Source organism: Arachis hypogaea, chromosome 18 (genome assembly GCF_003086295.3).
Source record: "Arachis hypogaea cultivar Tifrunner chromosome 18, arahy.Tifrunner.gnm2.J5K5, whole genome shotgun sequence".
In the NCBI taxonomy this organism is placed as follows: Eukaryota; Viridiplantae; Streptophyta; class Magnoliopsida; order Fabales; family Fabaceae; genus Arachis; species Arachis hypogaea.
Genome location: NC_092053.1, coordinates 45,345,120 through 45,417,208, shown reverse-complemented (window position 1 = coordinate 45,417,208; position 72,089 = coordinate 45,345,120). Strand labels below are relative to the sequence as shown.

General features: G+C 39.6%; 4 non-coding genes across 4 annotated transcripts; 2 read left to right on the top strand and 2 right to left on the bottom strand.

Moving 5' to 3' along the window:
• The first annotated feature begins 3,725 nt into the window (after positions 1 to 3,725).
• On the top strand, positions 3,726 to 3,832 carry LOC112774066 (small nucleolar RNA R71). The gene has a single exon (XR_003188577.1). It is a non-coding gene; the product is annotated as a small nucleolar RNA R71 (small nucleolar RNA).
• Positions 3,833 to 34,647: 30,815 nt separating this feature from the next.
• Positions 34,648 to 34,755, bottom strand: LOC112774729 (small nucleolar RNA R71). The gene has a single exon (XR_003189194.1). It is a non-coding gene; the product is annotated as a small nucleolar RNA R71 (small nucleolar RNA).
• A 21,206-nt stretch (positions 34,756 to 55,961) lies between these two features.
• On the bottom strand, positions 55,962 to 56,069 carry LOC112774038 (small nucleolar RNA R71). The gene has a single exon (XR_003188551.1). It is a non-coding gene; the product is annotated as a small nucleolar RNA R71 (small nucleolar RNA).
• Positions 56,070 to 63,648: 7,579 nt separating this feature from the next.
• On the top strand, positions 63,649 to 63,755 carry LOC112774536 (small nucleolar RNA R71). Its single transcript, XR_003189020.1, has one exon. It is a non-coding gene; the product is annotated as a small nucleolar RNA R71 (small nucleolar RNA).
• The last annotated feature ends 8,334 nt before the right edge of the window (positions 63,756 to 72,089 follow it).

The window sequence follows — 72,089 nt, the reverse complement described above, 5'->3', positions numbered from 1 at the left end:
TTTGGCATCTTTGAAAAGGGTGGGCCAAAAGAATCCGCTCTGTAACACTTTGGCTGCAGTTCTGTCCCCTCCAAAATGGCCTCCATAACATGAGCCGTGGCAATTCTACAAGACGTCTCGTCCCTCTTCTTCTGAAACACATCTCCTCAGGATTCCATCTGAACACTTCTTGAAGAGATATGGCTCATCCTAGACAAAGTACTTTGCATCATTTAAGAGCTTTCTTTTTTGATGTTTATTGATCTCTGGAGGTAAAGCCCCGGTTGCTTTGAAATTGGCAATGTTTGCAAACCATGGTGCTTTGTGAACTGCCATCAACTGCTCATCAGGGAAGAGCTCATTTACACTTGTATCATGTGTTACACCTTCATCCTGAGGGATTCTGAATAGGTGATCCGCTACCTTGTTCTCCACTCCTTTCTTGTCTCTGATTTCAATATTAAATTCCTGCAACAATAAGATCCATCTTATTAGTCTCGATTTTGATTCTTGCTTGGCAAACAAATATTTAAGTACTGTGTGATCTATGAAAACAATCACTTTAGCACCAATGAGGTATGATCTAAACTTGTCAAATGCAAAAACTATTGCTAGCAACTCTTTTTCAGTAGTGGTATAATTTCTTTGAGTATCATTGAGGACTTTGCTAGCATAGTATATCACATGGACTAAGTTATCTTTCCTCTGCCCTAACACTGCCCCAACTACAAAGTCAGATGCATCACACATCAATTCAAAGGGTAAGTTCCAATCAGGTGGGGAAATGATAGGGGCAGAGGACAATCTTTTTTTCAAATTCTCGAATGCTTGCATGCATGTTTCATCGAAGATAAATGGTGTATTAGATACAAGGAGATTGCTCAAGGGCTTGGCTATCTTTGAAAAGTCTTTAATAAATCTTCTGTAAAAGCCAGCATACCCTAAAAAGCTTCTAATTGCCTTGACATCACTAGGTGGAGGAAGTTTTTCAATAAGTTCCACTTTAGCTCTGTCCACCTCAATGCCTTGGTTAGAAACCTTTTGGCCAAGGACTATTCCTCCTGTCACCATGAAGTGACATTTCTCCCAGTTTAAGACCAAATTGGTCTCTTGGCACCTTTTCAATACCAAGGCTAGGTGATTCAGGCAGCTAGGAAAGGAATCTCCGAATACCGAGAAATCATCCATAAAAACTTCAATGAATTTCTCTATCATATCTGAGAAGATAGAAACCATGCAGTGTTGGAAAGTTGCCGGTGCATTACATAGCCCAAATAGCATGCGCCTGTAGGCAAACACTCCATATGGGCAAGTGAATGAGGTTTTCACTTGGTCTCTGGGATCAACCACTATTTGGTTATATCCTGAATAACCGTCGAGAAAACAATAATATGCGTGTCCTGCGAGTCTTTCCAACATCTGATCCATGCATGGGAGGGGGAAATGATCCTTTTGTGTAGCCTCATTGAGTTTCCGGTAGTCTATGCACATCCGCCATCCTATGACGGTCCTTGTAGGAATTAGTTCATTTTTCTCATTGTGGACTACAGTGATCCCTCCTTTTTTGGGCACCACATGCACGGGGCTGACCCAGGGGCTGTCTAAAATCGGGTAGATTACCCCTTCCTGCCATAACGTCATAACTTCTTTCTGCACCACTTCCTTCATGTTTGGGTTCAGCCTCCTTTGGGATTGAATGGATGGTTTGGCATCATCTTCCAACAGTATCTTATGCATGCATATGGCCGAACTGATTCCTTTCAAATCAGCGAGGGTCCATCCAATGGCATCCTTATGCTTTTGCAACACTTGGAGTAACTCTTCCTCTTGATCTTGGCTGAGGGATGAGTTTATGATCACCGGGTAGCTTTCATTCTCTCCTAAGTATGCGTATTTGAGAGTGGGTGGTAATGCCTTGAGTTCAAGTTTGGGTGCTTCTAACTTTTCATTCTCTTCCTTTGGTGCACCTTGTATATGAATCTTTGCTGTTGCAACCTCTTCACTAGCTGTTAATCCCTCCTCTATTAATCCTTCAGGTTCTTCTTCTTCAAAACTCTCCTGCATTGCATCTTCCAGTGAGTCCAACCTCATACATTCTCCCCATTGTTCTGGTGGATAACTCATGGCCTTGAACACATTGAATGTCATTTTTTCATTGTGTAATCTCAAGGTGAGATCACCTTTTTTGACATCAATGACAGCTCTAGCAGTAGCTAAGAACGGTCTTCCCAGAATGATGGAGGCCTTGGCTTCCTCCTGCATGTCCAACACCACAAAGTCTGCTGGGAAAATAAAATCCCCCACCTTCACCAGCAAATCTTCCACTATACCATGAGGGAACTTGAACGATTGGTCTGCCAGTTGTAGGGCCATTTTTGTTGGCTTAGCCTCCTCGATCTTCATTTTTCTCATCACAGCTACTGACATCAGATTTATGCTGGCTCCTAAGTCACATAGAGCTTTCTCCACTGTGATCTCCCCTATAATACAAGGGATCTGGAAGCTCCCAGGATCCTTTAATTTCTAGGGTAGTTTATGCTGAATGATAGCACTACATTCTTCGGTTAGTATCACAGTCTCGTTGCTCTTCCAACTTCTCTTCTTAGTCATCAATTCCTTCAAGAACTTGGCATAGAGCGGCATTTGCTCTATTGCTTCAGCAAAGGGTATGTTAATCTGTAATTTCTTGAAGATTTCTAAAAATCTGGAGAACTGGTTATCATCCCTTTTCTGCTTCAGTTATTGAGGATATGGTACTTTCGGAACATATGGCTTCAGCTCTCCTTCCTTTTGACGTGAGTTGGAGGTGGGGATTTGAACTTCATCTTGGTCCTCCTTCTTACCAATTGGATCTTTCTCTTGGGGTTGCTTGGGAGTCTCCTTCAATTCTTTTCCACTTCTGAGGGTTATAGCCTGACATTCCTCCCTTTGGTTTGAGTCTGCATCGCTGTGAGGGTTGTGGCTGGAAATTCTCTTGAATAGGTAGCCAATTTGTGTCTCAAATTTCTTGATGGCAGCATCTTGATTCTGCATATTGGACTGCACTTCTTCTTGGAATGCCTTACTGTCTTGAATCTCTTTGCATATGCCCTCAAGCATAGTCTCAATTTTGGAGAGTCTATCTTCAGATGAGGGTGAGTCGAGAGTGGATGGGTGAGTTGGATTATGCTGGTTTTGGTATGGATGTGGAGAGGTGTTGTTAGGGTGGTGTTGATATGATCTTTGTGTGGAATGTTGGTGAGCTGCATGGTTGTTGGGGTTGTGACGTCTCTGATCTTGGTTTTTATCTTGTTGATTTTCCCACCCAAAGTTTAGGTGATTCCTCCATCCAGGATTGTAGGTTTTGGAGTATTGATCATGGGTTTACCTAGGTGAGTTTCCAATGTAGTTGGCTTGCTCTTGCTCCTCCTCTGCCTCAGCATTCACTCCCTCTTGGATTGCTGATGAGGTGGTGATTGCTGCCACTTGGTTCCTCTCCATCTTCTTGGTGAAGTCAGCCAGCTGCTTGGTAATAAGCTTATTTTGGGCCAGCAGTGCATCCATATTGTTCAGCTCCATCACTCCTCTAGTGTTGCCTCTTTCAGAAGCATAGAAGTAGTCATTCTCAGCTACAATTTCAATGACATCTATGGCTTCTTCAATGGTCTTCTTCTTGTTCAGAGATCCCCCGGGATGAATGGTCTACTGCCTTCTTTGATTCATAAGAAAGGCCTTCATAGAAAATATGTAGCTGCACCCATTCATTGAACATATCTGGTGGACACCTTCTTGTCAGGTCCTTAAACCTCTCCCATGCTTCATATAGAGTTTCACCATCCTGCTGCCTGAATGTTTGCACCTCAGCTCTCAGCCTGTTAATCTGTTGAGGAGGATAGAATCTTGCCAAGAATTTGTTTACCACATCTTCCCAGGTTGCTAAACTCTCCTTTGGGAAGGATTCCAGCCATTTAGATGCCTTGTCCTTGAGTGAAAAAGGGAACAGAAGTAGTCTATAGGTGTCAGGATGAACACCATTAGACTTCACATTATCACATATCCTCAGGAAGGTGGTTAGATATTGATTGGGGTCTTCTTGGACACTCCCTCCGAATGAACAGTTGTTCTGAACAAGGGTGATGAGCTGTGGCTTTAGTTCAAAGTTGTTGGCATGTATGGTTGGCCTTTGGATGATACTCCTACAGTTTCCTGGGTTTTGGTTGATGTAAGAACCCAGAACTCTTCTCTCTTGCCCAGCATGATTTGCTAGACCCTCTCTGCCATGGTTATGAGTCTCTTCTTCATGATGGTTCTCCATGTTTTCATCCATGTCTGGTTCAAAATACTCTTCCTCCTCCTCAGCACCAACTACTCTCTTTCCTCTTGCTTCCCTCCTTAATCTAAGGAAGGTCCTCTCAGGTTTAGAATCAAATGAAGTTGAAGCCCCGCTTCTTCTCCCTGTCATACAACCAACAAGGCACAAGCAAGGAACTAGAGGCAGAGACTATTCTTGTTAAAATTGCTGTTAGTGTGAGTGATGCAATATATCAAACAGTTAGTGGGTTAGTGAAATGAATGGTAAATAACTAAGAAAAAGGAGTAGGGGGGAAGGGAGGATAATAACTAAAACTGAAAGTAATTAACTCAAACAGAGATTTAAATCAAACAAAAGAAAAATGCTCAATCTAGTTATACTCTAATTTAATCATTGTTGATACAAAATCAATCCCCGGCAACGGCGCCATAAACTTGATGCACACGAAAACTTGTCTCTCAACAATTTTCCTTCGGCAAGTGTACCGAATTGTCGTCAAGTAAAAACTCACAATAGAGTGAGGTCGAATCCCACAGGGATTGATTGGTCAAGCAACTTTAATTAGAGGAATGTTCTAGTTGAGCGAAGTAGAATTTGGTTTGAGAGTTGCAGGAAATTAAATGGCGGGAAAGTAAATAGCAGGAAATGTAAATGCCGGAAGTAAAGTGCTGAAAGTAAATGACGGAAAGTAAATTGACGAATTGTAAATGGGAATGGGGAAGATGCTCATAAAAGTAAATTGTAGAAGTTAAAGAGAATGGGTAAGATCAGAAATGGGGATTCATTGGGTGTAGGAGATGTTGCATTCTCCGGATCAAGTTCACTTCCATCTCTTCCTCAATCAATGCATTCATTGATCTCCTTGGCAATCTTAAGTGATCGAATTCCAATTCCTAGGTAATTCAATCTCTCAAATCATGATCAATAGCCAATTCCTTGGTCAATTGCTCATGAGAAGAGATGAAGTATGGTCACTGATTATACCATATGCATTCCCAAATCAAGTGTTGGTAGGATTATAGTCACCATACCCATCCAAACCCAATTTGGTCCAACATGAGAAAGCATTTCTAGCATGATCTCTTCATTCCTCTTCCAAGGTTCAGAAGAGATCCAAGTATGAATAGCTTCTTTTCCAAGATAACTACCCAATTGGATGAAGATTAAAAGCTTTCTAGTAAAATCAAGAGAAAAGATAGAAGAAGAGTAATGAAAATTAGTATTGATCCATCAAATTACAACAGAGCTCCCTAACCCAATGAAAGGGGTTTAGTTGTTCATAGCTCTGGAAATAGAAAACAAAGATGGAGAATACATCATGAAAACTAGAACTAGAAGTGCAGAGAAAGTAAATTATACAGAGAGTAGTTCTCAATTTCCAATTCCCCCAAAAGCTTTTTTTTCTAATTCAAAACTACCCCTATATATACTACTCTTCTGATCTTCTAGTTGGTTCTTCAAGTCTTGGATATGGGCCTTTGGATCTTGAGTTTGAAGCAGTTATCTTCTACAGTGGGCTTAGCTTTACTTGCAGGGAGAAAGTGTGAAGTAGGAATGGTCTTTAGCTCAGGACGTTAGTGGCGTCAACGTTAAGTGAGAATTGTGGGTTCGAGAATGTTAGTGAAAATCACCTTTTTCACTAACGTTCCTCACCCAGGGATGATCCACGTTAACTTCAACGTTAGTGGCACTAACGTGACCACTAACGTTGCCTCTTGGTCCTTCGCACACGTTATTGGGACTCACCTTTCCCAATAACGTTGAGAGTCTTCCCTTCCCCCTACGTTAGAGTCCACGTTAACTAGGTTAACGTGGCTCTTAACGTAAGCTTGCCAATCTTTCGAGAACGTTAGTGACACTTACCTTTGTCACTAACGTTCCAATGTGTCCCTACTTCCCACGTTAGAGTCCACGTTAACTAGGTTAACGTGGCTTCTAACGTAGCAATGATATCCATTTCCAACGTTAGTGACAAAAGTGAGTGTCACTAACGTTGGCTCAGTATTCCATTATCCACATTAGCTTCCACGTTAACTAAGTTAACGTGGGAGTTAACGTTGCTCACATTGGCTCATTCCAACGTTAGTGACAAAGGTGAGTATCACTAACGTTGGCGATTCTTGCTCCCTCCACGTTAGCTTCCACGTTAACTAAGTTAACGTGGGAGTTAACGTGGCTCATTGTGGCTTAGCTCAATGTTAGTGACAAAGGTAAGTGTCACTAACGTTGGCTTCTCTTTTGCTTCTCAACGTTAGAGTCCACGTTAACTGAGTTAACGTGGCTCTTAACGTGGCCAATTGTGAGCTTGGTCCAACGTTGGTGACAAAGGTAAGTGTCACTAACGTTGGCTTTACTTCTTTCTTCCACGTTAGAGTTCACGTTAACTTAGTTAACGTGGCTCTTAACGTGGGCTATTATGGCTTCGAGGGCGTTATTGGTGATTACTTTTATCATTAACTTTGCATGTTAGCTCCCATTCCACGTTAGAGGTCACGTTAGTTAGACTAACGTGGCTGCTGACGTGGTTCTTCATTGCTTCCTTTGTCCTGAAATCAAGCAATAAAGTGCATCAAAGTTCTAATCTAAGTCATGAGATATGCATCATCTAATTTGTCATATAATTCATGCAAAGTTCTCATGAAATCATGTAAAGTGCACAATGTATGCCTGAATCAAGATGTAAGTGAAATTCTACCCAAAACTTGCTTATTCCCTAAGAAAATGCATGAAACTACCCTAAAAACAATAAAAAAAGGTCAGTGAAAGTGGCCAAAATGCCCTTGCATCATAAACGCCAAGAATGGTACCCATTCTGGCGTTTAACGCCCAAAAAGGTATAATTACTGGCGTTAAACGCCCAGTAGATGCTTCTTTTGGGCGTTTAACGCCCAATTGTACCTCTTACTGGCGTTTTCTTGCCAGTGAGCTTCTTTTCCCTGTTTTGTACTCTGAATCCTTCTGTAACCCTGTGAACTTATGCAATTGATACTTTACCTTGAAGATTATTTATATTAAACTCGTATAATTATTATTTAAATAAAAAAATAAAAATAGATTTTGCTAATGGCTGGGTTGCCTCCCAGCAAGCGCTTCTTTACTGTCCTTAGCTGGACCTTGCTGAGCTTTTAATCTAGCCTCAGCCTTGAGCACTCTTGCTCAACATTGCCTTCAAGATAATGCTTGATTCTCTATCCATTAACAATGAACTTCTTATTAGAATCAATGTCTTGAAGCTCCACATAGCCATATGGTGACACACTTGTAATCACATATAGTCCCCTCCACCGGGATTTCAGTTTCTCGGGGAATAGCCTGAGCCTCGAGTTAAACAGCAGAACCTTCTGTCCTGGTTCAAAGACTCTAGATGACAGCTTTCTGTCATGCCACCTTTTTGCGTTCTCTTTGTAAAGCTGGGCATTTTCGAAAGCAGTGAGTCTGAATTCCTCTAGCTCATTTAGCTGGAACAATCTTTTTTCTCCAGCTAATCTGGCATCAAAGTTTAGGAATTTGGTTGCCCAGTAGGCCTTATGCTCCAGTTCCACGGGCAGATGACAGGCCTTACCATACACAAGCTGGTATGGAGAGGTCACTATAGGAGTCTTGAATGCTGTTCTGTAAGCCTACAGAGCATCATCTAAGCTTCTCGCCCAGTCCTATCTACGGGTACTTACAGTCTATTCCAGGATTCTTTTTAGTTCTCTATTAGAGACTTCAGCTTGCCCGTTTGTCTGTGGATGATATGGAGTTGCCACCTTGTGGCTAATTCCATATCGGACCATAGCAGAGTAAAGCTGTTTGTTGCAGAAGTGAGTGCCCCATCACTAATTAGTGCTCTAGGGACACCAAACCTGCTGAAGATATATTTCTGGAGGAACTTCAGCACTGTCTTAGTATCATTAGTGGGTGTGGCAATGACCTCTACCCATTTGGATACATTGTCGACTGCCACCAGAATATAAGTATTTGAGTATGATGGTGGGAAAGGCCCCATGAAGTCAATACCCCATACATCAAACAACTGAATCTCCAAGATTTCTTGTTGAGGCATGGCGTAACCATGAGGCAGATTACCAGCTCTCTGGCAACTGTCACAGTTACGTACAAACTCTCGGGAATCTCTATAGAGGGTAGGCCAGTAGAAGCCACATTGGAGGACCTTGGTGGCTGTTCGCTCACCTCCGAAGTGGCCTCCATATTGTGACCCATGGCAATGCCATAAGATCTTCTGTGCTTCTTCTCTAGGCACACACCTACGGATTATTCCGTCTGCACATCTCTTAAAGAGATAGGGTTCATCCCACAAGTAGTACTTTGCATCAGTAATTAATTTTTTCTTTTGTTGCCTGCTGTACTCCTTGGGTATGAACCTTGCAGCTTTATAGTTTGCAATATCTGAAAACCATGGTATTTTCTGAACGGCGAACAAATGCTCATTTGGAAAGGTTTCAGAGATCTCAATAGAGGGAAACGACGCCCCTTCTACTGGTTCTATCTGGGACAGATGATCAGCCACTTGGTTTTCTATCCCTTTTCTGTCTCTTATTTCTATATCAAACTCTTGCAGAAGTAACACCCATCTTATGAGCCTGGGTTTTGAATCCTGCTTTGTAAGTAGATATTTAAGAGCAGCATGGTCAGTGTAGACAATCACTTTTGATCCTACTAAGTATGATCTAAACTTGTCAATGGCATAAACCACTGCAAGCAATTCTTTTTCTGTGGTTGTGTAATTTTTCTGAGCATCATTTAAAACACGGTTAGCATAATAAATGACATGCAGAAGCTTGTCATGCCTCTGCCCCAATACTGCACCAATGGCATGGTCATTGGTATCACACATTAGTTGGAATGATAATGTCCAGTCTGGTACAGAAATAACTAGTGCTGTGACCAGCTTAGCTTTCAGAGTTTCAAAGCCTGCAGACACTCTGTGTCAAATACAAATGGCGTGTCAGCAGCTAGCAGGTTGCTTAGAGGTTTTGTAATTTTTGAAAAATCCTTTATAAACCTCCTATAGAATCCTGCATGCCCCAGAAAGCTTCTGATTGCCTTAACATTGGCAGGTGGTGGTAATTTTTCAATTACCTCTACCTTAGCTTGATCCACCTCTATTCCCTTGTTCGAAATCTTGTGCCCAAGGACAATCCTTTCAGTCACCATAAAGTGACATTTTTCCCAGTTTAAAACCAGGTTAGTCTCTTGGCATCTTTTTAGAACCAGTGTCAGGTGATCAAGACAGGAGCTGAATGAGTCTCCATATACTGAGAAGTCATCCATGAAGACTTTCAGAAATTTTTCCACCATATCAGAGAAAATAGAGAGCATGCATCTCTGAAAGGTTGCAGGTGCATTACACAGCCCAAATGGCATCCTTCTGTAGGCAAATACTCCAGATGGACATGTGAATGTTATTTTCTCTTGATCCTGGGGATCTACTGCAATTTGGTTGTAGCCTAAATAGCCATCCAAAAAGCAGTAATAATCATGACCTGCTAGTCTTTCTAGCAACTGGTCTATGAATGGTAAAGGAAAATGATCCTTTATGGTGGCTGTATTGAGCCTTCTGTAGTCAATACACATGCGCCACCCTGTAACAGTTCTTGTAGGAACCAGTTCATTTTTTTCATTATGAACCACTATCATGCCTCCCTTTTTGGGGACAACTTGGACAGGGCTCACCCAGGGGCTATCAAAAATGGGATAAATAATCCCAGCCTCTAGTAACTTGGTGAAAAAATGGGATAAATAACTTCATCGCTGGATTTAGCCGCCTCTGTGGTTGAACCACTGGCTTAGCATTGTCCTTCAATAGGATTTTGTGCATGCATCTTGCGGGGCTGATGCCCTTAAGATCACTTATGGACCACCCAAGAGCTATCTTGTGTGTCCTTAGCACTTGAAGTAGTGCTTCCTTTTCCAGTGGACTTAAAGCAGAGCTTATGATCACTGGAAAAGTGTCACCTTCTCCTAGAAATGCATATTTCAGGGATGGTGGTAATGGTTTGAGCTCGGGTTTAGGAGGTTTTTCCTCTTCCTGAGGAAGTTTCAGAGGCTCTTTCAATTCCTCTGAATCCTCCAGATCAGGCTGAACATCTTTAAAGATGTCTTCCAGCCCTGATTTGAGACTCTCAGCCATATTGATCTCCTCTACCAAAAAGTCAATAAGATCGACTTTCATGCAGTCTTTTGGTGTGTCTGGATGCTGCATGGCTGACGAACAAGATTTTTGCCAGTAAAGAATTTTATAAAAATAGTCGTGTTGTAGATATAGTCTCTAAACCAACAAAAATCTCTTCGTATAAAACATTTTGGTTGTCACAAGTAACAAACCCCTTTTAAAATTGATAACCGAGTATTTAAACCTCGGGTCGTCTTCTCAAGGAACTGCAGGGAAGTATGTTCTTATTATTGGTTATGAAGATTATAGAATTGGGGTTTCAAGAATGAGGAACAAGTAATTTAATGACGAGTAAATTAAATGGCAATTAAAAATAGATAAATAACTGTAAAGCAAACTTTTGGTAAGGTATGAGAAATTAGAGGTCCTATCTTGGCTATCCTTATCAATGATGATAATAATTGAATCGTAATTCCACTTTGTTAGCCTTTACTAATATAAAGGAAGGTCAAGGGATTAATTGGTTTGATCTTCGGATCCTATTTATTTCCTAAGAAAAGATTGGGATTATTGAAGTTCAATTCAATTAACAAAGATAACAATTATCAATCATGTTGAGTTTGATAACTCCTGAGTTACTAATTTCTTAACCAAAACTAAAAGGAGAAAAGTAAATCTACTGGAATAAAAAATGTCTTCAGATGGGAATAACAATAATGTAAATAAGAGAAAGCAATATTAAACTGAAATACCTCAAATAACATTAATTCAAAAGAGTAATCTGTAACATGGAAGAATTCATAAATCAAATTGCAAAGTAAATAATCATCTAAAGTAATGGGATGAACAAAAGTGAAAGGGAAGCTTAAAGTAAAGGAACATTAAACCTGGGATCGAGAGTTACTCCCAAAGAGAGAAATCCTAAATCCTAATCCTAAAAGAGAGAGATAATCTCTCTCTAAACTAAACCTAAATCATGAAAAGTAACTAATTGGTGAGTTCCCTTTAATGTATGCATTCCTCCACTTTATAACCTCCAATCTGTGTTTTCTGCACTTGGATCTGGGCCAAAAGGGCTTCAGAAATCGCTGGGGGCGTATCCTGTAATTTCTGGTACGTGGCCTCTGTCACGCGTCTGCGTGGGTCACGCGGTCGCGTCATCTGGAGTTTTTCTTGTCATGCGGTCGCGTCGGTCACACGTCCGCGTCGTATGCGATTTGCTCAAGTCGCGCGATCGCGTCAGTCATGCAGCCGCGTCGCTGCTTCTTTGCTCTTGGCGCGCGATCGCGTCGTCCATGCGATCGCGTGGATGCCAGTTTCTTCAAGGACTCCATTTTGTGCTTTCCTTCCATTTTTGTATGTTTCCTTTCCATCCTTTGAGTCATTCCTGCATTAGAAGATCTGAAACTACTCAAGACACTAATCACGGCATCGAATGGAAATAAAGGTAATTAAAATAATTAATTTTAAAGCATAGGAAATATGTTTTTCATATACATTACATAATAAGGAAGGAGAAGTAAAACCATGCAATTAATATGAATAAGTGGATGAAGGATTGAATAAATCACTCAAATTAAGCACAAAATGTATCATAAAATATGGGTTTATCAATGGCTTTGACAGCATTTAACTTAAACTCATCCTCATTGACTCTCAGGGTTACTTCCCCCTTTTGGACATCAATGAGAGTTCGTCCAGCTGCTAGGAAAGGTCTTCCTAGAATGAGAGTAGCACTCTTCTGCTCCTCCATTTTCAGCACTATAAAGTCAGTGGGAAAGGCGAATGGCCCAACCCTAACAATCATGTCTTCAATCATGCTTGATGGGTATTTAATGGAGCCATCTGCAAGTTGGAGACATATCCGGGTTGGTTTGACTTCTTCAGTTAAACCAAGCTTTCTGATAGTGGATGCAGGTATTAGGTTGATGCTTGCCCCAAGATCACATAAAGCTGTCTTGGTGCAATTATCCTCTAATATGCATGGTATCATAAAGCTCCCGGGATCTTTAAGCTTTTCTGGGAAGCTTTACAGAATGACTACACTGCATTCTTCAGTGAGGAGAACTCTTTCAGTTTCTCTCCAATCCTTCTTATGACTCAAGAACTCTTTCATGAACTTGGCATAAGAGGGTATTTGCTCAAGTTCCTCTACAAACGGAATATTTATTTCAAGAGTCCTGAGATAGTCTGCAAAGCGGGCAAATTGCTTATCCTACTCCTCTTGGCATAGTTTTTGAGGATAAGGCATCTTGGCTTTGTATTCCTCAACCTTAGTTGCTGCAAGTTTATTTCCTACAGAGGTGGTTGGGAGGGGTTGCTATCAGCACTTATGTGTGTCTGATCCCTCACTGGCATTTGAACGCCAGAACTGAGCTTCCATTGGGCGTTTGACACCAGCTCCTTGCCTGTTTCTGGCGTTTGAACGCCAGAACTGCGCGTGGGTTGGGCGTTTAACGCCAACTTTGCATCCTTTTCTGGCGTTTGAATGCCAGAGTTATTTCTCTCTGGGCTCTTACTGTCCTCAGAGGGATTTTGGATAATATTTTGCTCATCCTCTGTCAGTTGTTCTTTTCTTGACTTTCTACTGCTCTGAAGTGAGGTATTTAATGTTTTCCCACTTCTTAATTGAACTGCCTGGCACTCTTCTGTTATCTGCTTTGATAACTGCTGTTTTGTCTGATTCAATTGTGCTTCCATATTTTTATTAGCATTTCTAGTGTCTTGTAGCATCTCCTTGAATTCTGCTAGCTGTTTTGTTAGAAAACACAATTGTTGATTGAGTTCAGCAACTTGTTCTGAAGGGCCAAGTTCAGTGGACACTGCTTTGGCTTCTTCTTTTACGGAGGACCCACTACTTATGTATAGATGCTGATTTCTAGCAACTATATCAATAAGCTCTTGAGCCTCTTCAATAGTTTTTCTCATGTGTATAGATCCACCAGCTGAGTGGTCTAGAGATATCTGAGCTCTTTCTGTAAGCCCATAGTAGAAGATGTCTAATTGCACCAACTCTGAAAACATTTCAGAGGGACATTTCCTTAGCATCCCTCTGTACCTCTCCCAGGCATTATAAAGGGATTCATTATCCTCTTGTTTAAAGCCTTGGATGTCCAGCCTTAGCTGTGTCATCCTTTTTGGAGGGAAATATTGATTCAGGAATTTGTCTGATAACTGTTTCCATGTTCTTATGCTTGCTGTGGGTTGGTTGTTTAACCACCTTTTAGCTTGATCTTTTACAGCAAATGGAAATAGTAACAGCCTGTATACATCCTGATCTACCTCCTTGTCACGTACTGTGTCAGCAATTTACAATAATTTTGCCAGAAACTCAGTAGGTTCTTCCTGTGGAAGACCGGAATACTGGCAGTTTTGCTGCACCATGACAATGAGTTGAGGATTTAGCTCAAAACTGTCTGCTTTGATGGGAGGTATACATATACTACTCCCATATGCAGTAGTAGTGGGATTAGCATATGACCCCAGAGTCCTTTTGGACTGTTCATTTCCACTTAGGTCCATGATGGATAAAATGGAATTGATATGAATCGCAAAGAAAATATATTTTTGTTTTTATTTTGTTTAAGTAGAACAAACCAAATTATTAAGATAAATAAAAAAAAAAGATAAAATGAAATAAAATAATTAGAAATTAAAATGTAAATTTCGAAAACCAAAAAAAATTAAATTTGAAAATGAAAATAATTGCTTAATTAAGAAGATTTGAAAAAACTTTGGATATGATTTTGAAAAAGATTTTGAATTTTGAAAAGATTTGATTTTTAAAATAAAAATCTGAATTTTTAAAAAGTAATTTTCGAAAATTCAATTTAAATAAAGAGCAAAGATATTTTTGAATTTAATGGGGGAAAGAGAAAAACAATAAAATGACACAAGACTTAAAATTTTTAGATCTAATGCTCCTTGTTTTTCGAAAGTTTTGGAGGAAAAATATCAAGGAACACCAAACTTAAAGATTTTAAGATCAAACCACAAAGAAGCCTCAAGAACACCTTGAAGACTCACAAGAACATAAAAAGAACACCAAACTTAAAACTTTTAGAAAACTAAAAATAAGTTTTCGAAAATAAATAAGAAAAATAACAAGAGAACGCCAAACTTAAAAGTTTGACATGAGATTTAATCAAAGAAAAATTATTTTTGAAAAAGTTTTAAAAGGAGGATTCCAATTACCAAGAACATAAGCACAATGCTCTAGCCAATTGAGCTATAAATTTAAAGTGTTTTTAAAAAAGTATTTAATGTATAAATATATTTTTTTTGTATACTGATAATTTGAAAATGCACAAGAAAAATAAGAAAACACACAGAACAGGAAAAACTAAAGATCAAACAAGAAAAATAGCAAGAAACACCTTGAAGATCAAGAAAGAACAATGAACACAAAGTCGAAAATTTAAAAGAAAGTAAAAACATGCAATTGACACCAAACTTAAAATATGAAACTAAACTCAAACAGAAAAACTCAATTATTAGTTTATAAAAATTTTAGAAAAATTTAAAAAGAGAAAATAAGGGTTTAAAAAAAATTTCAACCAAAAACAATAATAGAAGACCCAATTTTAGTGACTCTAAACTAAAAAGATAAATTTTTCCTAATCTAAGCAACAAAATAAACCGTCAGTTGTCCAAATTCGAACAATCCCCGGCAACGGCACCAAAAACTTGGTGCACAAAATTGTGATTCACACTTTTCACAACTCCGCACAACTAACCAGCAAGTGCACTGGGTCGTCCAAGTAATACCTTACGTGAGTAAGGGTCGATCCCACGGAGATTGTTGGCATGAAGCAATCTATGGTTATCTTGTAAATCTTAGTCAGGAGATTAATAATAAAAATTACTTTTGTTTATGAAAACTAAATAACATGAAATAAAGGTTACTTGTTATGCAGTAATAGAGAACAAATTGAGGTTTTGGAGATGCTCTGTCTTCTGAATCTCTGCTTTCCTACTGTCTTCTTCTTCATACACACAGGTCTCCTTCCATGGCAAGCTGTATGTTGGTGGATCACCGTTGTCAATGGCTACCATCCGTCCTCTCAGTGAAAATGGTCCAAATGCGCTGTCACCGCACGACTAGTCATCTGTCGGTTCCCACTCATGTTGGAATAGGATCCATTGATCCTTTTGCGTCTGTCACTACGCCCAGCACTCGTGAGTTTGAAGCTCGTCATAGTCATCCCTTCCCAGATCCTACTCGGAATACCACAGACAAGGTTTAGACTTTCCGGATCTCAGGAATGGCCGCCAATAATTCTAGCCTATACCACGAAGACTCTGATCATGAACCAAGAGGCTAAGAGATACACTCTCAATCTAAGGTAGAACGGAAGTGGTTGTCAGGCACGCGTTCATAGGTTGAGAATGGTGATGAGTGTCATGGATCATCACATTCATCACGGTTAAGTACGAGCGGGTATCTTAGAATAGAAACAAGCGTGATTGAATAGAAAACAGAAGTAATTGCATTAATTCATCGAGACAAAGCAGAGCTCATCACCCCCAATCATGGAGTTTAGAGACTCATGCCGTAGAGATACAATATAAATCGTGAAAATGTCATGAGATCCATAATAAATCTCTAAAAGTTGTTTAAATACTAAACTAGTAACCTAGGTTTACAGTAAATGAGTAAACTACGATAGATAGTGCAGAAATCTACTTTCGGGGCCCACATGGTGTGTGCTGGGGCTGAGACTTGAGCGTTACACATGCCTAGGCTATTTCTGGAGTTAAACGCCAGGTTGTAGCCTGTTTTGGGCGTTTAACTATAACTTGTAACCTATTTCTGGCGTTTAACGCCATAATGCAACATGGAACTGGCGTTGAACGCCAGTTTATGTCATTTATCTTTGAGAAAAGTATGGACTATTATATATTGCTGGAAAGCCTTGGATGTCTACTTTCCAACTCATTTGAGAGCGCACCATTTGGACTCCTTTAGCTCCAGAAAATCCATTTCGAGTGCATGGAGGTCAGAATCCAACAGCATCTGTAGTCCTTTTTCAGCCTCTGAATCAGATTTTTGTTCAGGTCCCTAAATTTCAGCCAGAAATTACCTGAAATCACAGAAAAACACACAAACTCATAGTAAAGTCCAAAAATGTTATTTTTATTTAAAAACTAATAAAAATATACTAAAAACTAATTAAATCATATTAACAACTATGTAAAAACAATGCCAAAAAGCGTATAAATTATCCGCTCATCAGTGGCACGCCAAACAGAGGAACCACTCACTCGCAAAAGGGGCGTGGCATGCCATACCCTGGGCGTGCCACGCTAGTTCAACTTTCCAGAGAAGCCTAGCCAAGTATGAAGTAAGGGCGTGGCATGCTAGACCTTGGGCGTGGCACGCCAGTACAAGTTTTCAGAGGCAAAGAGAAGTGAGAAAGGCAAGGGGCATGCCACTTGAGTTCGAAGGCGTGGCACGCCAACACAAGAAATCCACTATGACGTGCCACTTGAGTTCGAAGGCGTGGCATGCCAAGGTTGAGAGAGGGACGAGCGTGCCACTTGAAGGATTAGGCGTGGCACGCCAAGCTGGAAATGAAGGGCACGTGACACGCCAGAAAAGCGCCAGCCACACGCCAGCTGAGAAGTCATGCTTATTGATTGTTTTCTTTTCTCTCCAAAATGTAATTTTCCTTTTTCATTTTTGTAATTCTTTTATTTTACTAGGAGTAGTATAAATACCCCCAAGGATACTGAAGAAAGGGGGTTAAGCAGTCATTTTTAGATCCATTTTTACACTTCATTTTTGAGTACTTTTTGAGCTATGAGTAGCTAACTTCCCTCTCATTGAGAGAGGGAGCTCTGTTGTACTTTATGGATTGATGATAGTGAAATCCTTCTTCTCTTCATCTTCTCTTTGATTTGCTAGAAGGAATTTCGTTCTTAAGACTTAGTACTCAATTATCTTGGGAAAGAGATTGAATGCAATTGGGTTTCATGGGAACCTTGGGAAAGGAAACATGAAACCATGCTTGAAATTCCTTTGATGACTACACTTCATGTACCCTTTTTCTTATCTAAAAGAACCATAAAAAGTGCACAATCTCATTTATCAATGCAATTTTATGAACCAAATGATATATATTATTGTACATTGCTTTGAAATAGGTTGTGCTGAATTTCAGGTGATAAGAGCAACAAAAGGGGAAGGAAAACTTGATGCACGGAAAACTTGTCTCATAACAAATTTCTTTCGGCAAGTGTACCGAATTTGTCGCCAAGTAAAAACTCACAATAGAGTGAGGTCGAATCCCACAAGGATTGATTGATCAAGCAACTTTAATTAGAGGAACGTTCTAGTTGAGCGAATCAGAAATTGAGTTGAGAATTGCAGAAAATTAAATGGGGGGAAAGTAAATGGCAGAAAGTAAATTGCAGAATCTTAAATGGGAATGGGGGAATTGCTCATAAATGTAAATGACAAAAATTAAAGAGAATGGGTAAGATCAGAAATGGGGAGTTCATTGGGCTTAGGAGATGTTGCATTCTCCGGATCAATTTCATTTACATCTCTTCCTCAATCAATGCACTCATTGATCTCCTTGGCAATCTTAAGTGATTGAATTTCAATTTCTTGTTATTCAATCTCTCAAATCTTGATCAATAGCCAATTCCTTGGTCAATTGCTCATGAGAAAAGATGAAGTATGGTCACTGATTATACCACATGCATTTTCCAAATCAAGTATTGAGAGGATCATAGTCACATATCCATCCAAACCCAATTTGGTCCAGCATGAGAAAGCATTTCTAGCTTGATCTCTTCATTCCTCTTCCAAGGTTCAGAAGAGATCCAAGTATGAATAGTTTCTTTTCCAAGATCACTACCCAATTGGATGAAGATCGAAAGCTTTCAAGTAAAATCAAGAGAAAAGATAGAAGAAGAATAATGAAAACTAGTATTGATCCATCAAATTACAATAGAGCTCCCTAACCCAATGAAAGGGGTTTAGTTGTTCATAGCTCTGGAAGATGAAAATAAAGATGGAGAATACATGATGAAAACTAGAAGTGCAAAGAAAGTAAATACAGGAAGTAATTCTATGCTATTTTCCAACTCTCCGGGAAACTCCCAACGTTAGTGACAATGTTGAGTGTCACTAACGTTGGCTCATCTTTTACTCATCCACATTAGCTTCCACGTTAACTAAGTTAACGTGGGAGTTAACGTGGCTCATAGTGGCTTGTGTGGCTCCTTCCAACGTTAGTGACAATGTTGAGTGTCACTAACGTTGGCCATCACCTTCTTCTTTCACGTTAGCCTCCACGTTAACTAAGTTAACGTGGAAGTCATCGTGGCTCCTTGGGGTTGTGTGGTTGCTTCCAACGTTAGTGACAATGTTGGGTGTTACTAACGTTGTCAACCACCATTGCCTCTTCACGTTAGCTCCCACGTTAACCAAGTTAACGTGGGAGTTAACGTGGCATTGTGCACTTAGGCCAATGTTAGTGACAATGTTGAATGTCACTAACGTTTGCTTCCTTTCCCCCTTTTAACGTTAGAGGCCACGTTAACTAACTTAACGTGGACTCTAACGTGGCCACTTATGAGCATTGGCCAACGTTAGTGATAATGTTAAGTGTCACTAACGTTGGCTCAAATTTCCTTCTTCACATTAGAGTTCACGTTAACCTAGTTAACGTGACTCTTAATGTGGGTAATGATGGCTTCGAGAGCGTTATTAGTAGTCACTTTTCTCATTAACTTTGCAAGTTACCTCCCATTCGTTGCTTCCTTTGGTCCTGAAATCAGGCAATAGAGTGCATCAAAGTTCTAGTCCGAGTCATGGGAAATGCAGCATACAATTTGTCACTAAACTCATGCAAAATCCTCATGAAATCATGTAAAATGCACAATGTATGCTTGAATCAAGGTGTAAGTGAATATCTACCCAAAACTAGCTTATTTCCTAAGAAAATGCATGAAACTATCCTAAAAACAGTAAAGAAAAGGTCAGTGAAACTGGCCAAAATGCCCTGGCATCAAAAACAACAAATAAGGATGGGCGTGTGAAGCTGGGCGTGCCACTTGAAGCTCTGGGCGTGGCACGCCAAGCTTTTGAACCAACTTTCAACAATGGGTGTGCCACTTGAAGCTATGGGCGTGGCACGCCAAGCCAACATTCCAGCAAAGAAGGTTGAAGAATTTTACATGGGCGTGCCACTTGGTGCTCTGGGCGTGGCACGCCAAGTTTGTGAAGCCAAGATGTTAAAGAGGGCGTGCCACTTGGTGTCTTGGGCGTGGCACGCCAGGCTTAAGTTCTAGAGGAGTGATTTTGAGCCCTACTATGGGCGTGGCACGCCGGGGCATATGCCAGCCTGACCTCCTCTCATTCAAATGAAGATATCTTAAGCTACCCAACTCCAAATGAGATGATTCTAGTTGCAATAGAAAGTAGATACCCAAGGCTTTCCAACCATATATAACACTTTATGATAGAAACTGGAATTGAGGATGATATTGACCCCTAAACACATGGAGAAAAACACGTCATTGCAGAGTTACCAACCTGACCTCTTCATCTTCAAAGGAACATAACTTGAGTTCTGGAGACCCAAATGATGTGATCTTGGTGGCGTTGGAAAGCGGACATCAAGAGCTATCTAACAATATATAATGCTCTTGGTTGGACGTTAAAACGGGAGGTGAAAAAGGCCATTACATTAGCATTGCAAAACCTGGGCGTGCCACTTGATATCGAAGGCGTGGCACGGCAGCTCTGTTTTCATAATGGGCGTGCCACTTGGAATTCTGAGCGTGGCATGCCAGTTCAAATGGCCAGAGAGGAGATTTTGGTGCATCATTAAGGCGTGGCATGCCAGTTTTGGGCGTGGCACGCCAGCTTCACAACATATGGGGCGTGACACGCCAGAAGTGGGCGTGGCACGCTGGGCTACCTGACAGACTGACCTATCCACCTTCAAATGGGCATAACCTGAGCTACAGAGGTCCAAATGAGTTGATTCCAAAAGCGTTGGAAAGCTAACATTCAGGGCTTTCAACGTTGCAAAGTGGGTCATACTCCAAAGGGAAAAATCAAGTGGGAGTGGCACCTGAAACCACACGCCAACTTCTCCCTGCAGCCCCCAACCTTCAATGAAGCCCACTCCAACTCTCATTCAAGCTACAATTATCAACCAATCAAGGCCACAAGAAGCATCTAGAATAGTTTGTTTTCATTTCATTGTAATTTGATTTTAATTTCATTTAAGTTTGTAATTTAGGAGAGCCTATATAAAGGCCTTAGTTTCATAGAATTACTCATGGCTGGATTGGGGGAAGTTTTCGGACCCTCTCTATTCACCATCAATTTCTTCTCTTTTCTTTCTTACTTTGTAAATAATTCAGTTGTGAATTACTAACTCTTTCCATTGGGAAAGAGAGCTCTATTGTTTTTCAATGGATTGATTGTTTTTATTCTTCTTCTTCTCTTCATCTCTCTTTGATTTAGTAAAAAGAATTTCGTTCTTCATGATAGCATTCAATTATCTTAGAAAAGAGATTGAATGTAATTGGGTTTCATGGGAACCTTGGAAGAGGAAACATAAAACCATGCTTGAAATTCTTTCTCACACTTGAATAGGATTTGAGTTTTGGTGTTTAGATATGGTGACATATAATCCTCCCTCTACTTGGACCTAGGAAAGTGTGTGGTATAATCAGGGAACAAGCTTCATCTCTTCTCATGAGCAATTAGACCAAGGAATTGGCTATTGATCAAGATTTGAGAGATTGAGTCACCAAGGGATTGGGGCTCAATCAATCATGATTGCCAAGAGGTCAATGAGTTGCATGATTGAAGATGAGATGAAATCAATTAATCCGGAGAATGCAATATCTCTTTGTCCCAATGCTTATTTTATCTTTCTTTCTTTTATTTACTTTATGGTTATTTACATTTTCTGCACTTTACATTTCTAGCACTTTACTTTCTTGTACTTTACTTTCCTTGCCATTTACTTTCTTGCACTTTATTGCTTTCCTTTACTTTTATGCAATTTACGTTTCCTGTTTGAATATCACACTCCAATCTGAATAGTCTAACTAGGATAATCAATTATCTATTGTTTGCTTTAATCCATTAATCTCAGTGGGATTCGACCCCACTCCTAGTGGGTTATTACTTGATGATATTTGGTGCGCTTGCCAAAGAACGGATTCATCACTCATTTTATAATAGGGTGTGAATTCGACTCATCAAGTTTTATGGCGCCGTTGCCGGGGATTAATTGTGATTAACAAACTACCGGTTGGTTGATTACCTAGATTAGACACTTTCTTTGTTTCTTTTTGTTTTTGTCATTTATTTTCTTTTAATTTTCTCTTGCTGGTAAGGTGTTTGTGCTATTGCCTCACTAAGAATCCCTCATCTATGACAATGGAGATTCCAATTTCTTTTGGTGATTATTGTTTGAGACAGAGCATTTTGCAAGTAAGAATGGAGTTTACCTCACATTTTGATCAATCATGTCATATGGGATATTACCCACCACCACAAAATGATTATAGTCATTTTCCTAATGGTGGCTGGGAATATCACCAAAGAATGATAGAGTATGAGCAATCAAATAAAATGGAATACCTTCCAGAGCCACAAAATAGTTCATATTGTTATGATAACTTTCGAAATTTTGGCTGGGATTTTAATGCTGCATACCCCATTCATCAAGGACTATCATCCCATAATTGTCCAACCTATGCACTGATGACATGTCACCATGTCATATTTTTCTATGCTTTTTCCTTTGTTTTCAATAGGTTTTATGCACTTTCTTGAGCCATAAGTAAGCCAATTGGGTAAAATTTCATATTTCCTTTGATTCAATCAACCATAGATGAATTAATGCAATTTCATGAGATTTTATGCTATAATTGTCATATATTATGAAAGAATAACAAACTCATGATTTTGAGCATAGCTTTGATGTGTTTGGTTGATTGATGATAGGTGAAAAGAGTTTTGAAGAAGGTTGAAGGAAGAAGGAATGGCTAAGAGCAAGAGAGAACAAAAAGTTTGAGCCAAAGTTTGCCTCAAACTTTAGCTCAAACTTTTGGAAGAGTTGAAAACATCCTAGAGGAAAAAAGTTTGAGCCAAAGTTTTCCTCAAACTTTAGCTCAAACTTTTGGAAGAATTGAAAACACCCTGGAGGAAAAAGCTTGAGCCAACGTTTGCCTCAAACTTTTTGGCAAACATTGGCATCACAAAAACAACACCCTGGAGCAAAAGCTTGCGCCAACGTTTGCCTCATGCTTTTTGGCAAACGTTGGCGCCACACACCACAACAGCCTGAAGGGGTATACTTCCAACAAGAATAACTTGAGCTACAGAGCTCCAAATGAGGTGATTCAAAAAGCAATGGAAAGTAGGAATCGAGAGCTTTCCAAGAATATATGGCACTGCATGGTGGACACTAAAATTGAGGGAGAAAACTGCCCCGCAATGTGCATAAACGAACATGGTGGCAACCTGCAGTGAGGCCAACTGACCTCTGCACCTTCGACGGAGTATAACTCGAGCTGTAGAGCTCCAAATGATACGCTTCTAACGACATTGGAATGTATACATTGAGGGCTTTTCAACAATATATAATAGTATGGGGTGGACAATACGTTTGAGCCTCCAGAACTGGCATTTTCGACCACGTTTGAGGCAAACTTTACCTCAAACGCTGCACACCAAAGCCAGCGACCCTGCCCTCTTCAAATGAGCATAACTTGAGTTGTAGATGTTCGATTGAGGTGATTCCAATTGGGTTAGAAAGCTGACATTTAGAGCTTTCCAACCATATATAATAGTCTATAGTGGGCATGAAATTGACAATGTTGACAAGAGGACAAAGTGGCGCCACAAGACATGCAAGGGAGGATCCACGTTTGAGCTAAAGTTTGACCTCAAAATTTAAGCCAAACGTGGATGACAGCAAAAAGAGCAAGCTGCTACAAAAAGCTTGAGTCAAAGTTTGCCTCAAACTTTGACTCAAACTTTTTTTGGTTCATGGTCCGGTTCAAAGCTTAAATATTTCCCAAGGTCAAGAGCAATCAACAGAGGCTATTTTCAACCCAATTCCATCAAGGCCAAAAGCCCAATTGACATCAATCAAAGGCACAAGAAATAATTTGATTAGGAATTTCATTTTCTTTGTAATTTGCTTTTCAATTTCATTTTCATTTGTCATGTTTGTAAAAGCCTATAAAAAGGCATCATTTTTATTTTAGAAAGGGGAGTCCCATCAGAGAGTATAGGGGAGCTCCATTAGAGAGCTCTCTCTTGGTTTTCATTCTTGTCTTGAATCTTGGGTTGAGAATTGAAGAAATTCTGTTTCAATCTCACCTTGAGAATTTTCTTGTTTACTTTCTCTGCACAATTGAATTTCCATTCCTGTTCACTGCTTCACCTTCTCTTGGCTTCTGCAATTTACTTTTCTTTAATTTCTCTTGCAATTGTTCTTGTTGGGTCAAGGAAGGATTTGAGATCTAGACTTGTTTTCTAGTCTCTTCCACTCCTGAGATCTTCAATCTTCTTTTAAATTGCTGAAAATTAAGCATAGTCTTTCTGTCTTTAAAGTCTTTAAGAAATTTTACTTTCTGTTGCATTGCTTCCAATTTGCTTCTCTGTTTATATTGCTCCCAGCACCCAGTTCGATTTATTCTTCCTGCAATTTACATTTCCAGTTGCTTGATCTATTGCTTTCTTTAATTTCCATCACCCACTCCCCTTTAATTTCATGCAATTTTACATTTCTTGCAATTTAAGATTCTTGCAATTTACATTTCTTGCCCCTTAAGTTACTTGCCAATTTACATTCTGCAACTTTAAATTCATTGTCCTTTACTTCCTGTTGGTTACAATTTCACACAATTCACATCAATGTTAGCTTGACTAAACTAATCACCCACTAAAGTTGCTTGATCCATCAATCCCTGTGGGATCGACCTCACTCACGTGAGTTTTACTACTTGATGCGACCCGGTATACTTGCCGATGAGTTTTGGGTGTTTTGAAAATTCATTTTTCCACGAAAATACACATCATGCACCTCCATAAAATCTTCTAGAATTTTCAATAGAAGAACTCTCCAATAGATATCTCTTCATTGCCCAACTCAGTGAGTTTTTAAGGCAAAATGTAAGAGAGGTGATTGAAGATATGGAAATCTCAAAGAAAAATCAAGAAGAGTAAGTGAGACAATTGGCACAACATTTTGTTGATGAACCAACCAATGTCTTCCCTTGGCCAAGGGAAGAATATCATGCCATCAGTCTAAGGAGTGGAAAAGTGCTTAATGAGGGTGAAAATGAGGAATTGGTAGAGCAAGAAAAAGAGATCCTTGTACCAAGTGAGCAACCATTCCAAGATGTTCTTGATAAAGAGGATACTCCAACCATCTCACAACACCCAAGTTTTGAAAATAAAGAAGTGAAGGCAATCAACAAAAGCACCAAAGAGAGGATGGTGACCAAGAAAATAAGGATAATATCCATGAAGAAGAGGTCAACCAAAAGCCATCCCACCCCTACCCCAACAAGCAAAGCAAATCAAGCAAATAACAAAAGAAAGCTTGTTGGGAAGAGGCCTACAAAGGGGACATCAACTTGGTCTTCTCTCCCCTTGAGGTCATTCCTCTTGACAAATTGGAAGAAGATGAAGAAAGTTGAGAACAACATGTCAAGCTAATGACACTAAAAGAGCGCTTGTTGGGAGGCAACCCAACTGTAGGTAACATTTTCTTTCCTTACTTAGTTTACCTTCAATAACTTGACATATGATTGCATTCTAAGTTTGGTGTTGCCATGCAATAAATTTGATTTTCAATCTTCACTAGGTACTTGCATCATGCTAAAATGAAATTGTCACACTAAGTTTGGTATTGCCACTTATCTTTCATGCTATGTACCATGCACACCACTTATTAATGCAATCATATTGCCTCTGTTTCTTTCTTGTGCCTTTATTGTATCAGTAATTTTGCTTGCTTAAACACATGTACTACTAACACTCTATTGTTTAAGACATTCATGAACTATCATAAACCCCATCACCACTATTTTATTTGTTGCTTGAGGACAAGCAATCATTCTAAGTTTGGTGTGGGAAGGGGAAGAATAGGAATAACAATGAAGATGAACTACAAGGTGGTAAAGTTTTTTTTCCTCTTATTTGTTTCCAATACATTTAAATTGCATAATTGTCTTCTATTTCCTTTGTATACATGTGTGTTGTGAATAAGCATAGCTTGATTGTTGAATTGTAACATGTGCCATGACATTATGACTACCATCTTGAGTTTTTTTTAGTTCAAAAGTAATTTAGTTTCATGATCATAAACAAACAAGGTCATTAAAGAAGAACTTAGAACGAGCTTATATGTATTGGGAAGCTAGCATGACTATTGTTGCTCAATTGCATTTGAATTTGTTTAATTGAAGTTATCATCTAGGACATTTTATGAAATTTTTGAAATCATCAAAACCTTGAAGAAGCAATTGCAAATAAGGCAATAAAAAGAAAAAGGGAAAGAATGAGAAAGCTGAAGGCTCTGAGTACCAATGACAATATATTTGTTAAGTACTTATGGTGTTTATGTATCAAGCAAAAAGCTTGAAAACAAAACACTTAAAGTTAAGGCTAGGCTCAAGTGCAAAGCACTCCCTCAAAGCTCAAGGCTCTGAGCATCAATGATTAGAGAAGTAAAGAAAAGAAACAAATGAGCTAAAAGAGTCCTCTAATTAAATGCTTGTGGTGCTTATGTATCAAGTGGTAATACTTGAAAACAAAGCATTTAGAGTCGTAGCTTTCAACACATGGTGCAAAGCACCCAAAAAGTTAAGCTAAGAAAAGAATGAAAAGCTTGTTTCAAGGAAGGAACATAAAGAAAAAGATTTCATAAAATGAGCTAGATAGAAGCATCAATCATTTGAATGTCTTTTGTGATTGTAGCATGCATAAGAAACTAGCCAACCATGAACATAAAAATTGCTACTCTTCTCACCTTGGTTTGTCAAACTTTATTGCATGATTCTTTATTTGCTTGAGGACAAGCAAAGTTTGAGTTTGGTGTTGTGATGACTGCGCATCATGTACCCTTTTTCTTATCTAAAAGAACCATAAAAAGAGTATAATCTCATTTATCATTGCAATTTCATGAACCAAATGATATATATTATGGTGCATTGCTTTGAAATAGGTTGTGCTGAATTTCAGGTGATAAGAGCAACAAAAGGGGAAGGAAAACAACAAATAAGGATGGGCGTGTGAAGCTGGGTGGTATGCGAAATCGTGATCGTTCATTCCTTGGTAACGACGCTAAAAAATTTATACGCATGTTCATAATCTTAATTCTTTGTCACAACTTCGCACAACTAACCAGCAAGTGCACTTGGTCATCCAAGTAATAAACTTTACGTGAGTAAGGGTCGATCCCACGGAGATTGTCAGCTTGAAGCAAGCTATGGTCACCTTGTAAATCTCAGTCAGGCGGATTCAAATGGTTATAGAGTTTTAATAATTAAAATATAAATAAACCATGAAATAAAGATAGAGATACTTATGTAATTCATTGGTGAGAATTTCAGATAAGCGTATAGAGGTGCTTAGTTCCTTCTGAATCTCCGCTTTCCTACTGCTTTCATCCAATCTTTCATACTCCTTTCCATGGCAAGCTTTATGTAGGGCATCACCGTTGTCAATGGCTACTTCCCGTCCTCTCAGTGAAAATGATCCAAAATACGCTGTCACCGCACGGCTAATCATCTGTCGATTCTCGATCATACTGGAATAGGATTCAGTAATCCTTTTCCATCTGTCACTACGCCCAGCACTTGCGAGTTTGAAGCTCGTCACAGCCATCCCTTCCTGGATCCTACTCGGAATACCACAGACAAGGTTTAGACTTTTCGGATCTCAAGAATGGCCACCAATAATTCTAGCCTATACCACGAAGACTCTGATCGTAGATCAGGAGGCTAAGAGATACACATTCAAGCTTGTTTACATGTAGAACAGAAGTGTTTGTCAGGCACGCGTTCATAAGTGAGAATGATGATGAGCGTCACATAATCATCACAGTCATCATGTTCTTGTGTGCGAATGAATATCTTAGAGAAGAAATAAGCTTGAATTGAATAGAAAAACAATAGTACTTTGCATTAATTCATGAGGAACAGCAGAGCTCCACACCTTAATCTATGATGTGTAGAAACTCTACCGTTGAAAATACATAACTGATGAAGGTCCAGGCATGGCCGAATGGCCAGCCTCCCTAAAGGTCTAGGATAGCATAAAACTGATCAAAGATTCCTAACACAATAGTAAAAAGTTCTATTTATACTAAACTAGTTACTAGGGTTACAGAAATAAGTAAATGATGCAGAAATCTACTTCCGGGCCCACTTGGTGTGTGCTTGGGCTGAGCATTGAAGCTTTCATGTGTAGAGGTCTTCCTTGGAGTTGAACGCTAGTTTGTAACCTATTTCTGGCGTTTAACTCTGCTTTGCAACCTGTTTCTGGCGTTTAACTCCAGAATAGGGCAGAGAGCTGGCGTTGAACGCCAGTTTGCGTCGTCTAAACGCAAGCAAAGAATAGACTATTATATATTGCTGGAAAGCCCTGGATGTATGCTTTCCAAATCAATTGAGAGCGCACCATTTAGACTCCGGTAGCTTTAGAAAATCCACTTTGAGTGCAGGGAGGTCAGAATCCAACAGCATATGCAGTCCTTCTTCAACCTCTGAATCTGATTTTTGCTTAAGTCCCTCAATTTCAGCCAAAAATTACCTGAAATCACAGAAAAACACACAAACTCATAGTAAAGTCCAGAAATGTGAATTTTTTTTAAAAACTAATAAAAATATACTAAAAACTAACTAAATCATACTAAAAACTATGTAAAAACAATGCTAAAAAGCGTATAAATTATCCGCTCATCATAACACCAAAATTAAATTGTTGCTTGTCCCTAAGCAACTGAAAATCAAATAGGATAAAAAGAAGAGAATATACTATAAATTCCAAGATATCAATGAAACTTAGCTCCAATCAGATGAGCGGGACTAGTAGCTTTTTGCCTCTTGAATAGTTTTGGCATCTCACTTAATCCATTGAAGTTTAGAATGATTGGCATCTATAGGAACTTAGAATTTTAGATAGTGTTATTGATTCTCCTATTTCAGTATGTTAATTCTTGAACACAGCTACTTTATGAGTCTTGGCCGTGGCCCTAAGCACTCTGTTTTCCAGTATTACCACCGGATACATACATGCCACAGACACATAACTGGGTGAACCTTTTCAGATTGTGACTCAGCTTTGCTAAAGTCCCCAATTAGAGGTGTCCAGGGTTCTTAAGCACACTTTTTTTTTGCTTTGGACCTCGACTTTAACTGCTCAGTCTCAAGTTTTCACCTGACACCTTCACGCCACAAGCACATGGTTAGGGACAGCTTGGTTTAGCCGCTTAGGCCAGGATTTTATTCCTTTTGTCCCTCCTATCCACTGATGCTCAAAGCCTTGGATCCTTTTTATTACCCTTGCCTTTTGGTTTTAAGGGCTATTGGCTTTTTGCTCTTGCCTTTTGGTATAAAGAGCTCTTGGCTTTTTCTGCTTGCTTTTTCTTTTTCTTTTTTTTCGCCATTTTTCTTTTCTCTTTTTTTTTGCAAGCTTTTGTATTCACTACTTTTTCTTGCATCAAGAATCAATTTTATGTTTTTTCAGATTATCAACAACATTTCTCCTTTTTCATCATTCTTTCAAGAGCCAACATATTTAACATTCATAAACCACAATATCAAAAGACATATGCACTGTTCAAGCATTCATTCAGAAAACAAAAAGTATTGTCACCACATCAAAATAATTAAACTAGTTTCAAGGATGAATTCGAAACCATGTACTTCTTGTTCTTTTGTTTTTAGAACAGTTTTCATTTAAGAGAGGTGATGGATTCATAGGACATTCATAGCTTTAAGACATAGACACTTAAACACTAATGATCATTGACGTTAGGATTTTTTGCTGGTAAAGAATTTTATAAAAATAGTCGCGTTCTAGATATAGTTTTTAAACCGACAGAAATCACTTCGTACAAACGTTTTGGTTGTCACAAGTAACAAACCCCTAAATAAATTGATAACCGAAGTATTTAAACCTCGGGTCGTCTTCTCAAGGAACTGCAGGGAAGTATGTTCTTACTATTGGTTATGAAGATTGTAAATTGGGGTTTTGAAAGTAAGGAACAAGTAATTTGAATGACAAGTAAAATAAATAAATAACTGTAAAACACACTTTTGGCAAGGTATGAGAAATTAGAAGTCCTATCCTAGTTATCCTTATCAATGGAGACGAGAATTGAATCTTAATCCCACTTGGATAGCCTTTACTAAAGCAATGGAAGATCAAGTGGATTAATTAGTTTGATCTTTGGGTTCTACTCAATTCCTAAGAAAGGACTGGAATTATTGAAGTTCAATTCAATTAGCAAAGATAATAATTATCGATCACGTTGAGTTTGATAACTCCTGAGTTACTGATTTCTTAACCAAGACCAAAAGGGGAAAAGTAAATCTACTCGAATAAAAATATCTTCAGGTTGGAAGTAACAGTAACATAAATAAAAGAGAGCAATCATAAACTGAAATACCTCAAATAACATTAATTAAAAGTATAATCTGTAACATAGAAAAGTTCACTAATTAAATTGAGAAAATAATTAATTAAAAGGAATGTTGAACCTGATAGAAAGGGGCAATCATGAAAGCAAGAAAAATCCTAAATCCTAATCCTAAGAGAGAGAGGAGAGAACCTCTCTCTAAAAACTACATCTAAATCATGAAAGGTGAATAATTGGAGACTCTCTGATGTGGACCCTGGCCATGTAGTACCGGATGAATCGTGGCAGGTATAGGTCCTTACGCTCCATCACACACCAGATGAGGGTGATCATAGCGGCAGGTAGCTCCGTCTCGTGAGTACTCGGCATAACAAAGATGCTCAGGATCTGGTGCCAGAGCCGAGCCTCATCATTTATGTATATCCGCTTGATTCCCTTAGGTATGGTGGTGTTCTGACCCATGACCCATGGGACAGTCGGGTCAAGGGCTATCCTTGCCTTGACCGCATCCCAGTCAAACCTCATGAAGCACATGTCCTCCTCAGCCTTTTGGTAACCATCGAGCTGATCAGATTTAGGCTGAAGCTTCAGAATATCCTCAATGGCCTCTTCAGTGACCAGTATCTGCTTCCCTCTTAGGTTCACTGCATCTAGGGAAGATTTGAAGTAATTGCAGTAAAACTCTCTTACCCAAAAAGCATTGACCTCTGTCAGGTTTTTCTCCAGGAATAACTAGCCTCTTTGTTTGATCTGATCGGAGGTGTATTGCTGGAGTTCTTCCGGAATTTTCAGAGTCCACTCCAGGTACAGGTTCCTGGAGGTTGCAAACACTGGATACTTGATGAGCGGATAATTTATACGCTTTTTGGCATTATTTTTAGTATGTTTTTAGTATATTATAATTAGTTTTTATTATGTTTTTATTAGTTTTTAAATAAAAATCACTCTTCTGGACTTTACTATGAGTTTGTGTGTTTTTCTGTGATTTCAGGTATTTTCTGGCTGAAATTGAGGGACCTGAGCAAAAATCTGATTCAGAGGCTAAAAAAGGACTGCAGATGTTGTTAGATTCTGACCTCCCTGCACTCAAAGTGGATTTTCTGGAGCTACAAAAGCCTAATTGGCGCGCTCTCAATTGCATTGGAAAGTAGACATCCTGGGCTTTCCAGAAATATATAATGGTCTATACTTTGCCCGAGATTTGATGGCCCAAATAAGCGTTCCAAGTCAGCTCAAGAATTCTGGCATTTAACTCCAAAACTGGAACAAAAGCTGGAGTTAAACGCCCAAACTGGCACAAAAGCTGGCGTTTAACTCCAAGAAAAGTCTCTACACAAAAATGCTTTAATGCTCAGTCCAAGCACACACCAAGTGGGCCTGAAAGAAGATTTCTGCATTAATTACCTATTTCTGTAACCCTAGGCTACTAGTTTTCTATAAATAAGACCTTTTGCTATTGTACTTTCATCTCTTTTACACACTTGATAAACTTTCATAGACCTTTTCACGTTTGGGAGGCTGGCCATTCGGCCATGCCTAGACCCTCTTGTTCTTATGTATTTTCAACGGTGAAGTTTCTACACACCATAGATTAAGGTGTAGAGCTCTGCTGTTCCTCATGAATTAATGCAATTACTATTGTTTTTCTATTCAATTCACGCCTACTTCTTCTCTAAGATATCAGTTGTTCTTCAACTTGATAAATGTGATGATCCGTGACACTCATCATCATTCTCACCTATGAACATGTGCCTGACAACCACCTCCGTTCTACCTTCGATTGAGTGCATATCTCTTGGGTTTCTAATCTAAGATTGGAACCTTCGTGGTATTGGCTAGAATTATTGGCGGCCATTCCTGAGATCCGGAAAGTCTAAACCTTGTCTGTGGTATTCCGAGTAGGATCTGGGAAGGGATGACTGTGACGAGCTTCAAACTCGCGATTGTGGGGCGTGTGACAGACGGAAAAGGATCAATGGATCCTATTCCGACATGATCGAGAACCGACAGTTGATTAGCCGATGTTGTGACAGAGCATCAGGACCATTTTCACTGAGAGGACGGGATGTAGCCATTGACAATGGTGAAGCCCAACATAAAGCTTGCCATGGAAGGGAGTATGAGTGATTGGAAGAAGGCAATAGGAAAGCAGAGGTTCAAGGGGAACAAAGCATCTTCATACGCTTATCTGAAATCCACCAATGAATTACATAAGTATCTCTATCTTTATTTTATGTTTATTTTCATCACCTTAAACCCCATAACCATTTGAATCCGCCTGACTAAGATTTACAAGATGACCATAGCTTGCTTCAAGCCGACAATCTCCGTGGGATCGACCCTTACTCACATAAGGTTTATTACTTGGACGACCCAGTGCACTTGCTGGTTAGTTGTGCAGAATTGTGACAAAGTGTGATTCACGTTTGAGAGCTCCAAGTCTTTGGCGCCATTGTTGATGATCACAATTTCGTGCACCAAGTTTTTGGCGCCGTTGCCAGGGATTGTTCGAGTTAGGACAACTGACGGTTCATCTTGTTGCTTAGATTAGGTACTTTTTAGAATTTTTAAGAATGAATTCTAGAGTTTCAAGGTGATGTTCTTAGCATCACAAAAGCTGATTGATTCTCATCAATTTAGCTGCTGAATGTAATGTCCTGCTGAAGCTTGGCCAAACATGTCTAATCTTTTTAGACTGAAGCTTTAGACAAACATTGCATGATTCCTGGAATTCTTATTAAAAGTTTTGATTCTCTTTATTTTCTTTTCCATATAAGTTTTGAAAATCACAAAAAAATTTTATAAAACCATAAAAATCAAAAATATTTTATGTTTCTTGTTTGAGTCTAGTATTAATTTTTAAGTTTGGTATCAATTGCATGACTTTCTTCTTCTTGCATTTTTTGAATTTATACATATTGTTCTTCATTAATCTTCAAGTTGTTCTTGATGATTTCATTACTCTGATCTTTAAATTCTCTTGTTTAGTGTGTTTTGTTGTTTTTCATATGCATTTTTACATTGTTATAGTCCTTAGTACACAAACTTTTAAGTTTGGTGTCTTGCATGCATTTTTTATTTGATCTTAGTGCATTTTTTTTATTCCCATCATCAAAAATTCAAAAATATTTTTTAAAACTATGTCTTTTCAAGTCAATAATACAGAGAATTGAAGATTCATAACATTCAGCAGAGGAATCAACAGAAAAAGCTGGGCATTCAAAACGCCCAGTGAAGAAGGAAAACTGGCGTTTAAACGCCAGCCAGGGTACCTGGTTGGGCGTTTAAATGCCCAAAAAGGTAGAGTTTTGTGTGTTAAATGCCAGAATGGGCACCATTCTAGGCGTTTAACGCCAGGATGACACTAGAGGGAAGATTTTGTTTTTAATTCACATTTTTTTCAAGTTTTCATAATTTTTCAAAATCAAATCTTTTTCAAATCATATCTTTTCAATCATATCTCTTTCAAAAATCAATTTCTTTCCATTTTATATTTATTTCTGCTATTTTCAAAAATCCTTGCTTCAATTAAAGATTTATTTCAAAATTTTCAAGTTGTTACTTGCCTATTAAGAAAGAATCAAACTTTAAATTTTAAAATCATATCTTTTAATTTCTTGATAGTCAAGTAATCAACTTTAATTTTAAAAAATTTTCTTTTTCTAAATTGATTTTCAATCATATCTTTTCAAACATATCTTTTCAATCACATCTTTTTCAAAATTAATTTTTTCAATCATATCTTTTTCTAATTTCAAAATCTTTTTCAAAAATCACTTTATTTCTTTCCCAATCTTAGTTTTCGAAAATCTCAATCAAATTTTCAAATTTCTTTTTAATTATTTCAAAATCTTTTTAAATTATTTTCGAAAATTCTTCCCCTCTTTTCACATCCTTCTATTTAAGAGACTAAGACTCCTCCTCAAGGTACAATTCAATCTCCCTCCTTCTTTATATGTTCGGATTCTCTTCTATCTACCTCCTCCTTCTATTCTTCTTTTCCTCTGACACCTCAAGGAATCTCTATACTGTGACATAGAGGATTCCATGCTTTCTTGTTCTCTTCTCTTTCACATGAGCAGGAACAAAGATAAAAGCATTCTTGTCAAGCTGATCCTGAACCTGAAAGGACCTTGAAGAGAAAGCTAAGAAAAGCTAAAGAACAATTCTCTTTAGAGGGCCTAATAGAGCTCTTCAAAGAAGAAGAAACCATGGCAGCCGAAAACAACAACAATGCCAACAATGCAAGGAAGGTGCTTGGTGACTTTACTGCATCTACTCCTGATTTCTATGGGAGAAGCATCTCTATCCCTGCAATTGGAGCAAACAACTTTGAGCTTAAGCCTCAATTAGTTTCTCTAATGCAACAGAATTGCAAGTTTCATGGACTTCCATTGGAAGATCCTCATCAGTTCTTAGCTGAATTCTTGCAGAGCTGTGACACTGTCAAGACCAATGGGGTTGACCCTGAAGTCTACAAACTTATGCTTTTTCCTTTTGCTGTAACAGACAGATCTAGAACATGGTTGGATTCACAACCTAAGGAAAGCCTGAACTCTTGGGAAAAACTAGTCAATGCCTTCTTGGCAAAGTTCTTTCCACCTCAAAAATTGAGTAAGCTTAGAGTGGAAGTCCAAACCTTTAGACAGAAGGATGGTGAATCCCTCTATGAAGCTTGGGAGAGATACAAGCAATTGAACAGAAGGTGCCCTTCTGACATGCTTTCAGAATGGAGCATCATAGGAATCTTCTATGATGGCCTGTCTGAACTATCTAAGATGTCATTGGATAGTTCTGCTGGAGGATCTCTTCATCTGAAGAAGACACCTGCAGAAGCTCAAGAACTCATTGAAATGGTTGCAAATAACCAATTCATGTACACCTCTGAAAGGAATCCTATGAATAATAGGACAACTCAGAAGAAAGGAGTTCTTGAGATTGATACTCTGAATGCCATATTGGCTCAGAATAAAATATTGACCCAACAAGTCAATATGATTTCTCAGAGTCTGTTTGAAATGCAAGCAGCAACAGGCAGTACTAAGGAAGCTTCTTCTGAAGAAGAAGCTTATGATCCTGAGAACCCAGCAATGGAAGAGGTGAATTACATGGGAGAACCCTATCGAAACACCTATAATCCTTCATGGAGAAATCATCCAAATCTCTTATGGAAGGATCAACAGAGACCTCAACAAGGTTTCAACAACAATAATGGTGGAAGAAACAGGTTTAGCAATAGCAAGCCTTTTCCATCACCTTCCCAGCAACAGACAGAGAATTCTAAGCAAGACCACTCTGACTTAGCAACCATTGTCTCTGATCTAATCAAAACCACTCAAAGTTTCATGACTGAAACAAGGTCCTCCATTAGAAATTTGGAGGCACAATTGGGTCAGCTGAGTAAGAAAATTACTGAACTCCCTCCTAGTTCTCTCCCAAGCAATACAGAAGAGAACCCAAAAAGAGAGTGCAAGGCCATAACCACATCTCACATGGCCGAACATGGAGAGGAGGAAGAGGCAGTGATTTCTACTGAGGAAGACCTCAATGGACGCCCACTGACCTCCATGGAGTTCCCTAATGAGGAACCATAGGAATTTGAGGCTCATACTGAGACCATAGAAATTCCATTAAATCGACTTCTGCCATTCATGAGCTCTGATGAATATTCTTCCTCTGAAGAGGATGAAGATGTCACTGAAGAGCAAGTTGCTAAGTACCTTGGAGCAATCATGAAGCTAAATGCCAAGTTGTTTGGTAATGAGACTTGGGAGGATGAACCTTCATTGCTCATCAAAGAACTGGATGACTTGACTAGGCAGAGATTACCTCAAAAGAGACAGGACCCTGGAAAGTTCTCAATCCCTTGTACCATAGGCACCATGACCTTTGAGAAGGCTCTGTGTTACCTAGGGTCAAGCATAAACCTTATGCCTCTCTCTGTAACGGAGAAGCTAGGGATCATTGAGGTACAAGCTGCTAGAATCTCACTGGAGATGGCAGACAATTCAAAGAAACAAGCTTATGGACTTGTAGAGGATGTCTTGATAAAGGTTGAAGACCATTACATCCCTGCTGATTTCATAATCCTAGAAATTGGGAAGTGTATGGATGAATCCATCATCCTTGGCAGACCTTTCCTAGCCACAGCAAAAGCTGTGATTGATGTTGACAGAAGAAAATTGATCATTCAAGTGAATGAAGACTCCCTTGTGTTTAGAGCTCAAGGATATCCCTCTGTCACCATGGAGAGGAAGCATGAAGAGCTTCTCTCAATACAGAGTCAAACAGAGCCCCCACAGTCAAACTCTAAGTTTGGTGTTGGGAGGCCACAACCAAACTTTAAGTTTGGTGTTGAACCCCCACATTCAAACTCTAAGTTTGGTGTTGGGAGGTTCCAACATTGCTCTGAACATCTGTGAGGCTCCATGAGAGCCACTGTCAAGCTATTGACATTAAAGAAGCGCTTGTTAGGAGGCAACCCAATTTTTACTTATCTATGTTAAATTTCTATTTTCTTTTGTTATTTTATGTTTTCTGTAGGTTGATGATCATGTGAAGTCACAAAAACAATTGAAAAAAAGCAAAAACAAAGTGAAAAACAGAATGAAAAACAGAACACCATGGAGGAGACAGTTACTGGCGTTTAAACGCCAGTAAAGGTAGTAGAATGGGCGTTAAACGCCCAGTCTGGCACCATTCTGGACGTTTAACGCCAGAAAAGGGCACCAGACTGGCGTTTAATGCCAGGAATGGGCAAGAAGCTGGCATTAAACGCCTGAAATGGGCAGCAGCCTAGCGTTTAATGCCAGGATTGGCAGCAAGGGGCGTTTTGCACGCCACTTGGTGCAGGGATGAGATATCCTTGTCACCTTAGGATCTGTGGACCCTACAGGATCCCCACCCACCCCACTACTCTCTCTCTTCTTCACCCATTCACCAATCACCTCAATACCTCTTCCCCAAAAACCCCTCACCTATCAAATCCCACCATTCTCTTCACCATTCATATCCATCCTTCATAAAACCACACCTATCTCACCATCCAAATTCAAACCACTTTCCCTCCCAAACCCACCCTCTATAGCCGAACCATACACCCCCCTCTCACTCCTATATAAACCCATCTTCACTCCTTCATTTTCACACAACCTAAACAACACTTCTCCCCCTTAGCCGAATCACAAAGCCCACTCCATCTCCTCTATTTCTTCTTCTTCTACTCTCTTCTTTCTTCTTTTGCTCGAAGACGAGCAACCTTCTAAGTTTGGTGTGGTAAAAGCTAAAGCTTTTATTTTTCCATAACTATTTATGGCACCAAAGGCTGGAGAAACCTCTAGAAAGAGGAAAGGGAAGGCAAAAGCTTCCACCTCTGAGTCATGGGAGATGGAGAGATTCCTTTCAAGGGTGCATCAAGACTACTTCTATGAAGTTGTGGCCAAGAAGAAGGTGATCCCCGAGGTCCCTTTTAAGCTCAAAAAGGGCGAATATCCGGAGATCCGACATGAGATCCGAAGAAGAGGTTGGGAAGTTCTCACCAATCCCATTCAACAAGTCTGAATCTTAATGGTTCAAGAGTTCTATGCCAATGCATGGATCACCAAGAACCATGATCAAAGTGTGAACCCGGATCCTATGAATTGGCTTACAATGGTCCAAGGGAAATACTTAGATTTTAGTCCAGAAAATGTAAGGTTGGCATTCAACTTGCCCATGATGCAAGGAGATGCACACCCATACACTAGAAGGGTCAACTTTGATCAAAGGTTGGACCAAGTCCTCATGGACATATGTGAAGAGGGCGCTCAATAGAAGAGAGATTCAAGAGGGAAGCCGGTTCAACTAAGAAGGCATGACCTCAAGCCTGTGGCTAGGGGATGGTTGGAGTTCATCCAACGCTCAATCATTCCCACTAGCAACCGGTCTGAAGCTACTATAGACCAGGCTATCATGATCTATAGCATCATGATTGGAGAGGAAGTGGAAGTTCATGAGGTTATATCCCAAGAACTCTACAAGGTGGCGGACAAGTCCTCTCTTTTGGCAAGGTTAGCCTTCCCTCATCTCATTTGTCACCTCTGTAATTCGGCTGGAATTGACATAGAGGAAGACATCCTTATTGATGAGGACAAGCCCATCACTAAGAAAAGGATGGAGCAAACAAGAGATCCCACTCATGCACAAGAGCATGAGGAATTTCCTCATCATGAAATCCCTGAGATACCTCAAGGGATGCATCTTCCCCCACAAAACTATTGGGAGCAAATCAACACCTCCTTAGGAGAATTAAGTTCCAACATGGGACAACTAAGGGTGGAGCACCAAGAGCATTCCATCCTCCTCCATGAAATTAGAGAAGATCAAAGAACCATGAGAGAGGATCAACAAAGGCAAGGAATAGACATTGAGGAGCTCAAGCACTCCATAAGATCTTCAAGAGGAAGAACAAGCCGCCATCACTAAGGTGGACCAGTTCTTTAATTTCGTTGTTCTTTATTTCTTGTTTTTCGAAAATTATGCTCTATGCTTATCTATGTTTGTGTCTTTATTACATGATCATTAGTGTCTAAGTGTCTATGCCTTAAAGCTATGAAAATGAATCCATCACCTTTCTTAAATGAAAAATATTTTTAATTGAAAAAGAAAAAAGAAGTACATGAATTTTGAATTTTAAAACAGTTTAATTATTTTGATGTGGTGGCAATGCTATTGTTTTTCTGAATGAATGCTTGAACAGTGCATATTTTTGAATTTGATTGTTTATTAATGTTAAAATTGTTGGCTCTTGAAAGAATGAAAGAAAAAAGAGAAATATTATCTAATGATCTAAAAAATCATAAAATTGATTCTTGAAGCAAGAAAAAGCAGTGAAAAGCTTGCAGAAAAAAAAAAGAAGAAGAGGAAAAGCAAGCAGAAAAAGCCAATACCCCTTTAAACCAAAAGGCAAGGGTGATAAAAAGGATCCAAGGATTTGAGCATCAGTGGATAGGATGGCCCACAGGAATAAAATCCTGGCCTAAGCGGCTAAACCAAGCTGTCCCTAACCATGTGCTTGTGGCGTGAAGGTGTCAAGTGAAAATTTGAGACTGAGCGGTTAAAGTCGAGGTCCAAAGCAAAAAGAAGAGTGTGCTTAAGAACCCTGGACACCTCTAATTGGGGACTCTAGCAAAGCTGAGTCACAATCTGAAAAGGTTCACCCAGTTATGTGTTTGTGGCATTTATGTATCCAGTGATAATACTGGAAAACAAAGTGCTTAGGGCCACGGCCAAGACTCATAAAGTAGCTGTGTTCAAGAATCAACATACTTAACTAGGAGAGTCAGTAACACTATCTGGATTCTGAGTTCCTATAGATGCCAATCATTCTGAACTTCAAGGGATAAAGTGAGATGCCAAAACTGTTCAGAAGCAAAAAGCTAAAAGCCCCACTCATCTAATTAATACTGATCTTCAAGATGTTTTTGGAATTCATTGTATATTCTCTTCTTTTTTATCCTATTTGATTTTCAGTTGCTTTGGGACAAGCAACAATTTAAGATTAGTGTTGTGATGAGCGGATAATTTATACGTTTTTTGGCATTGTTTTTAGTATGTTTTTAGTATATTTTAATTAGTTTTTATTGTGTTTTTATTATTTTTTAAATAAAAATCACTCTTCTAGACTTTACTATGAGTTTGTGTGTTTTTCTGTGATTTCAGGTATTTTCTGGTTGAAATTGAGGGACCTGAGCAAAAATCGGATTCAGAGGCTGAAAAAGGACTGCAGATGCTGTTGGATTCTGACCTCCCTGCACTCAAAGTGGATTTTCTGGAGCTACAGAAGATCAATTGGCACGCTCTCAATTGCGTTAGAAAGTAGACATCCTGGGCTTTCCAAAAATATATAATAGTCTATACTTTTCCCGAGATTTGATGGCCCAAATAGGCGTTCCAAGTCAACTCAAGAATTCTGGCGTTTAACTCCAAAACTGGCACAAAAGCTGGAGTTAAACGCCCAAACTGGCACAAAAGCTGGCGTTTAACTCCAAGAAAAGTCTCTACACGAAAATGCTTCAATGCTCAGCCCAAGCACATACCAAGTGGGCCTAGAAGAAGATTTCTGCATTAATTACCTATTTCTGTAACCCTAGGCTACTAGTTTTCTATAAATAGGACCTTTTGCTATTGTATTTTCATTTCTTTTACACACTTGATATACTTTCATAGACCTTTTCACGTTTGGGAGGCTGGCCATTCGGCCATGCCTAGACCCTCTTGTTCTTATGTATTTTCAACGGTGGAGTTTCTACACACCATAGATTAAGGTGTGGAGCTCTACTGTTCCTCATGAATTAATGCAATTACTACTGTTTTTCTATTCAATTCACGCCTACTTCTTCTCTAAGATATCAGTTGTTCTTCAACTTGATAAATGTGATGATCCGTGACACTCATCATCATTCTCATCTATGAACGTGTGCCTGACAACCACCTCCGTTCTACCTTCGATTGAGTGCATATCTCTTGGGTTTCTAATCTAGGATTGGAACCTTCGTGGTATAGGCTAGAATTATTGGCGGTCATTCCTGAGATCCGGAAAGTCTAAACCTTGTCTGTGGTATTCCGAGTAGGATCTGGGAAGGGATGACTGTGACGAGCTTCAAACTCGCGATTGTGGGGCGTGTGACAGACGGAAAAGGATCAATGGATCCTATTCCGACATGATCGAGAACCGACAGCTGATTAGCCAATGTTGTGACATAGCATCAGGACCATTTTCACTGAGAGAACGGGATGTAGCCATTGACAACGGTGATGCCCAACATAAAGCTTGCCATGGAAGGGAGTTTGAGTGATTGGAAGAAGGCAATAGGAAAGCAGAGGTTCAAGGGGAACAAAGCATCTTCATACGCTTATCTGAAATCCACCAATGAAATACACAGGTATCTATATCTTTATTTTATGTTTATTTTCATCACCTTAAACTCCATAACCATTTGAATTCGCCTGACTGAGATTTACAAGATGACCATAGCTTGCTTCAAGCCGACAATCTCCGTGGGATCGACCCTTACTCACGTAAGGTTTATTACTTGGACGACCTAGTGCACTTGCTGGTTAGTTGTGTGGAATTGTGACAAAGTGTGATTCACGTTTGAGAGCTCCAAGTCTTTGGCGCCATTGTTGATGATCACAATTTTGTTCACCAATACTTCAACTCGCAGTATCTATTTGCAAACTTAGTAGGGTCAGTGGCAGTGAGTAGCTGGTCAGCCTTCTCCTGCTGGTAAAGTGTTTCTCCCGTCAGGAGTCATCATGCATGATGTCCAGGATGGACATAGAGGATTCTCCTCTTTTCCATTTGCCAGTTATTGCCTTTCCTTTTCTTTTTCTTTGAGTGTCAGACATCCTGAAAAACAGAAATCTATGAGATAATAAAAACAGGAAAACAAGTAGGCAAATAACAAAATAAGCATAAAGTAGAAAAGGAGCAGTAGAATAATTAAATGAGTTGAAGAATTGTGCATTTTGGATTGGTTCGGGAATAAAAGGCTGAGATGAAAAATTTCAATCCAAAAAGTAATAGAATTCATGTTAATTAGGAAAAACCATAAACATGCCTTGAGTTAAAAAGTAAAAGTGAAGAGTGAGTCAAAAATTAGAGGGGGTTGTTAGAAAGGTAAAAGTGGTTTTAAATTGAAAAAGAGGTTAGAAATAAAAAATCAGTGACTTAGTAAAAAGAAAGTTAAGGTAAGCGGCATGATGATTGGTTTCTAAGTAACAAGAATTTCACAATTTGAAGCAACAGACAACTCATATTTATGCAAGGAAATCAAGGTGTTGATGATTCATATAGATATACCAATAACGAAAATTTGAAATCAAATCATCAATAATGTGATTTATAAACCGAGGAAACAAAAGGAATAAGAATGCTGGTCCGTGCATTCATGAATTGGTTTGGTGAAAGCTAAAGAAAGCAAAATTGAAAATGCCAAAACCAAGACATGAATGAGAATCAAAACGGTTTATAGAAAATTGAGCAGCATTCCGGCTAAAATTCGATGTTCCCGGAAAATAAACAGCAAGCAGAATAGTTCATATAAACTAAAATAAACTGCAAATAGATATAAATAATATGAACATGAAAGAGCAGTCGCAATAGCAGCATGAACAATAAGAACATCATATGAACAATACTTAGATCACATCAACAGCAGAATTGCGAAAATTATAAAACAAGTAGCAAGAACAGCACAATTAAACAGGCCTAAGTCCACTAACCACATCCTAGGCTACCTAACCACCAAGAATCCACTACAACATGCATATCTAACTAGCTTAAATGTAAACAGAAACGGAAAAAATTGCAATTGACTACGAATTGAAATAAGAGTGGCATTCGGCGGAACCTGGTAGGCGTATGAACTAAGCTAAGGGACTGAGAGATGGCTGGGGGTGGTTGCGGTGGTGGCTGACACGGCGGTGATGGCGGTAGGCACAGCGGTGAACGGCTGTCCGTCGGCAGGGGTTGCTGTTTGGGGTAATGGGAGGGGTAGGTGTTACAGGGGAAGGAAGGGAAGGGGTGAGGGTGTTGGTGGTGGGTAGAGCGGCGGTGATGGTGGCTTGGTGGCTGTGGCTGGGCGCGGCGGTGGCAGCGGTGGTGGAGGGAAGAAGGGAAGAGAAAGAGAAGAAAGAGAGGGAAGGAAAAAGGGGGTAGTGGCGTCAGGGTGAACGGCTGGTGGTGGTCGCGGTGGTGCGGCCGATGGAGGTGGTTGGGGTGGCGAAGGGCAGAGATGGAGGTTGCAGAGAAGATGAAGAAGAAAGGGGTTGGGGGCGCGACAGGGTAGGGTTTCGCCTTACTGGGGGAGTTAATGAATTTGAATCCACGCGATCGCGTGGGGCACGCGGTCGCGTGGCTAGAGTGGAATGGGGGTTGACGCGATCGCGTGGCTGACGCGATCGCATGGAATGGGTAAAAGGATGAATGAAGCGATCGCGTGAAGCATGCGATCGTGTCACTGGAAATTGTGCTAAGCGCACAATTCCAGCGTCGTTTCAGCGTAACTCTCTATCTCCACTGGGGTGTCATGATATCCGCACGACGCGAACGCGTCGCTCACGCTATCGCGTGGCATGGGTGTTGTGCAAGTGACGTGATCGCGTCAGGGACGCGACCGCATGGGTCGTTTTGTGCGAAATGCACAACAGTCGCACGATTCCTGCCCAACTTTCTGGGCATTGGATCTTTACGCCTATCTCCAGATCACGCGGCCGCGTGAATGATGCGGACACGTGGGAGGTGGTTTTCGCAACTGACGCGATCGCATGAGCAATGCGGTCGCGTCGCACGCCCCTTTTATATATATATATATATGCAATTATACAATTATGCAGTATGCAATGCTAATGAATAATTTTCAGGTTCAATTGAAAAAGAATAAAAATAAATAACACGAAATAAAATTGAAAAAGAAACGGCCATACCATGGTGGGTTGTCTCCCACCTAGCACTTTTAGTTAAAGTCCTTAAGTTGGACATTGGATGAGCTTCCTGTTATGGTGGCTTATGCTTAAATTCATCAAGAAATCTCCAACAATGCTTGGAATGCCAACAGCCTCCGAGGTCCCAAACTAGGCATGTAAAGCTTCTGAGCAACTTCAAACAGATTCTCAGGCTCCCGGGGTGACGAATGTCTGAATAGATTCCAGGATCCCAAACTTTTCTTTTAAATCCGCCTTCGTCTTGATCTATATTTTCCCATCCGGGCGGTTTAGAAATTAGATTCTCACCAAGATAACCAAACGTTTTCCGAGATCCATTCGATTGAACATGATACCAATCCGTGCACTTCGAGTTGAAGCGTGGAACCTTATTGAAGCTTGTGCACCAGCTCTGAGTGCGAGCCATTTCCCTCTTACTCTTAAAGCCGCAGAGAGCTCTAAGCTGGCCATCTGTTTCAAGCAAACCATATTCAAGTGGAAAAGTAAAGATAAAGGTTAAGGATTGTACCCACTTGAAGCTTGTATTAGGTGGTAATGGCCTTGGGATAGGTGTTTCCAATGGTTCTGTAAGCTCTACTCCCTTGTGATCTTCTGTGAATTTCTCCACCTCTTTGCAAACTTCCTCGCGTGCATCTATGTCCTGATCAAAGTCTTCAATGTCTTCCTCATCACTTAAGTTATAAGCTAGAGGTTGAGAGAAATCTACCTCGACGTCATCTTCGTATTCACTTGGATAAGGTTCTTCAGGCTCAAGGAATTCAGTTGCGGATTTGAGTTCATGATTAGGAGAGCTTGAGGCAAGATCGTCACTTCCCATAGAATCAACTTCTTGGTCTGTTCCGTCCAATTTTTCACAAAGTATGTGTTGTGGAGGTTGTGCACTGTCCTCCTTGACATAAATTTCGGATTTCTCAGCGGAATCCTTTATGGCTCTTGATTCCCACGGAGGTTCAGCATCTCCTAAATCTTCAACCACTTCTTCCTCTACAACTATCATGGCTTCCTCTACTTGTTCCAGTACAAAGTCATGCTCCTCATTGTCCACCGGGGTCTCTAGTGTCTCCTTCATGCCACGCTCTTCTTTTGATTTCCCACATGCAGCTGTGGGAGTACTTTGAGTCCTCAGATGTCAGGAAGCTATTAAATTTACTACCTCAGTTACGACAGTAGTGAGTTCCAGTACGCTCTTTTCCATCTTTGCTTGCCCTTGAAGAAGAACACGTAGTCTGTTGTCTATAGGAGGTTGGGGTGGGTGTGAGGGTTCATTGGTTGGGAAGGGGGGTTCAGAACAAGAATGTGGTGGTTCTCAGGAGTAATTGGATTGGGATTGTGGTGGATAAGGGTCATACGGTGATGAATGGTAAAAAGGAACTTGTGAGTATGGTGGTTCAAATCTATGTTGAGAGGATGGTCTATAAGCAAAGGGTGGGGCTTGTTGGTAGTTATAAGGTTGTCCACCATATCTATCAGCTTGGCATGCATTGTAGAATGGTCTTTGTCTATGATATCTTGGAAGGGATTGTTGTTGCCTAAAGGGTTTATCAAATCCTCTTGGCTCTATCCATCTTTGATTTCTCTGACCTTGATGCATATTCCTGTTATAGCTTTCACTCCTTTCAACAATATTAGAACCAAACTCAAAGCGAGAGGGGTGAGAATTCATAGTAGCTAATAAAAATTAAAAAGTAAAAATAAAATAAATAAATAGGCAAAATAAAATATTTACAATAACTAATAATAAGGCACACGTTTGCAGTTTCCCGACAATGGCGCCATTTTGACGTTAGGATATTTTGCTGGTAAAGAATTTTATAAAAATAGTCGCGTTGTAGATATAGTTTTTAAACCGACAGAAATTCCTTCGTACAAACGTTTTGGTTGTCACAAGTAACAAACCCCTAAATAAATTGATAACCGAAGTATTTAAACCTCGGGTCGTCTTCTCAAGGAACTGCAGGGAAGTATGTTCTTACTATTGGTTATGAAGATTGTAAATTGGGGTTTTGAAAGTAAGGAACAAGTAATTTGAATGACAAGTAAAATAAATAAATAACTGTAAAACACACTTTTGGCAAGGTATGAGAAATTGGAAGTCCTATCCTAGTTATCCTTATCAATGGAGACGAGAATTGAATCTTAATCCCACTTAGTTAGCCTTTACTAAAGCAAGGGAAGATCAAGTGGATTAATTAGTTTGATCTTTGGGTTCTACTCAATTCCTAAGAAAGGACTGGAATTATTGAAGTTCAATTCAATTAGCAAAGATAACAATTATCGATCACGTTGAGTTTGATAACTCCTGAGTTACTGATTTCTTAACCAAGACCAAAAGGGGAAAAGTAAATCTACTCGAATAAAAATATCTTCAGGTTGGAAGTAACAGTAACATAAATAAAAGAGAGCAATCATAAACTGAAATACCTCAAATAAGATTAATTAAAAGAATAATCTGTAACATAGAAAAGTTCACTAATTAAATTGAGAAAATAATTAATTAAAAGGAATGTTGAACCTGATAGAAAGGGGCAATCATGAAAGCAAGAAAAATCCTAAATCCTAATCCTAAGAGAGAGAGGAGAGAACCTCTTTCTAAAAACTACATCTAAATCATGAAAGGTGAATAATTGGAGACTCTCCCTTGACTGGATGCATTCCCCCACTTTATAACCTCTAATCTGTGCTTTCTGTACTTGGATCTGGGCCAAAAAGGGCTTCAGAAATCACTGGGGGCATTTTCTGTAATTTCTGGTGCGTGGCCTCTGTCACGCGTCCGCGTGGGTCACGCGGTCGCGTCATCTGGAGTTTTCCTTATCACCCGTTCGCTTCGGTCATGCGTCCGCGTCATCTGCGTTCTGCTCAAGGTGCGCATTCGCATCATTCACGCATTCGTGTCGCGCTCTCTTCGCGCCAGGCATGTGGCCACGTCGCCCACGCGTTCGCGTCGCTGCCAGTTTCTTCAAAAACTCCATTTTGTGCTTTCCTTCCATTTTTGTATGTTTCCATTCCATCCTTTAAGTCATTCCTGCCTTTAGAATATCTGAAACTACTTAACACACAAATCACGGCATCGAATGGTAATAAAGAGTAATTAAAATAATTATTTTTAAAGCATAGGAAACATGTATTTCACATATATCACATAATAAGGAAAGGAAAGTAAAGCCATGCAATTAACATGAATAAGTGAGTGAAGGATTGAATAAATCACTTAAATTAGGCACAAAATATATCATAAAATATGGGTTTATCAATCATATAGTAAAGACACAAACATAAATAAACATAAAGTATAGTAAACGAAAAACAGGAAAATAAGAACAAGGAGATTAAGGAACGGGTCCACCTTAGTGAAGGTGGCGTCTTCCTCTTCTTGAAGAACCAATGGTGCTCTTGAGCTCTTCTATGTCTCTTCTTTGCCTTTGTTGCTCCTCCCTCATAGCTCTTTGATCTTCTCTAATCTCATGGAGGATGATGGAGTGCTCTTGGTGCTCCATCCTTAGTTGTCCCATGTTGGAACTTAATTCTCCTAGGAAAGTGTTGATTTGCTCCCAATAGTTTTGTGGAGGAAGGTGCATCCCTTGAGGCATCTCAGGGATTTCATGATGAGAAATTTTCTCATGCTCTTGTTGAGGTCCATGATCTCTTGTTTGTTCCATCCTTTTCTTAGTGATGGGGTTGTCCTCATCAATGAGGATGTCTCCCTCTTTGTTAATTCCAGCCGAATTGCAGAGGTGACAAATGAGGTGAGGAAAGGCTAACCTTGCCAAAGTGGAAGACTTGTCAGCCACCTTATAGAGTTCTTGAGGTATAATCTCATGAACTTCCACTTCCTCCCCAATCATGATACTATGGATCGTGATGGCCCGGTCTATAGAAACTTCAGATCGGTTGCTAGTAGGAATGATTGAGCGTTGAATGAACTCCAACCATCCTCTAGCTATAGGCTTAAGGTCCAGTTTCTCAATTGAACCGGCTTGCCTCTTGAGTCAACTTTCCATTGAGCTCCTTCCACACATATGTCCATATGGACTTGGTCCATCCTTTGATCAATGTTGACCCTTCTAGTGTAGGGGCATGCATTTTCTTGCATCATTGGCAAGTTGAACGCCAACCTTACATTTTCCGGACTGAAATCTAAGTATTTCCCCCGAACCATGGTAAGCCAATTCTTTGGATTCGGGTTCACACTTTGATCATGGTTCCTAGTGATCCATGCGTTTACATAGAACTCTTGAACCATTAAGATCCCGACTTGTTGAATAGGATTAGAGAGAACTTCCCATCCTCTTCTTCTAATCTCTTGTCGGATCTCCGGATATTCGCTCTTTTTGAGCTTGAAAGGAACCTCAGGGATCACTTTCTTCTTGGCCACAACATCATAGAAGTGGTCTTGATGGACCTTTGAGATGAATCTCTCCATCTTCCATGACTAAGAGGTGGAATCAATTGCCTTCCCTTTCCTCTTTCTTGAGGTTTCTCTGGCCTTAGGTGTCATTAATGGTTATGGAAAAACAAAAAGGAATGCTTTTACCACACCAAACTTAAAATGTTTGCTTATCCCCAAGCAAAAGAAAAAAGAAAGAAGGAGAATGAGAAGAAAAATGGAGGAGAGGGAGAGAGGTGTGTATTCGGCCAAGGGGAAGAAGAAAGGGTTGTGTTGTGTGAAAATGAAGAAGGAATGAGGGGTTTATATAGGAGTGGAGGAAGGTTTAGGGTTCGGCCACTAGGGTTGGGTTTGGGAGGGAAAATAGTTTGAATTTTGGAGGTAGGTGGGGTTTTTGGAGAAGAGAGGATGGATGTGAGTGGTGAAGAGGTGATGGGGAAGGGTGATTGAGGTGATTGGTGAAGGGTATTTGGGGAAGAGAGTTATGAAAAGGTGTGAAGAGGAGAGAAGAAAAGGTAGGGATCCTGTGGGATCCACAGATCCTGAGGGGATCCTGTGGGATCCACAGATCCAGTGGGGTCAAGGATTTAACATCCCTGCTCCAATTAGGCATGTAAAACGCCCTTAGAATGCATGTCTGGCGTTAAACGCCAGCTTGCTGCTTGTTTCTGGCGTTTAACACCACTTCCATGCTCTGTTCTAGCGTTAAACGCCAGTCTGGTGCTTGTTTCTGGCGTTTAACGCCAGCTTGATGCTTCTTTCTGGCGTTAAATGCCAGTTTGATGCTTCTTACTGGCGTTTAAACGCCAGTAAGTTCTTCCTCTAGGGTGAGCTATTTTTAATGCTATTTTTCATTCTGTTTTTGATTTTTCAGTAGTTTTTGTGACTTCACATGATCATCAACCTAAAAAAATAAAATAACAATAGAAAATAAATAGATATAATTAAGTAACATTGGGTTGCCTCCCAACAAGCGCTTCTTTAATGTCAATAGCTTGACAGTGAGCTCTCATGGAGCCTCACAGATGTTCAGAGCATTGTTGAGACTTCTCAACACCAAACTTAGAGTTTGAATGTGGGGGTTCAACACCAAACTTAGAGTTTGACTGTGGGGGCTTTGGTTGACTCTGCAGTGAGAGAAGCTTTTCATGCTTCCTCTCCATGGTTACAGAAGGAGATCCTTGAGTTTTAAACATAAGGTTGTCCTCATTTAGTTGCAGGACCAACTCTCCTCTGTCCACATCAATCACAGCTTTTGCTGTGGCTAGAAAGGGTCTTCCAAGGATGATGGATTCATCCTCATCCTTCCCAGTTTCTAGGATTATGAAATCAGTAGGGATGTAAAGGCCTTCAACCTTTACTAACACGTCCTCTACTTGTCCATAAGCCTATTTTCTTGAGTTGTCTGCCATCTCTAATGAGATTCTGGCAGCTTACACCTCAAAAATCCCAAGTTTCTCCATTACAGAGAGTGGCATTAAGTTTATTCCTGACCCCAGGTCACACAGAGCCTTCTCAAAGGTCATGGTGCCTATGTTACAGGGAATTAGGAATTTACCAGGATCCTGCTTCTTTTGAGGTAATTTATGCCTATCCAATGCATTCAGTTCATTGGTGAGCAAGGGAGGTTCATCTTCCCAGGTCTCATTACCAAATAATTTGGCATTCAGCTTCATGATTGCACCAAGGTATTTAGCAACTTGCTCTTTAGTAATGTCTTCATCCTCTTCAGAGGATGAATACTCATCAGAGCTCATGAAGGGCAAAAGGAGGTTCAATGGAATCTCTATGGTCTCTAGATGAGCCTCAGATTCCTTTGGTTCCTCAAAGGGAAACTCCTTATTGGTCACTGAGTGTCCCAAGAGGTCTTCCTCTCTAGGATTCACGTCCTTCTCCTCCTCTCTGGGTTTGGCCACACCAAGAGATTGAATGTAATTGGGTTTTATGGGAACCTTGGAAGAGGAAATATAAAACCATGCTTGAAATTCTTTCTCACACTTGAATAGGATTTGGGTTTTGGTGTTTGGATATGGTGACATATAATCCTCCCTCTACTTGGACCTAGGAAAGTGTGTGGTATAATCAGGGAACAAGCTTCATCTCTTCTCATGAGCAATTAGACCAAGGAATTGGCTATTGATCAAGATTTGAGAGATTGAGTCACCAAGGGATTGGGGCTCAATCAATCATGATTGCCAAAAGGTCAATGAGTTGCATGATTGCAGATGAGATGAAATCAATTAATCCGGAGAATGCAATATCTCTTGGTCCCAATGCTTATTTTATCTTTTTTTCTTTTATTTACTTTATGGTTATTTACATTTTCTGCACTTTACATTTCTAGCACTTTACTTTCCTTGCCATTTACTTTCTTGCACTTTATTGCTTTCCTTTACTTTTATGCAATTTACATTTCCTGTTCGAATATCACACTCCAATATGAATTGTCTAACTAGGATAATCAATTAACTATTGTTTGCTTTAATCCGTTAATCTCTGTGGGATTCGACCCCACTCCTAATGGGTTATTACTTGACGATATTTGGTGCGCTTGCCAAAGAACGGATTCATCACTCATTTTATAATGGGGTGTGAATTTGACTCATCACCCTTTTCACACTAGAGTAGAATCTGGGTTTGGTGTTTGGATATGTGACATATAATCCTCCCTCTACTTGGACCTATAATGGTGTGTGGTATAATCAGGGACCAAGCATATCTCTCTTCATGAGCAATTAGACCAAGGAATTGGCTATTGATCAAGATCTGAGAGATTGAGTCACCAAGGGATTGGGGCTTAATCAATCATGATTGCCAAGAGGTCAATGAGTTGCATGATTGAAAGGGATATAAGCTAGACTCGATCTAAAGAGACAACATCTCCCAATCTCAATGAATTTCCCAATTCTTATCTATCCATTTCTTTACTGCTTATTTTTACATTCAGCAATTTCACATTCCCATTTACATTCAAGTCATTTATGATTCTGCCCTTTACTTTCTGCCATTTATATTTCTGCACTTTATTGCTTTTCTTTATATTCTAGTTATTTACATTTATGTCACTTACAATTCTATACTCTACAATCCTATTGATCCACTTGACTAATTCATCAATTGATTAAAACTGCTCGAATTTGCCAATCTCTGTGGATACGATCCCACTCCACTGTGGGTTATTACTTGACGATAATTTTGGTGCGCTTGCCAAAAGGACTAATTCACCAATTTTGAATGGGGTGTGAATTCGACTCATCAGCCGCTCTAAACCCAGGATACCCAACCTTCATGCAAGGAATGGAAGAGCTAAGTGCAAGACAAGAGGAAATCCTAGCCAAACATAAGGAAGATGAAAGGAATTATATAAGGAGGGCAGGATTTTGGAAGCCCAAGAATGCCAAAGCACAAGAAGGTTCCTCCAAGACAGATGAAGGTGGCTCATCCCCCTCCAAGAAAAAAGACAAAGGGAAGGGGCCAATGAACTAAAGATGAAGCTGCTCAAGGTTGTTGAGTCCCATGGTTGACATTTTCTAAATTCTGAAATCTTGTTTGAGCTTTTGCTTTATTTACTTTTTGAATAAAAAATCATGCTAGGATAGTTTATACTTTATGCTTAGTTTTAATTCCTGTTAGAAGTCTTTATGAGTTTTTTTTATTTAAGAAAGAAAATGCCATGTATTTCAAGTCTTCATTTCAACATAAATAAAAGTAGAGTTTGTCTCCATAAGAGTCACTGTGAGTTGTGCAAAAACAATGAGAGAGACCAAGGCCAAGAGAGATCATCAAACAAACTAAGAAATAAGTAACCAAGTGTAGGACCTTGGATGAACTAAAAAGAAAATGAGTCATGGAAGAGCAACTAGTCCTAGAAGGTACAACAAAGGGAAGGTTAAGGGGTGTTCCTTGAATATTGATGAGCGGATAATTTATACGCTTTTTGGCATTGTTTTTAGTATGTTTTTAGTAGGATATAGTTACTTTTAGGGATGTTTTTATTAGTTTTTATGTTAAATTCACATTTCTGGACTTTACTATGAGTTTGTGTGTTTTTCTGTAATTTCAGGTATTTTCTGGCTGAAATTGAGGGACTTGAGCAAAAATCAGATTCAGAGGTTGAAGAAGGACTGCTGATGCTGTTAATTTCTGACCTCTCTGCACTCAAAGTGGATTTTCTGGAGTTACAGAACTCAAAATTGCACGCTTCGAATTGCGTTGGTAAGTAGACATCCAGGGCTTTCCAGCAATATATAATAGTCCATACTTTGCCCGAGTTTAGATGACGCAAAAGGATGTTGAACGACAGTTCTACGCTGCAGTCTAGAGTTAAACGCCAGAAACACGTCACGAACCAGAGTTGAACGCCAGAAACACGTTACAAACTGGCGTTCAACTCCAAGAATGACCTCTCCACGTGTAAAGTTCAAGCTCAGCCCAAGCACACACCAAGTGGGCCCCAGAAGTGGATTTATGCATCAATTACTTACTTCTGTAAACCCTAGTAGCTAGTTTAGTATAAATAGGACTTTTTACTATTGTATTTGACATCTTCGGATCATCTTATGATTTTTAGTTCATCTTTGGATCATATTGATCATGCATGGGGGCTGGCCATCCGGCCATGCCTGAACCTTTCACTTATGTATTTTCAACGGTAGAGTTTCTACACTCCATAGATTAAGGTATGGAGCTCTGCTGTTCTTCATGAATTAATGCAAAGTACTATTGTTTTTCTATTCAATTCAACTTATTCCGCTTCTAAGATATTCATTCGCACTTCAACATGAATGTGATGAACGTGACAATCATCATCATTCCCTATGAACGCGTGCCTGACAACCACTTCCGTTCTAACTTAGATTGAATGAGTATCTCTTGGATCTCTTAATCAGAATCTTCGTGGTATAAGCTAGATTGATGGTGGCATTCATGAGAATCCGGAAAGTCTAAACCTTGTCTGTGGTATTCCGAGTAGGATTCAGGGATTGAATGACTGTGACGAACTTCAAACTCGCGAGTGCTGGGCGTAGTGACAGACGCAAAAGGATAGTAAATCCTATTCCAGTATGATCGAGAACCTCCAGATGATTAGCCATGCAGTGACAGCGCATCGGACCATTTTCACAGAGAGGATGGGATGTAGCCATTGACAACGGCGATGCCTCCAGATGATTAGCCATGCAGTGACAGCGCATTGGACCATTTTCACAGAGAGGATGAGATGTAGCCATTGACAACGGTGATGCCCTTACATAAAGTTTTCCATGGAAAGGAGTAGGACTGATTGAATGAAGACAGCAGGAAAGCAGAGGTTCAGAGGAACGAAAGCATCTCTATACGCTTATCTGAAATTCTCACCAATGAATTACATAAGTATTTCAATCTTTTCTGTTTATTTATTATTACTATTCGAAAACACTATAACCATTTGATATCCGCCTGACTGAGATTTACAAGGTGACCATAGCTAGCTTCATACCAACAATCTCCGTGGGATCGACCCTTACTCACGTAAAGTTTTATTACTTGGACGACCCAGTGCACTTGCTGGTTAGTTGTGCGAAGTTGTGAAGTTATGTTTGGACCATGGTATGGTGCACCAGTTATTGGCGCCATTACCAGGGAGAGAACGAGCAACAAATTTTACAACCTCAGAGTAACAATTTTGCATACCAATTTTTTGGCGCCGTTGCCGGGGATTGTTCGAGTTTGGACAACTGACGGTTCATCTTGTTGCTCAGATTAGGTAATTTTCTTTTTGTTTTATTTTCAAAAAAAATTTTCAAAAATCTTTCAAAAATTTCTTATCTGTTTTCGAAAATTATTTCAGAATTTTTAAGAATGAATTCTAGTGTTTCATGAAGCATGTTGAAGGCTGGCTGGCTATAAAGCCAGGTCTAATCCTTTTGGATATGGGCTTCCAACCATCATCATAGAGGCAAGTTAATTTGAATATCAGCTGTTGCATGCCTAATTTATATCCTAAAGCTGACTGGCTATTAAGCCATGTCCAACCATTTGATTGGAGCTTTGGGCTAATATTGAAAGATTCTTGGAATTCTTCTTAAAAATTTTGGAATCCTTATTTTTCTTTTTCACATTAATTTTCGAAAAATCCAAAAAAAAAATTCATAAAATCATAAAAATAAAAAATATTTTGTGTTTCTTGTTTGAGTCTTGAGTCAATTTCAAGTTTGGTGTCAATTGCATTTTTTTCTAAACATTCTTTGCATTTTTCGAAAAATTCATGCATTCATAGTGTTCTTCATGATCTTCAAGTTGTTCTTGGCCAGTCTTCTTGTTTGATCTTCATATTTTCTTGTTTTGTGTCTTTTCTTGTTTTTCATATGCATTCTTGCATTCATAGTGTCTATACATGAAAAATTTCTAAGTTTGGTGTCTTGCATGTTTTCTTTGCATATAAAATTTTCAAAAATAAGTTCTTGATGTTCATCATAATCTTCAAAGTGTTCTTGGTGTTCATCTTGACATTCATAGCATTCTTGCATGCATTCATTATTTTGATCCAAAATTTTCATGCATTGCATCATTTTCATGTTTTTCTCTTTCATCATTAAAAATTCAAAAATAAAAAAAAAATATCTTTTCCTTTTTCACTCATAAATTTCGAAAATTTGAGTTGACTTTTTCAAAACGTTTTAAAATTTAGTTGTTTCTTATGAGTCAAATCAAATTTTCAATTTAAAAATCTTATCTTTTTCAAAATCTTTTTCAAAAATCATATCTTTTTCATTTTTCTTATTTATTTTCGAAAATTCTAAAAATATTTTTCAAAAATCTTTTTCTTAATTTTATATCATATTTTCGAAAATATCATCAACAATTAATGTTTTGATTCAAAAATTTCAAGTTTGTTACTTACTTATTAAGAAAGATTCAAACTTTATGTTCTAGAATCACATCTTGTGATTTCTTGTGAACCAAGTCACTAATTGTGATTTTAAAAATCAAATCTTTTTCAAAACTAATTCTAATCATATCTTTCTATCATATCTTTTTTAAATATTATCTTTTTCAAAAATTTGATTTTTAAATATCTTTTCTAACTTCTTATCTTCTTATCTTTTCAAAATTGAATTTCAAATCTTTTTCAACTAACTAATTGACTTTTTGTTTGTTTCTTATCTTTTTCAAAACTACCTAACTAACTATCCCTCTCTAATTTTCGAAAATCTCTTCCCTTTTTTTCAAAAATTTTTTTAATTAACTAATTGTTTCAATTTTTAATTTTAATTTGCTTTCATTCCTAATTTTCGAAAATCACTAACCCCTTTTCAAAATTTTATTTTCGAAAATCCTCTTTCTCTCTCATCTCCTTCTATTTATTTATTCATCTACTAACACTTCATCTCACCCAAATTCAAACCCCCTCTTCCATCTGTGTTCAAATTTTCTCTTCTTCCCTTCTTTACATTACATTCTTTTCTTCTTCTACTCACACAGGGGAACCTCTATACCTGGGTAAAAAGGATCCCTATTATTATTATTTTTCTGTTCCCTCTTTTTCATATGAGCAGGAGCAAGGATAAGAACATTCTTGTTGAACCAGACCCTGAACCTGAAAGGCCTCTGAAGAGGAAACTAAGAGAAGCTAAAATACAAGAATCCAGAGATAACCTTACAGAAATTTTCGAACAGGAAGAGGAGATGGCAGCCAAAAATAATAATAATGCAAGGAGGATGCTTGGTGACTTTACTGCACCTAATTCCAATTTACATGGAAGAAGCATCTCCATCCCTACCATTGAAGCAAACAATTTTGAGCTTAAACCTCAATTAGTTTCTCTGATGCAGCAAAACTGCAAGTTCCATGGACTTCCATCTGAAGATCTTTTTCAGTTCTTAACTTAATTTTTGCAGATCTGTGATACTGTTAAGACTATTGGAGTAGATCCTGAAGTTTACAGGCTCATGCTTTTCCCTTTTGCTGTAAGAGACAGAGCAAGAGTGTGGTTGGACTCTCAACCCAAAGATAGCCTGAACTCTTGGGATAAGCTGGTCACGACTTTCTTAGCCAAGTTCTTTCCTCCTCAAAAGCTGAGCAAGCTTATAGTGAATGTTCAAACCTTCAGACAGAAGGAAGGTGAATCCCTCTATGAAGCTTGGGAGAGATACAAGCAACAGACCAAAAAGTGTCCTTCTGACATGCTTTCAGAATGGACCATCCTGGATATATTCTATGATGGTCTGTCTGAATTAGCTAAGATGTCATTGGACACTTCTACAGGTGGATCCATTCACCTAAAGAAAACGCCTGTAGAAGCTCAAGAACTCATTGACATGGTTGCTAACAACCAGTTTATGTACACTTCTGAGAGGAATCCTATGAGTAATGGGACGCCTCAGAAGAAGGGAGTTCTTGAAATTGATACTCTGAATGCCATATTGGCTCAGAACAAAATATTGACTCAGCAGGTCAATATGATTTCTCAGAGTCTGAATAGAATGCAAGCTGCATCCAACAGTACTCAAGAGGCATCTTCTGAAGAAGAAGCTTACGATCTTGAGAACCCTGCAATAGCAAAGGTAAATTATATGGGTGAACCTTATGAAAACACCTATAACCCCTCATGGAGAAATCACCCAAATCTCTCATGGAAGGATCAACAAAAGCCTCAACAAGGCTTTAATAATGGTGGAAGAAACAGGTTTAACAATAGTAAACCTTTTCCATCATCAACTCAGCAATAGACAGAGAACTCTGAACAAAATACCTCTAATTTAGCAAACTTAGTCTCTGATCTATCTAAGGCCACTGTGAGTTTCATGAATGAAACAAGGTCCTCCATTAGAAATTTGGAAGCACAAGTGGGCCAGCTGATGCGGGTGGAAACTTGTCTTTCAACAAATCTCCTTTCGGCAAGTGTACCGAATTTGTCGTCAAGTAAAAACTCACAATAGAGTGAGGTCGAATCCCACATGGATTGATTGATCAAGCAACTTTAATTAGAAGAATGTTCTAGTTGAGCGAATCCAGAATTTGGGTTGAGAGTTGCAGAAAATAAAATGGCGGGGATGTAAATAACAGAAAAGTAAATGCTAGAATTAAAGGACTGGAAGTAAATGACTGAAAATAAATTGCAGAATTGTAAATGGGAATGGGGGATTTGCTCATAAAAGTAAATGGCAGAAATTAAAGAGAATGGGTAGATCAGAGATGGGGAGTTCATTGGGCTTAGGAGATGTTGCAATTCTCCGGATCAAGTTCATTTTCATCTCTTCCTCAATCAATGCACTCATTGATCTCCTTGGCAATCTTAAGTGATTGAATTACAATTTCTTGCAATTCAATCTCTCAAATCTTGATCAATATCCAATTCCTTGGTGAATTGCTTATGAGAAAAGATGAAGTATGGTCACTGATTATACCACATGCATTTCCCAAATCAAGTATTGAGAAGGTTATAGTCACATACCCATCCAAACCCAATTTGGTCCAGCATGAGAAAGCAATTCTAGCTTGATCTCTTCATTCCTCTTTCAAGGTTCAAAAGAGATCCAAGTTTGAATAGCCTCTCTTCCAAGATAACTACACAATTGGATGAAGATCGAAATCTTTCAAGTAAAATCAAGAGAAAAGATAGAAGAAGAATAATGAAAATTAGTATTGATCCATCAAATTACAACAGAGCTCCCTAACCCAATGAAAGGGGTTTAGTTGTTCATAGCTCTTGAAAATGAAAATAAAGATGGAGAATACATCATAGAACTAGAAATTGTAGAGAAAGTAAAATACAGAGAGTAGTTCTCTTTTTCCAGCCTCCAGAACTCCTTTATCAATTCAAAGTTACTCCTATATATACTACTCTTCTCAGCTTCTAGTTTTGCTCTTCAAGTCTTGGGCCTTTGGATCTTGAGTTTGAAGCAGTTCTTTTCTTCATTTGGGCTTGGCTTTACTTGCAGAGAGAAAGTGCTAAGTGGGCAGAGACTTTAGCTCAGGGGGTTAGGGGTGTTAACATTTAGTGAAAGTATAAGTTCGAGAACGTTAGTGACACTCAACATTATCACTAACGTTCCAGTGTGCCCCTTTTTGCTTCACGTTAAAGCCCACGTTAACTAGGTTAACGTGGCTTCTAACGTGGCCTTGCCAAACTTCGAGAACGTTAGTGACACTCAACATTGTCACTAACGTTCCAATGTGCCCCTAGATCTCACGTTAGAGTCCACGTTAACTAGGTTAACGTGGCTTCTAACGTGGCCATTCTTAGCCATCCCAACATTAGTGACAATGTTGAGTGTCACTAACGTTGGCTCGTCATTCATTCCTCATCGTTAGCTTCCACGTTAACTAAGTTAACGTGGCTCCTTGGGGGGTTGTGTGGTTGCTTCCAACGTTAGTGACGATGTTGAGTGTCACTAACGTTGTCGACAACTCTCACTTCTTACGTTAGCTCCCATGTTAACCAAGTTAACGTGGGAGTTAACGTGGTGTGTTGCATCCTTAGGCCAACGTTAGTGACAATGTTGAATGTCACTAACGTTGGCTTCTCTTCCCCCTTTAACGTTAGAGGCCACATTAACTAGGTTAATGTGGGCTCTAACGTGGCCACTCATGAGTGTTTGCCAACGTTAGTGACAATGTTAAGTGTCACTAACGTTGGCTCAACTTCCCTTCTCCACGTTAGAGTGCACGTTAACTTAGTTAACGTGACTCTTAACGTGGGCAATGATGGCTTTGAGAGTGTTATTGGCAATCACTTTTCTCATTAACCTCGCAAGTTACCCCCCCTTTCCTTGCTTCCTTTGGTCCTGAAATCAAGCAACAGAGTGCATCAAAGTTCTAGTCCAAGTCATGGGTAATGCAGCATACAATTTGTCACTAAATTCATGCAAAATCCTCATGAAATAATGTAAAATGCACAATGTATGCTTGAATCAAGGTGTAGGTGAATATCTACCCAAAACTAGCTTATTTCCTAAAGAAATGTATGAAACTACCCTAAAAACAGTAAAGAAAAGGTCAGTGAAACTGGCCAAGATGCCCTGGCATCACAACACCAAACTTAAAGCTTGCTTGTCCCTAAGCAAGTACTGGAACAAGATGCAGTGACATTCTCTTCTTCATTTGATTTAAAATAGACAAGCTTACAAGTAAATAAGGGAAAGATGCAGTGACATTTAAACCAGAAATCATGGACCTATTCAGAAAGAAAACTTAAAAGACAGAATTTAAAAAGTTTAAACATAACATGGAAGCAGGTTCTATTTCATACAAGATCTTCCTTATTTAAAGCATAGAAAACAATGGACTAAAAAGAACTCCACCACCTTTCATTCATGTGGATGCCCATGCTCCCATCCTTGCTTGTCCTCATTGTGTCTCTCTTGAGTGCTTTTGCTCCTACTTCCTTTGCCTTTTCCAAGCAGCTTCTTCCAGAAACCACCATCTTCCATCTTCTTCTTGAGTGTCTCCTTTTGCTGTTTCATCTTCCTCTCTTCTTGTTCTACAAAATCTTTTTGGACCTCATCATATGTAGGGATGGCATAGTGTAGCTGATGCATATTACTAGTCATGTAGTTCAACTTGGCTTGAGTGTTCACATAGAACTCCTCCCTATGTAGTTGCCTTCCTTCATTGAGTACACTGAAATCATTGAAAGTTTTCATTTGGGCTATCTGCCGCTGGTTGAGTTCTTGCAAGTGCTTCTCTTGAAGCTCTTGCCTCTCATTCACTTGGTTGATGGCTTGAGTGAGCCTGTAGTAGTGTTCCTGCTGCTGCTCTATTTGTTGTTTTTGCCATGCTTCCTGTTGGCTCAGCCAGTTGGTTTGAAAGTTTAGTATTTGCTTTTGTCCTTCCATATGTCTCATCCCCAAATCCTCAATGGCTCTTAGAAGGTGACTCATGTTCAAATTGGCTGGATCAGAATACTCTCCTTGTTGATATTCTTCCTGATGAGGTTCCTCTTGGTGAACTCTTTCTTTTGCTTTTGGTTTTCCTATTTGTGGTCTTCTTTGTTGTTGAGCAGGTGTAGTATAAACCAATCGCTCGAGTGTAACTGGCCTCCCTGGGTTTACCCAGTCTGGATTGCTGTCCTCAAATACTACCTTGGCCTTGTTGCATAAGTGGAGAATGGTGCTGGGGTACCAAAGCCTGGCACCTGAATCAACCTTCTCAGCCGAATCTTGAATCCCCTCGGCGATGAGCTCATTCACGTTGATTTCCCCACCCTGTATTAAGCAATGCACCATAGTAGCTCGATTGATGTTTACCTCTGAATTATTTGCAGCTGGTAGAATGGACCTCCTCACAAGTTCAAACTACCCCTTGGCTTCAGGGCTCAGGTCTCCTCTCTTGATGAACTTGGGTCTCCCATCTGTGTACCTCTCCCAGTCAGCTGCTATAACACAGATGTCTGCCACTATCTCTGAGAGCTCATTATTATCAGGGCTTCTACTTATCCTTGCCTGATAACTTTCCTCATCAAAACGAGGTGATTTTAGGTGAAGAACTCTTGTTATGGCATTTGGGTTGAAGTCCACCTCTTTTCCTCTTACGTAACTTTTGAAGGTTGGGGCCTTGGTTTTATCCTCTCTTACTACATTCGCATAAAATTCTTTGATGAGGTTTCCATTGATCTTCCCCTCTGGACTTGTGAGCAATTGCAACCCCCTCTGTTTGATTTTCTTCAAAATTTGTGGTGACTCATCTGCATTGATTTGGAAGATTAACTCTGGCAATATCTTTCTCGCCATTATCCGTTCGAATTCACGTTCATGAAAGGCAGTTTTGAATTTCTTCTCATCGAAAGGAACACTCTACATGGGTTCCTTCCTCTTTTGCCTATTTGAGCTTGATAATGCCATGAATTGAGTTGCTGTTTTGAGGTGGAGGTTGGAGGATACGGAGAGATGAGGAATAGGTTGGCTAGGACAGAGTGTGATGAAGGGGTTTGAGCAAGCCAAAAGTATGAAGTGTGGAGAGTGGGAATTTGAGTGTGAGGAATGATCATGCACTAAGGTTCACTTATATAGGGAGGTCATGAGTGGATGGAAGGTGTGGATTGCAAGGATTGTTGCTTGATGGACGGTTGGGATTATGTATGAAGGAAAGACAAGGATCATCACTTAATGAGAGTGATTGGTTCGGTCTTCAAGGGTCTTCTTTCTCCAATGTTGCATGGCAGCGTTTCCCCATGCGTTCCCTCTTGAGACATGTATGTAGTGCTCTTCATTAAGTGGCGAAATCTCCCCCATTTAATTGTCCAATCAATCCCTTTTTATGCTTCTTTTCCTTTCCTATAAAGATTTAAAATAAGGAAATTAATATCATAAAAATCAAACTCTACGGCTAGAATAATAAATAGAAGAAAAAGAGTTTGTTTATTTATGAATTTCAACTAACTAACTACTTGTGTATCCTTATGCATTTTGGTGGCACCATGGGGTGACACCAAACTTAGTTTGAAGCAATGTGATGAAAAGTTTTGTTCAAAGCTCCCAAGACTAGCATGCATCTTGGTTTGCTTTGAACACCAAACTTGTTCTTCACTATATACTGCATGATAAAGATTGCACCAAGTGTTTGTCTAGTTTGGGTTGAAATTCATAAACATTGATTTATTCATTATTTTAAAAACATATAAAATATGGGTTGCCTCCCATGAAGCGCTTCTTTAGCGTCACTAGCTTGACGTTTTTCCCTCATCAGGGTGGTTGGTAGTGCTTAAAGTCCTCCCCTCTTGCTGTGGATTTATATCCATTGGTTGGATCAATGATCTCCACATGTTCCAGGGAAAGAACTCTGTTGATAGTGAAGACCTTAGGTAACTGAGATGGTACAGTAGGGAGATTAGGGGGAATATCTGGGAAGTAAGCTGAGACAACTCTATCCCCTGGAGAAAAGTCTTCCGTAGGTATCTTCTTGTTCTTCCATCTCCTTGGTACCTTCTTCTTTGTTTCTTTTGAGGTTGCCTTCCCCTTGGTGACCTCTTTTTTCCAAGGAGTTGTGATGCTGTCTTCACCTGCCTCTAGAGGTTTAGGTTCCTCCAACTTTTCCTTGAGCTGTGGCAATTGCTGTTTTCCTTGTTTATCTATTAAGGGGATCTCTGAATGAAATGGATGTGCTTTAGTGCTTGTTTCCTTATCCTCTTGATCTGTTTCTTGTGAGAGTTTGAAAACATTGAAGCTGAGTCGTTCATCATGGATTCTCAATATTAGCTCCCCTTTCTCTACATCGATAAGTGCTCTGGCCGTAGCTAGGAATGGTCTTCCCAATATGATTGGATGAGTGTGACTCTCTTCCATGTCGAGAATGACAAAGTCTATTGGGAGAAAGTATTTCCCAACCTTTAGCAACACATTTTCCACCACTCCTATTGCTTGCTTTTGAGATTTGTCAGCCAGTCTGATGATTACATCTGTGGGTATTATCTCATTGATCTGCAGCCTCTTCGCCAGGGATAAGGGCAGTAAGTTGATGCTGGCCCCCAAATCACATAGTGCTCTATCGACCATAGTTTCACCTATGGCACAAGGGATGTGAAAACTCCCTGGGTCTCTTCTTTTTGTAGGCAACTCAGGTTGAATAAGGGCACTACATTCCTTGTTCATCACTATAGTCTGGCCTCCTTTGAGTGAGCTTTTCCTGGGAAGAAATTCCTTCATATACTTGATGAATGCAGGCATTTGTTGAATTGCCTTGATGAATGGTATGTTTACATATACAGATACAAACAAGTCTAGGAACCTTGAGTATATTCTCTTTCCCACATCACCATTGAGCAGTTGAGGGAAGGGTGCATAGAGCTTCAGCAGCTCTTGTTGTGAGATTTCTGGTTCTTGGCGATCTCTATCCTCCTCTTTTGTTGAGTTGTCTTCGGGTTGTTTGCAAAGTTTGCCTTGCTTGTCTTCAGTCTCTTGATCATTCGCAGTGACCATTTTACAATCTTCCCATCTTACTTTCTTTGCTTCTCCTTTGGGGTTTTTCTCCGTGTCACTTGGGAAGCTATTAGTAGCTTTGGGAATCTTCTCAGCTAAATATCCCACCTGGAATTCCAGCTTCCTGATGGTCTCTCCCTGGTTCTTAATATTGGCTCGTACCTCCTCTTTGAACACCTTATTTTCTTGAATCTCTTGGCATATTCCTTCAAGTAAGGCTTCAATCTTAGAGAGCTTGTCATCAATTGATGAGTGATTCGAAGCAGATGTGCTGTTTTGGTTTGGATAGGCGTGTGGAGAAGTGTTGTTGTAGGGGTGTTGAGATGTCCTCTGTGTGAATTGCTGGTGAGCTGCATTGTTGTTGGAGTTGTAACGTCTCTGGTCTTGGTTTTGTTCTTGCTCACTTTCCCACCCAAAGTTTGGGTGATTTCTCTATCCAGGGTTGTAGGTCTTGGAGTATGGATCATAGTTTTTCCTTGGTGAATTCCCAATGTAGTTGGCTTGCTCCTGACTCCCCTTTGCTTCTTCATTCACTCCTTCTTAGGTTGTTGATAAAGTGGAGATTGCTGCTACTTGGTTCATCTCCATCTTCTTGGTGAGGTCAGCCAGCTGCTGGGTAATGAGCTTGTTTTGGACCAACAGAGCATCTACATTGTTTAGCTCCATTACTCCTCTTGTGTTCCCTCTTTCGGAAGCATAAAAATAGTTGTTCTCTGCTACTGTTTCAATAACATCTATGGCTTTCTCAATAGTCTTCTTCTTGTTCAAAGATCCTCTGGATGAATGGTCTACGGCCTTCTTTGACTCATAAGAGAGTCCTTCATAGAAAATGTGCAGCTGCACCCATTCGTTGAACATATCTGGTGGGCACCTCCTTGTTAGGTCTTTAAACCTCTCCCATGCTTCATATAGAGTCTCACCATCTTGTTGCCTGAAAGTTTGGACCTTAGCTCTCAGCCTATTGATTCGTTGAGGAGGGTAAAATCTTGCTAAGAATTTGTTCACCACGTCTTCCCAAGTTGTCAAGCTTTCCCTTGGGAAAGATTCCAGCCACTTGGCTGCTTTGTCCCTAAGTGAGAATGGAAATAGGACCAGTCTATAGGCGTCAGGGTGAACACCATTAGACTTCACTGTGTCACATATTCTCAGGAAGGTGGTCAAATGTTGATTGGGGTCTTCTTGAACACCTCCTCCAAACGAACAGTTGTTCTGAACGAGGGTGATGAGCTGTAGTTTAAGTTCAAAGTTGTTGGCATGGATTGTTGGCTTTTGGATGCTACTTCCACAATTGCCTGGGTTTGGATTGATGTAAGAGCCCAAAACTCTTCTATCCTCCCCAGCATGATTTGCTCTACCTCCTCCCCCATGGTTGTGATCCTCTTCTTCATGATGGTTTTCCATGTTGTCTTCTATGTTTGGTTCAAAGAATTCCTCTTCTTCCTCAGCACCAACCACTTTCTTTCCTCTTGCCTCCCTCCTTAATCTAAGGAAGGTCCTCTCAGGTTCAGAATCGAAGGAAGTTGAAGCCCCGCTTCTTCTCCCTGTCATACAACCATCAAGTGCAAGCAAGAAAAGATAGGTGCAGAAAGTATTTGTGTCAGAATTACTGTTAGTTGTGGGTGATACAATATATCAAACAGTTAGTGGGTTAGCAAACAGAATTGAAAATAACAAAGAAAAACAAAAGAGTAGAGGGGAAAGGGAAGAAGTTTAACTAAAACAAAAAGTAAATCACTCAAACAGAAAATGAAATTCACAAAAATAAAAATGCTCAATCTAGTGATCTTCAAATTTAATCATTCTTGATGCACAATCAATCCCCGGCAACAGCGCCATAAACTTGATGCGGGTGGAAACTTGTCTCTCAACAAATCTCCTTTCGGCAAGTGTACTGAATTTGTCGTCAAGTAAAAACTCACAATAGAGTGAGGTCGAATCCCACAGGGATTGATTCATCAAGCAACTTTAATTAGAAGAATGTTCTAGTTGAGCAAATCCAGAATTTGGGTTGAGAGTTGCAGAAAATAAAATGGCGGGAATGTAAATAACAGAAAAGTAAATGCTAGAATTAAAGGACTGGAAGTAAATGACTGAAAATAAATTGCAGAATTGTAAATGGGAATGGGGGATTTGCTCATAAAAGTAAATGGCAGAAATTAAAGAGAATGGGTAGATCAGAGATGGGGAGTTCATTGGGCTTAGGAGATGTTGCAATTCTCCGGATCAAATTCATTTTCATCTCTTCCTCAATCAATGCACTCATTGATCTCCTTGGCAATCTTAAGTGATTGAATTACAATTTCTTAGAATTCAATCTCTCAAATCTTGATCAATAGCCAATTCCTTGGTCAATTGCTCCTGAGAATAGATGAAGTATGGTCACTGATTATACCACATGCATTTCCCAAATCAAGTATTGAGAGGGTTAAAGTCACATACCCATCCAAACCCAATTTGGTCCAGCATGAGAAAGCAATTCTAGCTTGATCTCTTCATTCCTCTTTCAAGGTTCAAAAGAGATCCAAGTTTGAATAGCTTCTCTTCCAAGATAACTACTCAATTGGATGAAGATCGAAAGCTTTCAAGTAAAATCAAGAGAAAAGATAGAAGAATAATAATGAAAATTAGTATTGATCCATCAAATTACAACAGAGCTCCCTAACCCAATGAAAGGGGTTTAGTTGTTCATAGCTCTTGAAAATGAAAATAAAGATGGAGAATACATCATAGAACTAGAAATTGCAGAGAAAGTAAAATACAGAGAGTAGTTCCCTTTTTCTAGCCTCCAGAACTCCTTTATCAATTCAAAGCTACTCCTATATATACTACTCTTATAAGCTTCTAGTTTTGCTCTTCAAGTCTTGGGCCTTTGGATCTTGAGTTTGAAGCAGTTCTTTTCTTTATTTGGGCTTGGCTTTACTTGCAAAGAGAAGGTGCTAAGTGGGCAGAGACTTTAGCTCAGGGTGTTAGGGGTGTTAACATTTAGTGAAAGTATAAGTTCGAGAACGTTAGTGACACTTAACATTTTCACTAACGTTCCAATGTACCCCTTTGCCTCACGTTAGAGCCCACGTTAACTAGGTTAACGTGGCTTCTAACGTGGCCTTGCCAACCTTCGAGAACGTTAGTGACACTCAACATTGTCACTAACGTTCCAGTGTGCCCCTTTTTGCTTCACGTTAAAGCCCACGTTAACTAGGTTAACGTGGCTTCTAACGTGGCGTTGCCAAACTTTGAGAACGTTAGTGACACTCAACATTGTCACTAACGTTCCAATGTGCCCCTAGATCTCACGTTAGAGTCCACGTTAACTAGGTTAACGTGGCTTCTAACGTGGCCATTCTTAGCCATCCCAACGTTAGTGACAATGTTGAGTGTCACTAACGTTGGCTCATCATTCATTCCTCATCGTTAGCTTTCACGTTAACTAAGTTAACGTGGCTCCTTGGGGGGTTGTGTGGTTGCTTCCAACGTTAGTGACGATGTTGAGTGTCACTAACGTTGTCGACAACTCTCACTTCTTACGTTAGCTCCCACGTTAACCAAGTTAACGTGGGAGTTAACGTGGTGTGTTGCATCCTTAGGCCAACGTTAGTGACAATGTTGAATGTCACTAACGTTGGCTTCTCTTCCCCCTTTAACGTTAGAGGCCACGTTAACTAGGTTAACGTGGGCTCTAACGTGGCCACTCATGAGTGTTTGCCAACGTTAGTGACAATGTTAAGTGTCACTAACGTTGGCTCAACTTCCCTTCTCCACGTTAAGAGTCACGTTAACTAAGTTAACGTGACTCTTAATGTGGGCAATGATGGCTTTGAGAGTGTTATTGGCAATCACTTTTCTCATTAACCTCGCAAGTTTCCTCCCTTTCCTTGCTTCCTTTGGTCCTGAAATCAAGCAACAGAGTGCATCAAAGTTCTAGTCCAAGTCATGGGTAATGCAGCATACAATTTGTCACTAAATTCATGCAAAATCCTCATGAAATAATGTAAAATGCACAATGTATGCTTGAATCAAGGTGTAGGTGAATATCTACCCAAAACTAGCTTATTTCCTAAAGAAATGCATGAAACTACCCTAAAAACAGTAAAGAAAAGGTCAGTGAAACTGGCCAAGATGCCTTGGCATCACAAGCTGAGTAAGAAGATCACTGAAACTCTTCCTAGTGCTATCCCAAGTAATAAAAAAGAAAATCCAAAAGGAGAGTGCAAGGCCATTGAATTGACTATCATGGCCGAACCCACAAGAGAGGAGGAGGACGTGAATCCCAAGGAGGAAGACCTCCTGGGACGTCCAGTGATCAATAAGAAGTTTCCCTCTGAGGAACCAAAGGAATCTGAGACTCATCTAGAGACCATAGAGATTCCATTGAACCTCCTTATGCCATTCATGAGCTCTGAAGAGTATTCTTCTTCTGAAGAGAATGAAGATGTTACTGAAGAGCAAGTTGCCAAGTTCCTTGGTGCAATCATGAAGCTGAATGCCAATTTATTTGGTAAAGAGACTTGGGGAGATGAACCTCCCCTGTTCACCAATGAACTAAATGCATTGGATCAACTGAGACTACCTCAGAAGAAACAGGATCCTGGAAAGTTCCTAATACCTTCCACCATAGGCACCATGACCTTTGAAAAGGCTCTATGTGACCATGGGTCAGGAATAAACCTCATGCCACTCTCTGTAATGGAGAAACTGCGAATTTTTGAGGTACAAGCTGCTAAAATCTCATTAGAGATGGCAAACAATTCCAGAAAATAGGCTTATGGACAAGTAGAGGACATGTTAGTAAAGGTTGAAGGCCTTTACATCCCTGCTGATTTCATAATCCTAGATACTGGGAAGGATGAGGATGAATCCATCATCCTTGGAAGACCCTTCCTAGCCACAGCAAGAGCTGTGATTGATGTTAACAGAGGTGAACTAGTCCTTCAATTGAATGAGGACTCCCTTGAGTTTAAAACTCAAGGACATCCTTCTGTAAACATAGAAAAGAGGCACAGTAAGCTTCTCTCAAAACAGAGTCAACCAGAGCCCCCACAGTCAAACTCTAAGTTTGGTGTTGGGAGGCCACAACCAAACTCTAAGTTTGGTGTTGAACTCGCATATCCAAACTCTAAGTTTGGTGTTGGGAAGTCTCAACAATGCTCTGAACATCTGTGAGGCTCCATGAGAGCCCACTGTCAAGCTATTGACATTAAAGAAGCGTTTGTTGGGAGGCAACCCAATTTTTATTTATCTAATTTTAATTTATTTTTATTGTTATTTCATGTTTTATTAGGTTCATGATCATGTGGAGTCACAAAATAAATATAAAAATTGAAAACAGAATCAAAAACAGCAGAAGAAAAATCACACCCTAGAGGAGGATCTTACTGGCGTTTAAACGCCAGTAAGGAGCATCTGGCTGGTGTTCAACGCCAGAACAGAGCATGGATCTGGCGTTGAATGCCAGAAACAAGCAGCACCTGGCGTTCAGACGCCAGAAATGCACATTGAGGAAGAGCTGGCGCTGAACGCCAGAAACAAGCATCTGGTTGGCGTTCAACGCTAGAAATATGCTATATCTGGGCGCTGAACACCCAGAACAAGCATCAATTCGGCGTTTAAATGCCAGAATTGCATGCAAAGGCATTTTACATTCCTAGTTGGTGCAGGGATGCAAATCCTTGACACCTCAGGATTTGTGGACCCCACAGGATCAACTCAGCATCTGTGGACCCCACAAGATTCCCACCTACCTCCACTCACTCTCTTCCCTCTTCTCAATGTTCATCCTCTCTTCCCAATAAACACTCTTCGCCAAAACTCTTCACCAATCACCTCAATCTCTCTTCCCCATCACTACTTCACCACTCACATCCATCCACTCTTCCCCATAAACCTACCTCATAAACTCTACCTCCCTTCAAAATTCAAAATCAATTTCCCACCCAAACCCACCCTAAATAGCCGAATACACCTCTCCCTCCTCTCCTCCATATTTTCCTCTTCTTCTTCATCTATTCTTTCTTTTCTTGTTCGAGGGCGAGCAATATTCTAAGTTTGGTGTGGTAAAAGCATAAGCTTTTTGTTTTTCCATTACCATTGATGGCACCCAAGACCGGAGAATCCTCTAGAAAAGGGAAAGGGAAGACAAAAGCTTCCACCTCCGAGTCATGGGAGATGGAAAGATTCATCTCCAAAGCTCATCAAGACCACTTCTATGATGTTGTGGCCAAGAAGAAGATGATCCCCGAGGTCCCTTTCAAGCTCAAGAGAAATGAGTATCCGGAGATCCGACATGAAATCCAAAGAAGAGGTTGGGAAGTTCTAACAAACCCCATCCAACAAGTCGGCATCCTAATGGTTCAAGAGTTCTATGCCAATGCATGGATCACTAAGAACCATGATCAAAGTAAGAACCCGAAGCCAAAGAATTATCTCACCATGGTTCGGGGGAAATACTTAGATTTTAGTCCGGAGAATGTGAGGTTGGCGTTTAACTTGCCTATGATGCAAGAAGATGCACGCCCCTACACTAGAAGGGTAAACTTTGATCAAAGGTTGGACCAAGTCCTCATGGACATATGTGTGGAAGGAGCTCAATGGAAGATTGACTCAAAAGGCAAACCGGTTCAACTTAGAAGACTGGACTTCAAGCCTGTGGCTAGAGGATGGTTGGAGTTCATCCAACGCTCCATCATCCCCATTAGCAACCGATCTAAAGTTACTGTGGATCGGGCCATCATGATTCATAGCATCATAATTGGTGAGGAAGTAGAAGTTCATGAAGTCATCTCCCTTGAACTCTACAAAATAGCCGAAAAGCCCTCCCCCTTGGCAAGGCTAGCTTTCCCTCATCTTATTTGCCATCTATGTTACTCAGTTGGAGCTTTCATAGAAGGAGACATTCCCATTGAGGAAGAGAAGCCCATCACTAAGAAAAGGATGGAGCAAACAAGAGAGCCCACTCATGGAGCTCAAGAAACACGTGAGGAAGCTCATCATCAAGAAATCCCTGAGATACCTCAAGGGATGCACTTTCCTCCACAAAATTTTTGGGAGCAAATCAACACCTCCCTAGGAGAATTAAGTTCCAACATGGGACAATTAAGGGTGGAACATCAAGAGCACTCCATCATCCTTCATGAAATTAGAGAAGATCAAAAAGCAATGAGGGAGGAGCAACAAAGACAAGGAAGAGACATAGAAGAGATCAAGGACATCATTGGTTCCTCAAGAAGGAAACACCACCATCACTAAGGTGGACTCATTCCTTGTTCTTACATTCTCTGTTTTTCGTTTTCTTTATGTTAAGTGCTTATCGATGTTTGTGTCTTATTACATGATCATTAGTATTTAGTAACTTTGCCTTAAAGTAGTGAATATGAATCCATCACCTCTCTTAAATGAAAAATATTTTTAATTCAAAAGAACAAGAAGTACATGAGTTTCAAATTTATCCTTGAACTTATTTTAATTATATTAATGTGGTGACAATACTTTTTATTTTCTGAATGATTGCTTGAACAGTGCATATGTCTTTTTGAAGTTGGTGTTTTAGAATGTTAAATCTGTTGGCTCTTGAAAGAATGATGACAAGGAGACATGTTATTTGATAATCTGAAAAATCATAAAAATGATTCTTGAAGCAAGAAAAAGCAGTGAATACAAAAGCTTGCAGAAAAAAAAAGAAAAAAAATGGCGAAAAAAAATAGAAAAAGAAAAAGCAAACAGAAAAAGTCAAAAGCTCTTAAAACCAAGAGGCAAGAGCAAAAAGCCAATAACCCTTAAAACCAAAAGGAAAGGGTAAATAAAAAGGATCCCAAGGCTTTGAGCATCAGTGGATAGGAGGGCCTAAAGGAATAAAATCCTGACCTAATGATGCGGGGAAAACTTGTCTCTCAACAAATCTCCCTTCGGCAAGTGTACCGAAGTTGTCGTCAGGTAAAAACTCACAATAGAGTGAGGTCGAATCCCACAAGGATTGATTGATCAAGCAACTTTAATTAGAAGAATGTTCTAGTTGAGCGAATCCAGAATTTGGGTTGAGAGTTGCAGAAAATAAAATGGCGGGAATGTAAATAACAGAAAAGTAAATGCTAGAATTAAAGGACTGGAAGTAAATGACTGAAAATAAATTGCAGAATTGTAAATGGGAATGGGGGATTTGCTCATAAAAGTAAATGGCAGAAATTAAAGAGAATGGGTAAGATTAGAGATGGGGAGTTCATTGGGCTTAGGAGATGCTACAATTCTCCGGATCAAGTTCATTTTCATCTCTTCGTCAATCAATGCACTCATTGATCTCCTTGGCAATCTTAAGTGATTGAATTGCAATTTCTTGCAATTCAATCTCTCAAATCTTGATCAATAGCCAATTCCTTGGTCAATTGCTCATGAGAAGAGATGAAGTATGGTCACTGATTATACCACATGCATTTCCCAAACCAAGTATTGAGAGGGTTACAGTCACATACCCATCCAAACCCAATTTGGTCCAGCATGAGAAAGCATTTCTAGCATCTCTTCATTCCTCTTCCAAGGTTCAAAAGAGATCCAAGTTTGAATAGCTTCTCTTCCAAGATAACTACTCAATTGGATGAAGACCGAAAGCTTTCAAGTAAAATCAAGAGGAAAGATAGAAGAAGAACAATGAAAATTAGTATTGATCCATCAAATTACAACAGATCTCCCTAACCCAATGAAAGGGGTTTAGTTGTTCATAGCTCTTGAAGATGAAAACAAAGATGGAGTATACATCATAAAACTAGAAATTGCAAAGAAAGTAAAATACAGAGAGTGGTTCTTCAGCCTCCAGAACTATTTTACAATTCAAAGCTACTCCTATATATACTACTCTTCTCAGCTTCTAGTTCACACTTCAAGTCTTGGGCCTTTGGATCTTGAGTTTGAACCAGTTCCTTTCTTTATTTGGGCTTGGCTTTACTTGCAGAGAGAAAGTGCGGAGTGGGCAGAGACTTAAGCTCAGGGCGTAAGGAGTGTTAATCATTCAGGTCCAAGTTCGGGAACGTTAGTGACACTTAACATTGTCACTAACGTTCCAATGCACCCCTTTTGCCTCACGTTAAAACCCACGTTAACTAGGTTAACGTGGCTTTTAACGTTGCCTTGTCAACCTTCGAGAACGTTAGTGACACTCAACATTGTCACTAACGTTCCAGTGTGCCCCTTCTTGCTTCACGTTAAAGCTCACGTTAACTAGGTTAACGTGGCTTCTAACGTGGCCTTTGCCATCCTTCGAGAACGTTAGTGACATTCAACATTGTCACTAACGTTCCAATGTGCCCCTAG